The sequence below is a fragment of the Benincasa hispida genome, chromosome 6, assembly GCF_009727055.1.
Source record: "Benincasa hispida cultivar B227 chromosome 6, ASM972705v1, whole genome shotgun sequence".
NCBI lineage: Eukaryota > Viridiplantae > Streptophyta > Magnoliopsida > Cucurbitales > Cucurbitaceae > Benincasa > Benincasa hispida.
The window spans coordinates 1379371-1451459 of NC_052354.1; the positions used below are offsets into that span (position 1 = coordinate 1379371).

The 72089-nt window shown below is 32.5% G+C and overlaps 7 protein-coding genes across 7 annotated transcripts in view; 6 read left to right on the forward strand and 1 right to left on the reverse strand.

The window, feature by feature from the left end:
- Positions 1–8999: 8999 nt before the first annotated feature.
- Positions 9000–12550, forward strand: LOC120080291 (tryptophan synthase beta chain 2). Its single transcript, XM_039034923.1, has 6 exons — positions 9000–9193; positions 10059–10386; positions 10475–10691; positions 11130–11667; positions 11767–11865; positions 11993–12550. The coding sequence occupies exons 1-6, from the start codon at positions 9133–9135 to the stop codon at positions 12244–12246; spliced, it is 1497 nt and encodes a 498-aa protein (XP_038890851.1). The 5' UTR covers positions 9000–9132; the 3' UTR covers positions 12247–12550.
- A 10788-nt stretch (positions 12551–23338) lies between these two features.
- LOC120079858 lies at positions 23339–24394 on the reverse strand. The gene is made up of 3 exons (XM_039034291.1): positions 24152–24394; positions 23916–24050; positions 23339–23506 (listed from the first exon to the last, which is right to left on the reverse strand). Exons 1-3 carry the CDS (start codon positions 24392–24394, stop codon positions 23339–23341), a joined length of 546 nt encoding a protein of 181 aa, XP_038890219.1.
- Positions 24395–26395: 2001 nt separating this feature from the next.
- LOC120080313 (protein FLX-like 2) lies at positions 26396–31893 on the forward strand. The gene is made up of 5 exons (XM_039034949.1): positions 26396–26581; positions 26946–27525; positions 28066–28211; positions 28309–28403; positions 31320–31893. The coding sequence occupies exons 2-5, from the start codon at positions 26966–26968 to the stop codon at positions 31695–31697; spliced, it is 1179 nt and encodes a 392-aa protein (XP_038890877.1). The 5' UTR covers positions 26396–26581; positions 26946–26965; the 3' UTR covers positions 31698–31893.
- A 3012-nt stretch (positions 31894–34905) lies between these two features.
- Positions 34906–40802, forward strand: LOC120079320 (protein trichome birefringence-like 19). The gene is made up of 2 exons (XM_039033472.1): positions 34906–35685; positions 39835–40802. The coding sequence occupies exons 1-2, from the start codon at positions 35170–35172 to the stop codon at positions 40633–40635; spliced, it is 1317 nt and encodes a 438-aa protein (XP_038889400.1). The 5' UTR covers positions 34906–35169; the 3' UTR covers positions 40636–40802.
- Positions 40803–43282: 2480 nt separating this feature from the next.
- On the forward strand, positions 43283–44751 carry LOC120079321 (protein trichome birefringence-like 19). The gene is made up of 2 exons (XM_039033473.1): positions 43283–43810; positions 43896–44751. Exons 1-2 carry the CDS (start codon positions 43298–43300, stop codon positions 44670–44672), a joined length of 1290 nt encoding a protein of 429 aa, XP_038889401.1. The 5' UTR covers positions 43283–43297; the 3' UTR covers positions 44673–44751.
- Positions 44752–45162: 411 nt separating this feature from the next.
- Positions 45163–48493, forward strand: LOC120079319 (endo-1,3(4)-beta-glucanase 2-like). The gene has a single exon (XM_039033471.1). The coding sequence runs from the start codon at positions 45507–45509 to the stop codon at positions 47706–47708; it is 2202 nt and encodes a 733-aa protein (XP_038889399.1). The 5' UTR covers positions 45163–45506; the 3' UTR covers positions 47709–48493.
- A 23247-nt stretch (positions 48494–71740) lies between these two features.
- The window catches only part of LOC120080062 (probable endo-1,3(4)-beta-glucanase ARB_01444), a 2976-nt gene continuing 2627 nt past the window's right edge, over positions 71741–72089 (forward strand). Inside the window, exon 1 of the mRNA XM_039034617.1 lies at positions 71741–72089. This exon is cut by the window's right edge and continues 2627 nt beyond it. Coding sequence (XP_038890545.1) covers positions 71982–72089 — 108 coding nt within the window. The 5' untranslated portion in view covers positions 71741–71981.

Consider the following 72089-nt stretch of genomic DNA (forward strand, 5'->3'; position numbering starts at 1 on the left):
GACTTCCTCATTCCTCTCACTTCATCTTCTTTCCTTTTCCTCAGTACAACATTTTTCTCTCTCAGTACCGTCCAAGTCAAATGCCATAACTTGCATACGATTCAATTTTTGTACCGTCGATTGCCAAGATATTGTCGATTATCTTCTTCCACATTATTGATATAATTTTCTCTGTATATTTTGAATGTGTCGATGTGCTAACTAACCAAATATTCCATTGCTCATAGAACCATTGTTGTATCAAACATCTTATGTATTCTAGTAGTGTTGTTATTGGCAATTTCCTCACTTCTTTCATCATCGAATTGAAACACTCGACACTATTATTCGTCATGTTATCCTATCGATTCATACATTGATAATATCGTGCCCACCGCTCAACACCCGCATCCTCCAAATATCTTCCAGGGCTACCATTCTTGAGCTCTAATATTTGGTCCCAATACTTTTAAAAGCAGACTCCCGATATGTTCTTACTGTACTATCAAACAATTTGCCTACCGGCTCATCCTTGAAGTTTTTATTGATATTCCTCTTTAAGAGGAATGTACAAGGTTCGTGAAATGTTGTTGGGAATACAACATCAACTACATTGGCGATAATCTACTGTCGATCTAAAATAAATACAAGATTAGGACATTCCCCAATTGTAGCTTTCAAATTTGTTATAAACCACTTCCATGATCGATTGATCTTATTGTTGACGATAACATATGCTAGAGGATACACTTGATTATTACCATCCATTGCAAAACCAACCAACATTGTACCTTTGTACTTATCCTTCAAATGAGTGCCATCAACAATGATCACTAGACGACAACTATTAAACAGTCTTAAGTAAGAACTATTTGAAGTATTGAGATTTTTCAAGTTTAATCTAAAAGCGGTCCCTGGCTTTTCAATCTTTAAAGCTTCACCATAAGCATGTAACAAGGCGTAAGATTCCTCAGGGGTACTCCTTACAAGAGTGAAAGCAATTATGCTTGCACATCATGCCTTATCGCAACTTATGTGTTGGGGTTGATGCCCTAAATATTGTAGGGGTCCTATAGTTTGTAATTGTTATGTATAAACATTTTATTTATGGAATGAAATATGTGATGTTTTATTTCAATTTTTGAGTTGCATTAACCACAAACCAATAAACTAAGTGTTGGGTTTTATGTCATAAAACTCGTGGTTTGTAAACGATAAAACTTATTCTGAAAATTCAATAAGTTGTTATTGAATATATGAATTGCTTATTTCGTTTTAGAAATAAATCCAATGACTATTACATGAGTACTTGAACTTTATGTGGAGGCATAAAAGTGGATCAGGTTTGAGTAGATAGTCAAATAGTCTATAATATATGAATAAAGGTTGGGTGCCTTATTTTGGTAACACTATCGGATGTGGCTTGCTCTGTAGTTGTTACAAAAATTTGTAAAGTGCTATAGACGATGTGATCCTAATTCATACATGTTATGACATGAGGAGTGGGGTCGTCATGTGCAATGGGTTTATACAAGATCGGACCACGAAATCAGTCACTCTTACTTTATAACGTTGTTTACTACTTCAAAGCGATGACCTAGGTAACTTGACCTTAATCCTGAGCTAACTATGAACTCCTGTTTATTCAGGATTATCCTTAGATTTTCATAGGTGAGGGTTGACTCAATAGTGTCAGCTCAATAAACCTCCATTTCAGGGGTAAGAATGGGTAGATAACTGGGGATATAGGATGCAAGATGGAATTCACTCCTACCTGTTTTTAGGGATAGTAGAGAGGCAGTTCCCTTAAGTGCTGACTTTAGGTCTTGAACAAGGGGCCCTACCCTCTCAATGCCCTGAGAGAGACTCGGTTTGATAATCGGATCACAAATCAATTGTTCATTAGAGGATTAAAGAACAAGAGGTAATCTCGGGGGTAAAACAACCATTTGACCCAGCCATTATTACAAACAACCCGTGAAGGATTAACTTACTAATCATGGTTATATCGAGCGGACATAATATATCTACAGTGAGGGGAATACAACTCTGGGATTTAGTGAAGTGACCCAGTAGTTAACAAATGGAGGTTAATTTGGTGCAAAGAGTTTAGCTAATTAATCTCGGATCATTGGAGCCCATGATCTGTAGGTCCATGAGGTTCCCTACTAGCTCGTAAATAGATTAGCCTTAGAGTAGCGTGATAAGTTAATTTGAAACGTTCAAATTAGAATTAAGGAAATTAGTAATTATATGTGATATAATTACATGTTTAATTTTAGAATTAAATGGAATGGAGAATTAATTAATATTTAAATATGATTAAAATATTAAATTCATGAATAGAGATTCATGATAGTGGATTTTGTGTAAAATTAATTTAATATTTGATATTAAATTAATTAGAATTAATTTTATTAGAAAATTAATTAATGAATTAATTTTGTAAAATTAATAAAGTTTTAAATTTGAAAAACAAAATTGATTTTAGAAATCATTTTGAAAATCAAAATTTGAAAAACACAAATGAAAAAGTGGGAGATTTCCACTATCCAACCATATAGCTCACTCATTTCCCACCTTATTCTTGATTCAATCTTCCAAGTATGAGGTGCTCTTCATGCAGCCTTCTTCTTTGCATGATGGTCTTGCAATAAATAGGAAAGATTGAGCTGAGTCGAGCATGCAAACTATATGAACTTGCTGAAGTTTTGTTGAAAACTTATGAGGTTGAAGAAGATGTTCTTCAAGTTGCATCAGTGAGCTTCTTCTCCAAATTTCCTTCATTCAAGCTTATTTTGAGTCCCACAACTCAATCTAAGGCTCCAAGAGAATAGTAGAGAAGGCCTTGAGGTAGTTCATAAGAATATTTGGAGAACATTTGCAACTGAATTCGAGTTTCAAGTGGTTCTACAAAGGTATGTCTTGAAACCCTCTTATTATTGTATGAGCATGCTTTATTTTTAGCCAAAATTAATGAATTAGAATGCTTATTGATCCTTGTTGCTTCCGTTGCATGTTGATATGCTCTACACTAAGATCCAAGGTTATCTTGTAGCTTAAATATGTATGTAGAGACATATGGGTGGATCATATTTCAGTGATAACCTAAATGGTCTGTAGTAGATGAATAAGGTTGGATACCTTATCCTGGTGACACTACGAGTATGACCCGCTTTGTAGATGTTACAATTGTTGTAAAGTACTATAAATGATCTAATCATGATCATTCATGTGGAGACATGTAAGCAAGAATATTCTATACAAAAGAGTTTGTATAAGACCGGACCACGAAATGTTTAGTCTTATTATATAACGCCGTTTATAATAGAGACTTACATTTCACTAGGATGACCATAGGTAATATGACCTGAATCCTGAGTGAGTTGTAAACTCTTGCCCATGAGGGCGGTCCTTTGATTTGTATAGGTGAGAATGGCTAGATCGTCAACTCAATAAGCCTACAATTTTGGGGATTCGTTTGATTGGGGAGTTGGGAACACAACTACACAAGAAAGAATTCACTCCTTTCCTAATGTTGAGGCAAGTAGATAAATTGCTCCCTTAAAGACTGATTTCGGGGCTTGAATAATGTGGCGTCACACCTTCGCCTAGCCTGAGAGGGGTTTGGTCATAGTTGGACTATGATTTATTATTCATTAGAGGGATTAGTGGTACTTAAGGAGTTAGATGTGGCAAGTAGATAAATTGCTCCCTTAAGGACTTATTCCGGGGCTTGAATAATGTGGCGCCACTTCTTCTCCTGGCCTGAGAGGGGTTTAGTCATAGTTGGAATATGATCTATTATTCATTAGAGGGATTAGTGATACTTAATGAGTTAGATGTAACTATAGGGGCAAAACGGTAATTTTGGCATAGTTGTACTTATGAGCAATTTGTGAAGGGTCATTATACTATTAATTGGTTATATCCAATGGACATAGAAATATATCAGTAGTGCGAAGAGTGCAGTTGTCGGTCTTTAATAGAGTGCCCGATAGTTAACGAATGGTTAATAATTTAATTAATTATTCACGTGTCGTTGGAGCTTCAAGCTACAGGTCCATGAGGTCCCCTTAGTAGCTCAACAGGATTTTAATGAAAATCGATTTTTGGATTAATTTGGATTGTTCAAACTAATTGAGAGAATTAATTATATATGATATAATTACTATAATGTATTTGATACATTATAATATTAATGAAAGGAAATAAATATTTGAATATGATTCAAATATTAATTATATTAATTGGATTCATATTGTTAAATTTAATGTAAATGTGATTTATATTAAATATCATCGGTGAGAGAAAAGAAACTATAGGTTATATTATATTTGATACAATATATAAACTATAGGTTATATGTTATCTATGATATAACGTATGGTTGGTTGGTTATTGATATATAATAAAAGTTAGTTATTACTGTCTCTTATACACATCTAGATGTGTATAAGAGACAGATATAACATATAGTTTAATATATATATAATTATTTATTAAAATAAATTAAGTTTTTTTTAAATATTTTTGAAATAATTGATGGGAAGGAGTTGTAACTCCCCCCTCTCATTCTTTCTCTCCATATCCTGTAGTGGGGAATTAGTTTTTACGTCTTCTTCTTCCTGTCTGGTGAAGAGTACAAAGAGAAAAAAAAATCTAATAGAGATATCATAGTCTGTTTCCTTCTCCACTTCTCTCTCTCAATTCCCTCTCAATCAAAATCACCCGAGCCCCTTTCCTCCTGGATTCTCATCTAGAAAATACCGAAGTACCCATTCGTGGTGGTGTTTATCGGGCTTAAGGAATCTATTGAAGACCATTCTTCAAAGGTAAGGGTTCTGAACCCTATTTTATTTCTTCTCTATTATTTAGTGTATACATGTTGTAATTTTTAGATGCATAATGTATGTTTAGTGTAGAATATAGTTCACACCATGTTCTAGCGGCATATCCTCAATGATATGGCGCGGGGTTTCAGAACGACCAACGTCGAATTTCTCTTTGATTAACTAGCCAATTACAAATGCGCTAGCTTGCCTATGGTCATGATTAAGGATTTCAATCGAGCATGTGTGGGTAATCGTATATTTGTTGATCTTGAAAATGCCACAACCATCCATTCTAACTACACGTACTTCCCACTTACATGTCTCATGGATACATCAAATACTATATTGTTTTTTGTTTGATTTTCTAACCCGCAACTTGAAATTATTCTTTATGGCCAATATTGACAACCTCATTTTTACATCATTCTTGCAAAAGAAGATTTGGCCTACCTGAATATCTAATCCAGATGAAGACTATGGTTGCATGATCAGGTCTCTAATTCTCATAGTATTCACAGATGGTCGAACTTCAGGAGGACAACTCTCTTCTACTGCCTTAGTCCTCCGATGCACATTACCAATAGAATGACCAAAGTCATTATGGAGAATCGGGGTCGGAATAAGGATAGAACCACCCCTTTCAATAGCCCGAGTCTCATTTACAACATTCTCATTCACAACGTTCTCATTCACACCATTCTCATTCTCAACACTTATGAATATCAACGGTATGTTAAGATCCAACTCTAAAAGAAAAACTTTAACATCGTGGTTGTTCATAAAAAGTACAGGAGGACATTAACAATCCAATTTATATTTCACCTTTATTATCAAGTTGAACTCTAAAGAATTAATTTCCATAAGGTCAAACAATCGATTTCTCAATTCACTATACTTCAATGTCATTAGCACTAGAATACCCTTCAAATATCCTCCATTGTAAGATTGTTACTTCTCATCCCATGACCCTCCATATCGACAAATAGCTGCTTCTCATCCATCCTTCAATAATACACAAACAAGTAAAATTAAAAATTTAGATTATGTTAAACTCTAGTTAACAACTCTCGTTTCTTCATCTCGTTTCTTCCTCTCATTAACTATCGCTCTTGTTCATTTTTCTCGTTTATATATTTGACACGATATTTCTTTCCTCACATTGGACTAGCCTCACTCTTGTTTCTTCCTCTCATCTATCTATAGCAATATAATACCAACTCATAAACAAACCGTTCCTATCACGACTCGTACGATTTAAGTAAATGAGAAATAATACAGTGTATGTTTATACTTACTTGGAGTGTGAAATTGCTTGTATGTGTTGATTCAATAGCGATTAGAACGTTAAAAATTCGTATTTTTGGAAAACTTTGTAGCTAAATGTTAAGAGTTTTTTTAGAGAGAACGTGTTATGAGAACAGATGATACTCGATTTTCCAATTTCACATTTTGTTATTTTAGTGGGACTTAGCATGCACAACACTTTTCATTAAATTTGAAAGAATTGTGGGTTTTTTGAAGTATTCGAAAAATTGTACAATGGCTATTAATTACATGAAAATTGGTAGGAAATTGATAAAGAACGAGATACAGAAACAAGAGAAAAGAAGATGAAGCGAGAGGAATGAGGTAGTCAGATTGAAAATTGAGATTTAAAACATTTGATTTCTGCCTAATGAAGAACGAGAGGAAGGCATGAGAGGAAGAAGTCTAAAACGAGAGGAATGCACGAGAATTTGGGTCGAGTACGTGCTAATAGGCATTCCAACGAGTGGAATGAATGAGAGGAATGAGTCTAAAACGAGATGAACGAGCGAGAATCTGCGATGTGTGCACGATATCAAGGTTTTGGGAACTATACGAACATTTGACGTCATCGGAAGACCAAAATTTGAGTGTCTTTGAAAGATTGGCCAAATTTTGAGTGGACCTCAAAATTTGACCTATCCGTACAAATTTCTCAATATCAATCCAAATCATCCTTAAGAAGGCATAATAGTCCAAACAAAAATTAGTCCATCCAAAAATATCACATAAAAAACTAGCTAAATCCAAAATAATCTAAAATAAGTACAAAATTATAAAATAAAAAAAAATCTCGAAAACACTCTAAATCTATAAATTTGTTCATCCACACCCAAAAAAACATTCTAGATCTATAGACCCATTCACCCACAATATCACAAATTGTAAAAAAAAAATAAATAAATAAAATAAAAAAGAAAAAAAAAACGTTTAGATACCACCATCGGTGGCGTCCAAGACAATCGACATTTGGCTGTGGCGAGCAGCAAGCTTCTCGACAACGGCAATTGGAGCAGAAGAAATAGAGAGAAATTTGCAAGGGTGCATCTACGAATTTGAGGGATGGATGGAGTCTTAGGAACCACAAACTCGTGGACCCTATCAACAATTCCACCATGACATACCATGTGGCAAAATTTGAAACATTGACTACCACGTGGAGCTTAAAATTGCGGGTTGGGTATACCATTTATGGGTCCATGATTCATTTAAAATATACGTGTGGACTTGTTATACGTTTTCTTGAAACCATGTATTCCATCCACATTTCTCAATCTTATTTTTGTTATTATCTTCTCCTCGACCCTATATTTTATTGTTGTTTATTAAAATAAAATTATTTTTTAAAAACAAATCTCAACATCCCCAAATATTCGTATATATAGGGAGATATCTTAAAAAAAAAACAACATTTTGTTGTCACCTCTAATTCTATTCATGTCCACACAAATAAAATAAAATAAAATAAATATTTGCATTGTACTAAACAAGACATTAGATAACAAGGAAGACCACATTTAAGACCACATTTTGCACACATGGTAATCCTCGGGTGTAGGGATGTTCAAAAAAACCCGGTAACCAGATCAACCCGGACTACCCAACCTAAACTGTAAGGGTTGGGTTGGGTTAAAAATGTTAAAAAATATTAAATTCGGGTTGGTCAAGGTTTACCCCATTTCAGAGTCGGTTGACCGACCGACCCGAATATATATATATATATATAAAAGTAACGGAAAAAACAGTCAAATTAAAAAAAAAAAAAGAACCGGTAACCCAACCGGGCTCTAAAAAAGAACTAATAGGATTAATTATTAGCCAACCCGATTTTTTTGTATGTTGGTCCACAAAAATCTTCCCATCCGGCCCAACCGACTATGTACACCCCTACTGGGTGGACCCAAAGTCCTCCTCTCAATATTTAATTTCTTCATCAACTTTCATAATTGTCATAAATATTATTTTATGGCACCATTTCTTTTTGTTATAAGAATTGTATAGAATAGACCTTTCAATATATATATATATATATATATATATATATAATATATATATATATATATATAAAAATGATGGAATCAAACCACTTTTATATTTGATACGATTTAATTTTAAGTTATGCTCATTTATATTTAAATTTTAAAATATAAACATTTAAGAAGTTACTTTTATATAGGGCTATTTTCAAATATAGAAAAATGAACAAAAATATTTACAAAATAGTAAAATATAATAATAGATTCAAATAGTAGTCTATCGCGATCTATCAACAGTGATATTTTGTTATTAGTTGTAAATATTTTTAGTAATTTTTTTCATTTAAAATGGTTCTCCTTTTATATATGTAAAATTTGAAAGTTTAGTAATTAACATCATTTGCTTGCCATATAAGTGTTAAATTAACAAAACTTTATATCAAATCAAACTGTACGTAGTTTATTGAATACAATACTATTACCACTTCAAAATTAAATGGTTTCATCTTCCAATTCTATAATTATTAAATTAAAAATTGACTTAATTTTATAATTTAATCTACTTTATAGTCGGAAGATGATAACTCCAACCTTAGAACATGTTTCACTCAATAAGTAACTTCGCACTTTGTTTATTTGAAGAAAATTTTTAAATGGAGTGAATCTCACAACTAAATAAATTTTTAGACTAGATAACTCCACTCATTAAAATGAGAAAAACTAGTGTTATTGGGTAGCCCAAACAACATCAAATTAAAATATATCATATGATAGTTTTTTTTGCATGAAAAATTCATTTTTTTTTTTTAATAATTTTCTACATGTATAAAAAAAGTTACATAAGATTCGGTTAATTGCAGGGCCCAAATTTTTGAACGATATATAAAACTCTGTTTTTCAATATTTTTCCAGGCTGTGCTGCCTTCTCTTCTCATTTGGCCTTTCTTTATTGTTTAACCCCAATTTCATCCATAGAGAAAAATCTCAAGCTTCCTTCTTTCTTTACACTCAAAAGGGTTGAAAATCCGTCTGGAAAAATGGCCGCTACCTTCCTTGCTGTTGGATCATTAACTTCTTCAGGCATCAATAATGGCAGAGGCACTTCAATTCTCCCTTTTTCTTCTCTGTATTTATGCTGTTATTTGTGTTTGGAACTTCAGTTGGATATGAAATAACCCTGTAATTAGATTGAACCTACAAACCCTTTTCATTTTACTCTTGTGGATATTGATCATGCTTTGTTTGGTGATTTTGTACCTATTTATGCCTGAGTCTTGACCCAGGTTATTATTTGAGTTTTTACCTTCAAATTCATCATGTTTTGTTGCCATTTTTGGAGATGAAATTGCAGAAACTGTGTGGGATCTATGGGATCTTTCATTTGGACATAACCCATGTGTTTTTTTTTTTTTTTTTTTTTTAATTTTTTTTTATAAATTGTGAGATGGAAGATGATAAAGTACAACGGAATCTCCACCAATCTCTGCATTGGTCCATTTTGGGCATAAACCTTCGATTTTGCTTTTGAAACCACCAAAAGGTTTTATACTAATGTAAATAATTGCCTTCACTTTATATAACATGAATCTCATCCTACTCTAAGGTCTAACCAATGTGGCACAAGAGAGAGAGATCAGTGTTCAAGTGGGATTTGTCTGGTTTGATGCTTGACATGCTGCTATTTTTTTTGGAAGTTCTTTGTTGGTTTTTAATCAGACGTGTGATTTTTGCTGGATTTTACTTTTGCCTTTTATTTTCTTTTTGGAAGTCAACTGCACTTTGCTGTCGTTGGTTTCCAATCTTGGTAGGAGTTGGCAGTTTTATATCAATGGAGAGGTCAATTTAGCTGTGGAAAACACTTTCATTCTGACAATGTTGTGATAATTTCCAACATAGATTTTAAGCTTCTCAGCCCCTTCCTTTTTCCCCTCATTTTTGATAAATTTATACCTTTTCAACTCAGTTGGGGAGCAATTGTCTGGGTATCTTTCACTTAAGAGAGTTCCAAGACATTTGAGGTTTTCAAATGGTTATAGAACAAAAGCAGCATCAAATCCTAATTTGAAGGCAGTCGAGGTCCCACGTCAATGGTACAATCTGGTTGCAGATCTTCCTGTAAAACCTCCTCCTCCATTGCATCCCAAGACTTTGGAACCAATAAAGCCCGAAGATTTGTCGCATCTCTTTCCTGATGAATTGATTAAGCAAGAGGCCAGTACTGATCAGTACATAAACATCCCCGATGAAGTTGTCGATATCTACGGGCTTTGGCGCCCAACCCCTCTGATCAGGTCTGTGGTATGTCTTTCTAAAATGTAATTTTCAACATTTTAGAGCTAAGATGTGGTAATTCTAATGGCATTTTTCAACAAATGTTAGAGCTAAGAGGTTAGAGAAGCTTCTTGACACACCTGCTAGAATTTACTACAAGTATGAAGGAGTTAGCCCTGCTGGGTCACATAAACCCAACTCTGCTGTTCCACAAGTTTATTATAATGTACAAGAAGGTGTCAAGAATGTTGTTACAGAAACTGGGGCTGGGCAATGGGGATGCAGTTTGGCCTTTGCTTGCAGCATATTTGGTATTGGCTGTGAGGTAAGAAACAATAGTTGTGAACTTTTTCTTTTTTGATAGTATTATAAAATCGGCAAATAAAGAAAAACAGGAAAATGTAAACAATAGAAAATCGACACAAAGATTTACTTGATTTACTAATAGTGTGTTAACTACGTCCATGGGTAGCGGGAGAATGATTTACTATTAGAGAAAACAATTCAAATTATAAATTAGGGACACTTTTAGAGTTAGAGAGTTTATAGCACACTTCTCTAAACCCTAAGTTCAGCAACACTCCGGGTCGTTTGAAGTGTCAGATAATAGATTCAAGGCATTTCAAATAAGTACAAACTTAAAGTTCCTTTTGATGATTAGCTCTTGTTGATTTAAGATGTCAAAAAAGTGGATCAAAGCTCAGCTTCTAGTTGCTTCTGAAACATATCACATGAAATTTTATGTTGTAATTTCTTTATACAGGTGTGGCAAGTGCGTGCATCTTATGATCAAAAACCATATCGACGAATGATGATGGAAACTTGGGGGGCAAAAGTTCACCCATCTCCGTCCGATATGACAGATGCAGGTAGAAAATTTCTTCAAGTTGACCCATCAAGCCCGGGAAGTTTGGGAATTGCCATTTCAGAAGCTGTGGAGGTTGCAGCTCTCAATGCTGATACCAAATACTGTTTGGGAAGTGTTCTCAACCATGTTTTGCTTCACCAAACCGTCATTGGTGAAGAGTGTTTAAAACAAATGGAAGCCTTAGGTGAAAGCCCGGATGTCATCATTGGTTGCACGGGTGGAGGATCAAATTTTGCAGGTCTTAGCTTCCCGTTCCTTCGTGAGAAACTTGCTGGAAAAATAAACCCTGTTATTAGAGCAGTTGAACCTGCAGCATGTCCTTCGTTAACCAAAGGCGTTTACGCTTATGATTATGGTGACACAGCCGGGATGACGCCGTTGATGAAAATGCACACACTTGGTCACAACTTCATTCCTGATCCCATCCACGCTGGTAATGTTAAAATAAGCTATCAAAAGATTTGAAACAGATATAACACGTTGAACTCTTTGTTTCTCTTGATCACCATCTTGGCTAACTTGTTTTTGGCAGGCGGATTGCGGTATCATGGCATGGCACCATTGATCTCACATGTCTATAATCTTGGTCTTTTGGAAGCTATATCACTTCCCCAGACAGAATGCTTTCAAGGTACCGATACATACTCGAATTTCCAAAAGTTAACCGATAGATGCTCCGAAAAATAAACCAGTTATTAGAAATTTGGCTCTGCATAACTGGCCAACAATGCAACAACTAAGTTTCTTTTTGATTGTAGGTGCTATACAATTTGCTCGATCGGAAGGACTAATACCAGCACCTGAGCCAACTCACGCCATAGCTGCAACTATCCAAGAGGCTCTTCGCTGTCGAGAAACCGGAGAATCAAAAGTTATTCTCACAGCCATGTGTGGGCATGGTCACTTTGACTTGCCAGCTTATGAGAAGTATCTACAAGGAGGGATTACAGATCTTTCTTTTGCAAAGGAGAAGATACAGGAATCACTAATCACCATTCCTCAGGTGGTCTGAAGTCATATATATATATATATATTAAGATGCAATTTTCCTATTGAAAATAAGGGTTTAAGGTTTAAGGTTTAGGGTTTACGAGCTAACGAATCGTTGAGAGGTCGTTTGCTTGCAAGACTTGCAAAAGTAGAAACTAGAGTGTAAGATTATTGTGTTTGTTTGGTATGATGTGTTCATAGGAAGGAATTCCCTATATTGTCATTGAGGTTATAAAACTGAAAAGAATAAGGGGCAATTGCATAATAGTAGTACTAGTTTTTTGAAATTTGCCACAATGGTTAAACTTTATTTCTGTTTTCTTTTTTATTCATTTATTCCAATGTATCAAAAAATATACCATTAATATATTTCTTATAATATTTCGTATATCTAATTGATATACTAAATTATATTTGAAATCCGGATTTCCATTATTCCTACTTAAGCAGGTGGTTAAGGAAATTAACTAAGTAAAAGTTAAATCCTATGTTGAAGTGAAGGAAAATTTCTAGGTGTTAAATAGATTTTCCTTGAGTAGTTGAGTTAAGCTTAAATTGATGAAAAATTGACTGTTGGACTAGGCAGTGTTATGCATTGGTCATAAGATCTTGGAAAGATTACTTGGGCAAACGGAGAATTTAAAGTGGGAGTGACGAATGCCTTGGAGGTTAGACCAACGCATTAGACTCAATGGATGCGTTGGATGCGTTGGAAGGATGGTATGCATCCATACGACTGAAGGAAGTGAAGTGATGTGTTGGAAGGATTATGTTATGCGTTGGAAGGGTTGTTGGTGGATGGCATGCGGCTGAAGGAAGGAAAATGGAAGGATGCGTTGAAGAGTGGCAGGCGGTTGAAGGATGGCAGCCGAGGTGAGGCATTAGGATGGCACAAGGGCTGGAGGGTGGCATGCGTCGAGCAACCTCGGCCAAATGCCCAGCCATGTGTCGAGCAGCCTTGGCCAAACTGCCCAGGCATGTGTCGATATACCCAGCCCATGCGTCGAGCACTGCCAAGCGTCCATGCGTGTGCCAAACGGTATGCGTCAAGCGCTGCCGAGCGGCCATGCCCATGCATTGATGCCTATGCAGCGAGCGCCCTGTCGAACGGCCATGCCCATGCGACTAAGCACGGCCATGCGTCGGTGGCCAGCACCTAAGCCACACGCTCATGAGTCCGCAGCTAGCACCTATGCCAAGCACCATGCGCCCATGCCGAGCATGTCTTGCGGTGATACCTAGTGAGCCATGCGTCGAGGATGAGCTACCATCCTATGCATTGGTGATGGCTAGCTCTTGCGATGGCTAAGTTGGATTGCGATGGTAGTGAATTAGCTTGCTATGCGTTGATTATAGGCTGTCTCTTATACACATCTAGATGTGTATAAGAGACAGCGCCCATGCCGAGCATGTCTTGCGGTGATACCTAGTGAGCCATGCGTCGAGGATGAGCTACCATCCTATGCATTGGTGATGGCTAGCTCTTGCGATGGCTAAGTTGGATTGCGATGGTAGTGAATTAGCTTGCTATGCGTTGATTATAGGATATGCATTAAGTATGGACTATGCGTTGATGGCCTAATATGCGTTGAACATTCAAGGGTTTGTGGACGCATAAGAAGGATGAACTCATGGAGGATGTCATCCGGACATGTGGCTTGTTAGGAGGAATTCTTAAACCTTAAGCAAATTAGGTGGAGGCATAAAAATACATGTAAAGGATGGGGGCTCTGCGTTAGTGAAAGGAGAAGAAGATATTTTGGCTTATGCTGATGCAAGATTGTGTTGATGGTGTAAGGAAAAGACACTTGGTCATGCGGCCAAGTAGGAGGTGTCGGCCATGGAGCAATCTTGGACGTCTATAAATAGGGCCAAAGACTTCAGATGAGAACTCAAATTCTCTTCAAAGAACATAAAGAAGAGTGTGTGAGGACTAAGTGGGAGAAGACCATGCGTTGGTCAAGAAGTTCCAAGAGGGGAGATGCTCTCGGGCAGAAAAGACAGGAAGTAGCATCAACTTGGAATGAGGAGTTCTAGAATTCTCGTGTGTTTGGAGTGATTCCAAAGCCATCTGAAAACTATAAGAGTCTAGTTTTCATGATGGGGCTGTCGGAGAAGAAGCTCCAAGAAATCAGGCTGGAGAATGAGGAAAAAACAGAAGGGTCGAGCTGTTGGGTAAGCTGGGCCAGTCTTGATGTTTTGAAGATTCCGGCTAAACCACGAGGAGTTCTGAGCTAAGATTTTATGGTAAGCTTCCTGAAGACATTTTAGAGCATATGTGTAGAAGGAAGTATCTCTAGATAAAGCCTATAACTATGAGTAATCTGAGCTTTAAGTTGAATCTGGATTTTAAGGTTCAAAAGGGAGCCCGAGGTGACAAAAGAACTTCTAGAGAGAAAGGTTCCTAAACGATCAAGGTGAATGACTAAAATATTTAAAATGTTTTAAGAAACCATGTGCTAAAGAAAGATCTTTCAGATAAAGACATGTTTTCTAAGTTTTATTAAAGAAAGTCATTGTATGACTAGTTTTACTTGAAACTTGATACCGAAGAACATTTGAGAAGGTATCTGAGTAGTTCGAACTGAAGGACATAGTTGAGAAGGTATCTGAGCAAAAGTACCCAAGTGTGGGGTAGTTCTTTTGATAAAAATCAGTTTTCTGGTCACTCACTGGGTTTTATAGCTCATGCTTTCCAAATGTTTTTCTTTTTCTTCCCAGGTAGTGGAAAGATAAGGAGTTCCAGGGTGCTACTAAGGTCAAGGTCTGCCACGTGCCACAGTTACACTTCCGGAGGGTTTTACAGTTGTTGTAAACTTTGTAGTTAAGTCTTGGAGTTGTATAAACGTTACATTGTTGTAAAATAAAATGTGCCTACTTAATCAGTTGATTGTTCAATTTGTACATTGGTATCAGAGTTATTTCCGCAAGAGTTTTTAGGCAGTAAGTGTCAACAAAAGGGTTGATAACTACTGCAGTCACGCCCTTTCTCAGGCTCAAAGGGTGGTCTGGGGCGGGGTGTGACATTATATCACTAGTATATGAAATTTATTGATCTATTTATGCTTGCACTTGTTACTCGTCGGACTTAAATTTGAGTTCTTATTCAATTGTTTTGTATTATTTTATCAGTATATTTCATCAACTTGTAATGGTTCGATTCATCTTATAATTGGTGAATCAACAAAGCTCAAACGTGAACAAAATATATTTTTAATATTGAAGTAATTAATGTGTTAAAAGAGAACTAAACATGTCTAATTCGCTTCCAAGCGCTCTCAAAATCAACCCTACATCCAAGATGGGGATAAATATTCCATTCCTATTACAGGTTTTAAATGCACTTAGTACTCATAACAATGATGTGTTAATAGTATACTAATTTAGAATTTTCAATTATATCTCATTAATGTATTAGCAATTTATCAACACTCATTCAATATATAATTTTTCAATTTCAAACATGGGTGTTTGGTAGTTGATCAACAATTATTCAAAAAATCATTTTAAAGTATAATATTATTGGTGTTTCAAATGTAGTATATAAATACTCATTTAAAATGCATTTGAATTATCTTCAGTAGTATATTTAACATTCATTCAAAATTTATTTAAAATATAATATTTTGTGTATCAATAGTATATTAAAACTCATTAAAATTTATGATTTCAAGTATATCATTAATATAATGTATCGATAGTATTTCTACACTCGTTCTTAATATAATTTCAAGCATCACATTAGTGTATCAATAGTATATTAACACTTATTTAAATTTCATTTCAATTATGACATTAGTGTGTCAATAATACATCAATATTTATTCAAAATGCATTTAAATTATATCATTAACGTATGAGTAGTATATCGATACTCATTAAAACATGCAATTTCCATAAAATATATTTATAGCAAAGTGGTATATCCGATAGTATATCAATTTCTATGCATTGATATACTATTGGATATACCACTTTGCTTTTGTACAAAATATAAAGAAAAAATATTTTAAATGATAAACTTATTGAAAATATTTACAAATATAGCAAAATATCACAATCTATCAGGATAAGCTGTAATAGACTACTATCTATGTCTATCGTGATACAGAAAGTAGTCTATCGTAAATAAACAGTGAAATTTTGCTATATTTGTATATATTTTGGTTCATTTTAATATAAAACAGTTCAAATATAAAGTATATCATAGGAAATTCATTTTTTTAAGATACTGAAATTCATCTAGTTATCTTTAAAATTGACCAATATTTAATAGGGTTCTTGTTAAATTTTTAAATCCTTAGACTCAAAAAAACAATCACGCTTAAAATATTAATTAAAAAAATAAATCAAAATAACAAAAACAACTCTCCAACTTAATCTAAAACGGTAAATAACTCATCTAAATCACGATTTTGTTTGAGAGATACATTTTTTTATAATATGTAGGGTGCACAATTGAATATCTGTCTCCAAAATTGATAGTACATAAACATTATGTTAGTTAATTATGTTTATTTTAACTAGAGATGCAATTTCATTAAACAACAATTTTTGAATATTTATTCAATGGAATGAGAGAATGAGAGAGGAGAAACTTTCAAATAGATTTAAAAATAAAGGTAAAATGGTAGGATTTTTTTTGTACAGATGGCCACATTTGGGAGACCCAAATAAAAAAGACCACCTATAGAAAAAGTGATGGAAAATGGTCTTCTGCTGACGTCATCCACATGTGATTTTACCGCTTCATCCTTGAGATGCACCTTGCACGCTTGCCACTACCAAGAAACTTAATCCTCGTTGGCTCATCATACGATCCTCGATGCACGGTCACTCGATACCCAAATGCATGATCACTCGATACCTGTGCAATCGACACGTGTATACTCGATCATAGCCACTTCATACTCGATACTCGATCATTTTGAACTTCCCGCATCCGTCAGAGGACCTGCTCTGTAATTAATGCTCATGTATAGACATACACAAATTAGAAAATTTTCTAACAATTCTAACTATTCTTTCAAATCAATTTCTTGAAATGTGAATTATATTTTTTTTATTAACTAAGAACAAACAAAACTGAAACACAAGAGAAAATTGAGCTCACTTTCCCTCCAAAAAAACCCACTTCACAAAACCTATTTTTCTTGATAGAGATCAAGTTATAAAGGCATTCAAATCATTTCACTATATTGTCTCACACCTCAAGTATGTAAATGTGCTAGTTTTTTTCTCATTTTTGCTCATGTTTTTAACCTTATCAATGTTGTGCAAGACATACGAACATAGCAAAGAGAACGAGTGAATGTGATTTTGTGAGTGTGCCCTAAGACATGCGAGTAGCTCCCAGTGGAGCGAGGATGGGGGGAGAGAAAGCTATGAAACAGTAAGCATCGAGTTAAGAATATCGAGTATCAAGGGACAAGTATCGAGTATCGAGTAGTGAAAACGTGTAGGGAGGATCAAGTTAGCGAGTATTTAACAACAACTAATTTTCCTAACTGCTCACTTTGTGTATTGTTTTTCTTGAAGGATGGAGAAGTATATATTCTTATATTATGGTGATACATAAGACAACACAGAAGAACAATATATTGGAGGAAGGGTTTGCTAGTTCCAACATATTGAGGTATAATGAGTTGGTAAATCTAGTATACAAGATCATACAAGTTAGTTTGATAGAGTTCAATATTATAATGAGGATGACATATAAGACGGATATTGATTCTTCTCTAGTATGCTTAATGGACGATGCTTATATTAATTTTTTTTCTCATAGTACGAACGTACTAAATCGCAAGTATTTGTAAGTCTTGAGAAAATTGAAGAAATTTATCGCGAGGTAACATTTGATTACCCAGAGAGAGAAGACCAACCAATGTGTGGAGCAGATGTCATTGAGTATGAAGTTTGTCCATTGAGTGTCTCACTGGAAAATGACAACATCAATGTTAATATAGCGAACATATTGCATCCAAATGTGACAATAAAAGAGGTTGAGATATGTATAAATGAGAATGTGGCGATAGAAGAGGAAGAGGCTGGGAATGAAGAACAACCAACCTAGGTTGTTTTAGGGAGTAGTTCTTCTGTTGTGAATGAAGAATAACCAACTTCGATTATGTCAAATGATTTTATCTATTTTTCTTGAGAGCATGCTCTCCAAAATCCATGCAACATACCATCCAATAGTAACGCGAGAACGGGGGACTTGATCATGCAACTACAGTTGTCCATAAAGTTGGTGGATACCATTGAAGTATGTCAAATTTTCTTCAGTAAGAATGATGTGAATATGAGGTTAGCAATATTGGCTATTAAGAACAACTTTGAGTTGCGAGTTAAAAACCAAATAAAAAATTGTATACTGTTCGTTGTTTACACTCGACTTGTAAGTGGGTCGTTCAAGCAATTAAAATGGAAGGATGTGATATTTTCAAGATCACAAAATGCACACTCAATCGCACATGCTCGATTGAAGTATTGATTCATGATCACAGGCATGCCATCACATTCGTTATTGGTCACTTAATCAAGGACAAGTTCAGTATTGGTCGAGGGAACAAACCACACCATATTAATGAGGATATGCAACATAAGTACAGTGTCAATATTAGTTATGACAAGGAATGGAGTGTGAGAGAAACTTCTTTTGCTCTTTCAATGGGGACGCCAGAGGACATATGCTATCTTGCATGCATATGGTGAGGCTTTGAAGATACCTAAAACTGTGATTAAGATCGAGCTTAAAGAATCAAAATATTTCAAATACATGTTCATGGCACTAGGTGCGAGTTTAAGAGGTTTTAAGAGTTTTCGACTCTTAATCATTGTAGATGGTACTCATCTAAATGGTAAGTACAAGGGAATAACACTAGTTGGTGTTGCAATGGATGGTAATAACTAACTATACCCATTGACATTTGCAATTGTTCATGGTGAGAATGACTGAGCCCTGAAATGGTTCATGACGAACCTTAAAACAACAATTGAAGAATGTCCTAACCTTGTATTTGTTTCAGACCATGGATAGAGTATAGCTAATGTCATTGATGCAGTATTCCCCCATACTTACCACAAACTTTGTACCTTCCATTTGAAAAGAAACATGGAGAAATACTTCGAGGAAGAGTCTATTAGAAAATTGTTTCGGGATGATTGAAGAGTGTATCGAGAATCAGAGTTCAAGCGCCAATGGGTTTAAATAGTGAACTACAACAACGATTTCCTTGTTAAATATTTAGAGGATACTGATATTCAGCGATGGGCATGGTGTTACCAGTCTAGGAACCGATATGATAACATGACCAGCAATAGTGTCGAATGCTTCAATGTTATTACCAAAGAAGCAAGAGTGTTGCCAATAACTTCATTGCTAGAATAGATAATAGGTTTACTTCGAGGTTGGTTTCATGAGCGGCGAATAATATGGTCTAATAGTACATTGTCACATTCAAAGTATGCAGAGGAAATAATGGGTTTATAGTGTGAAAAAGTTAGGTGATACCGAGTAAATCCAATCGATTGTTATAGATTTCATGTCAATGACGGTGGATTAGATGATATCGTCAGCCTTAACACTCTAGAATGTAGTTGCGGAAAATTTCAGTGTTTGGAGATTCCGTGATCGCATGCTATTACTACAGCTATAGAGTGCAATATCAATCCGTTTACTCCATATAAAAGATTATGTAGTGTTGATTCTCTAGTGCTAGTATATGCGGAGTCAATAAACCCGCATGGTCATGTATCCAAATGGAAAAGGGCACCAGAGTATACCAAGGTAAACATACTCCCACAGAAAAAAGTGGTACAGGTTGGTAGACGAACGGTAAACAGGATTTTGTTTGCTGGAGAACATGTCACATTAAAAAATATGGACGGTGTTGCCAGTCGGGGCATAATAGACAAAAGTGCAATGAACCACTTGATACGTCCAAACGCAATAAACAAGCAAAGACCAAGACTCAAGGGACCTAGACATAATCGATATCAAATAATGTATAGCATTCTAATAAATACTTTATAATTTATTACTCTGCATTATATTGTTCATTCTGTAAAGTAAAGACATTCTAATAAATACTCGATATTCAATTCAATTTACACGTTACTTGCTGCTCGGTGCATGTTACTCTATATGATTACTCGACAATACTCTATTCGCGTTACACATTACTCGATACTCGATGCATGTTACTCTATGCTCAATGCATGTTACTTTATGCTCAATGCATGTTACTCAATACACGGCACCTAAAATCATGTATACTCGATATACATACAACTGCTTAATATAGAAATATACACATAGTTTCTTGAAACCTTATAATACAGAAATATACAATTTGCTCATAAACTTAACGAGTTCATACATTTACAAATATTGTCAAATTTTACATAAACAGATCTGATAAAAAAAACTGATCGGCCCACAATTCGGCACCATATTGCAACCTAAAATCATGCATTTTATCTTGCCATAGACTCCCTAGACTGGATCAAGTCATCAAGTATTTGAAGAACTTGAGATAAAATATCCCACATCTAGTGTATCTGACCCCTATAGGAAGCTTGTATTGACACGACTCAAGCTTCAAGGACTATGTGCAAGGTTGAGCTTTGCAACATGTAAGTTGCAAAAATATGTCAGTGAAGTAGGGTTGGCAACGAGACGGGGCAGGGTCGGGGATGCACTCCCCGTCCCCAGCCCATTCCCCGTTTTGGGGAGTCGGACATCTAGGTCAGGGAATCCGCAGGAAAAATTCCTCGTTTATTTTTATTTTTAATTAATTAATTATTTAAAATAAATTAAATTTTATTCAAATTTTAAATATTAATATAACAAATAGTATTATTATATTTTTATTATTTTATTATTTATTTAAATTAATAATTTAAAACATTTTAGATTTAATAAAAAGTTTAATATAATTATATATGAAATAAATTAAAAAAATAAAAAAAAATAAAAGAATAAAACAGTAGCTCTAAGCTCTCTCTCTATAGATATTATTAAAATTTATATAAAAAAAATTCGGGCAGGGTCGGGGACGGGGACAAGGCGGGGATACCGTCCCCGTCCCTGGCTTGTCCCCGGTCGGGACCCATATTTTTATCTCCGATTTGACCCTATCTTCAGTCAAACTGGGGATTCTCCATCTCGATTGAGGTTGGGACCCGACCCCGCGGGGATTTTTGCCAACCTTACAGTGAAGGGAGACATAGGGACCTTAGGAGTGATACCGGATCCTATATGATATACCTGGGGAGTGAGTCATACAAAAGGATGCGTCTAAGGTTCATGTCTATCACCAACATAGTCCAATGATGCTTGTAGTTGAGTGGCCTATAGATATAATCGACATCTGCCTATCCAGGCTGAAGTTTAGCTTCTACTCCGAGCATGTAATCAACATACATGTGCTCTTTCTCTCATACTTTAGCAGCTTCTTCACACGTTGTCTTATATATGTCGTAATACAAGCTATTTGGACTCTTAGGTTCAAGTGACTCGGTAAAATAGATAACAATAGGTTAAGTGTAGATCAATCATGCAAAATTTAAATCATCTATAATACATATTAATATACCATGTGGCAACGTCATGAACCGAGGAGCACATATCTTCGCCGGAGTAATAAATTTTCGTCAAAGAAACATGAATAAAACATCGACAATCTATAATATCTAAGTCTATTTAATGAGTAGAAATAGTAAATAACAAGCATACAAACGTAATGAAGATGTTAACTTACGTCGTTCTCAACCCAATAATTGTCACGTGTTAGCTTACGGAATAACTCCTTCATCGTGCAATTTTTCTTAGAGGACTTCATTACCCGACCAATGAGAACCCATATCCACGCTGGTCAACCAGACCATGAACTCACTCATCACGTCCTCTAGAATAACATGTGTTGGGTCATAGGGAACGATGTCAGTCAGATGTTGACCTAACTGAATGTATTTTTTCCTTTTCCCCACCACCCTAGTCGTGTCAACTAAAGGGGTATGCGGTTGTGTTGGCTTCCTTTTCCTACTTGTCCATCTTTGTTCCCCTTCAAAGTTTGCAGGCTCACCCTTCACATCAGGCTCGACCTTCACCTTGGGCTTGCCCTTCACCTTAGGCTCGACCTTATCCTAAACTTCTTTAATACCTGTGGTGGAAGCAATTCAGGATAAGGTAGTGTCAATGAGGGAAAGGGTGGTATCTCAAGAAGCAACATAGAAAGATGTGGTATCTCGGAGAGAACGGTGGATACTGTAATGATGGGGAGGATGGGCTCAGTTGATGGTGAAGGGATAAGGTCAATAGATGCGGTGAAAGGTGGATGCATGGGGTCCCTAGACTCTATGGAGGGTGGAGGGATAGGGTCAATGAACTCTATAGAGGGTGTAAAGATGGGGTCACTAGACTCCATGAAAGGTGAAGGGATAGGGTCAATAGTCTTGGTGGATAGTGGATGGATGAGGTCAATGAACTCTGTGGACGGTGGAGAGATGAGGTCAATGAGCTCAGTAGATGGTGGATAGATGGGGTCAATGGACTCTATGGATGGTGGAGGGATGGGATCACGGAACTCGATGGATGGTAGAGGAATAGGGTCATAGGACTCACTGGATGGTGAAGGAATTGGGTCACTGGTCTCAGTGGAATCCACACCTAAACCTTACATCATTTATGAATACATTAAGTCAAATACTATATGTTATATATTTACATTAGAACAAGTTCAATATAATATTACATACCCAACACAAGGACCGCAGTAAGATGGTGATTTTTTGTACGCCGGCCTGAAGGACACTCAAGTCAGATTTCACATCTTTCAAGTCTGACTGCACATCATCCAATTTGTGCTCCACCACAGACACTCTCTGGTCTATGTCACAGAGTAATGTACAAATGCCTACACGCTTCATGGGCTCCAAATGGGATGTATTTGGCCGAGGCGACACTTGCTTCTCTTTAAGGGTAAATGCTCGTCATTAGGGAGCTATTAAGACTCATTATGAGGAGGGTGAGTCTCACGACTATCAGTAGAGAGCTCGTGAGATTGATACTCATCAATTTTTGGCTCGTGGGGTCGATGCTCGTGACTCTCTTAGTCACTAGAGTGACTATGAGCATCTGCATCATGGTGTGATCTATATGTCTCTGAGGAGATCGTCTTAGCATCAATGCACTCGTATATGGGTCGTTCATCAACCCTAATGTCCCTATACTGCCTCTCTCTATCCAACATGATTAGTGGGATGGATGTGATCCTTGTCTGTACAAAACAACGAAGAATTTATTAGTTATATGTGACATTCACCTTAAATCCAAGTAAATATTGATGTAATACACTAATCTTGTTAAACTCAAACATATCTTGATGTATTATTTTGGTCGATGGTGAGTATGTACACTCCCACTTCAGAAATCGAGGTACAACATGTCTACTCAATCGGGTTGCAATTTTTTCAACAACCGTTGATATGATCTTGTATGCCCACACTTACCATAATTCATAAACGATTATAAACCAAGAATAAATAGTAAGTCATATTGTAACTAAAATAAGTAGATCTTATATAGCCAATGAATGGATATTACCTAGAAAGCATGAGGAAACCCCAGTAGGTTGTACTTTACAGTGTAGTTCTTATTGTTCTTGGACCTTTTTTGTAGTTATTTGCCTTGCCACTCAATCCTCTTTGTAGTTCAAGTAAGATCCTCTCCCATAGCACGTTTCTCCAATCCATGGAATTAAAGTATTCTGAATCCTCCACATCAATTAATAATGTCTTGTTGACATTGGCCCTTGTCTTTTCCTGCCCCATCGTTCCCAATTTAATGTAATAGACCAATGTCATCTTCAAAGCATCCATGTCGTTCTCAAACTTTATCTCATTGTACACTATCTCTAAGGTACCAATGTAAATGTCCTCGCAAAATCATTCTTGAAGTACCTACTACGCAGTGATCCAAGTGCTTCACCACTCCTTACAACTGTTGGATTAGGTGATCGCCACAATCCCATCACCAATAGGAAGTCTTCTTTGGAGAATGCAATAACTGTACCATTCAAATCGAAGGTCATTGCATCTTTCCTATCGTCTACAACCTCCCTCAATGTAATGTAGTGGACCAATGAACCATTGAAGATAATGTCCATGTCCACATATCACCCAAATACCGTCTTCTTGAAGAGGGCAAGCTGCATGGGAGTAAGCTTCTCTTTCACAATTTTGTTAGCCATCCCAATGTGAGAGGATAGGCTGGTAACTTGGCCTAGGAAACGATCTCGAGGAGGAATCTTGAATTGTCTAGCCTAACTGTATAGAATACAAAAAACACAAGAAATTAAGCATTTTGTTCAATACTCGACACTCGATGTACGATACTCGATGCACGATATATAATACTCGATACTCAATACATGATATACGATTCCTCGATATTAGATATACAATACATTCTACATTACATGTAACTAGATGGTCGATTATCGAGCATTTGGTTTGATTTTCCACCTTCATGACTTATCCTACTCAAACTCTAAACTCTAGACGGTTTAAAATACCAGAAATAAGAAAATCGAAACGAAAAAAGTTCGAGCTCCAGCGAAACATGCAAGATATGAAAATCGAAATTAAAATTATATCGGTCAAATATCAAGAAACATGCAAGTGCATGTTGAAGAACATGATTCCAAAATATAACAAACAAAGAGACGATTTATGCAAAAATATAAACAAAAAGAATAATGTTACCTGATGCAAAGAGAATCGAGAAAGTTTCAAGTGTAGAGGTGTAGTTGTCGAGCGATATAAAATCGAAAAACGAGAGAGAATAGTCTGAGAAACGAGTTGAAGTGGTGAAATAATGGATTTCAAACGAGTTAAGAATTCAAAAAGTTCAAAATGATCGATTATGATGTGGCTATGATCGAGTATGCACGTGTCGATTACACACGTATTGAGTGACCATGCACCCGAGTATCAAGCGACCGTGCATCGAGGATCGTGTGATGAGCCAACAAGGGTCGAGTGACGAGTAATCAAGGATCGAGTTCCTTGGTAGTGGCAGGCACGCGGGGTGTATCTTAGGGGTGAAATGATAAAATCACACGTGGATGATGTAAGCAAAAGGCAATTTCCATTACTTTTTCTACAGGTGACCATTTTTCATTTGGGCATCCCAAATGAGGCCATCCGTACAAAAAATCCAAAATGGTAACTATGTGGAAAAATTGTGCAGCTGATCCAAAAATTAGGCCCAAAATGCCAAATGACCCAATTTTTTAAAAAGTTCAAATGATCTTCTGCTGATTTCATAGACAAGTAAAGTTACGGTATTGGCCTTCCTTTACTTATTTTTTTTCCTTTTTCTTTCTTCTTCTCTAAACCACCAACAAGCTCTGGTTTTTCTTTTTTCTTCGTCTTCCTTTTCAAGCTGTCTTCTTCTCCTTCGATTTGGTTTTTTCTTCTTCTTTTTCTTCTTCATTTCTTTTTCATCTCCGTGAGTCTTCTTCTTCTCCGATTGGGTAATTTTTTTTCCTTCTTCTTCTTCTTCACATCTTCATCTTCTCTAGCACGACCACACCTTCTTTGGCATTGTATCTTCTCCAACAGACGAGAGCGAGAACGAGATTCTCCGACTTCTTCTCCTTTACACATCTTCTTCTTCTTCTCCGGCACGACGAGTCCAAGCGAGCAGCTTCGACATGACCAACTCCGGTGAGCAAGAGCGAAAGAGATGAGTGAGGAAAAGAAGAGAGAGATCGAAAGAGACCAAGAGCAAAAGTGACCAAGACCGAGAAAGTGAAAGTCATAAAGAGAGTAGTGATTTATGAGTAAAAAAAGAAGAGAGTGAATGGGTGCGATACCATGAGAGAGAGCGGGAGAGAGACCAAGAAAGAGCAAGATGCTTTTCTACGTGCGCGCGAGTATATTTTGGCAATTTCACCTAGATTTGATGTCAGCAAATGACCCCTCGACATTTTTTTTTCCTCAAAAAACTGAGTTATTTGACATTTTTGGCACAATTTGTGGGTCATTCTTAAGAATTTCCCTAACTTTATATTATTTAAAATCAAGTTAAAAAAAAAAAAGTCCAAATTTCAAGTTCTAATTTTCAAATGAGTTATTTCGTTAAAAATTAAAACAAGAGGGTTACTTTTAACCACAACCCAGAACAACGCACGGCAACGCTTGGGAGGAAGGGAAAGATTCAGCCGTGGGTCTCCGTAGGTGGCTGGAATCAATCGTGGGTCTGGTTCAAGAGCCTGAAAACGGTGTGGGTTTTCCGGTAGCATCCGGCGGCGGTTGAAGCTGTGTTTCACGGTGGTTTAGCTTCTGAGGTATTTTCCTTGTTGTTGACGCGATTCAATCCACAGATACTGGGTGTAGTGGGTTTGTTCCACTGTATTCTGTATTTGCGAAATCATGCTCTGAATAAAAGTCTCGAACTGGATGTAGACCGAAATCTTGAACCACTATCTATTTTGTTGTCTTTATCTCTTGCTCTGTTTAATTTGTTGCTGCAAATTTGCGTTCTATTAGGCGTTTCTAGGGTTCTTTTACAGTTACGAAATGCCTGTTGATTGTGTTGGATTTGGTATCATTGTGGCATGATATGCATAGCACCAGTTCTTTAATTTTAGTTGGTTGTTAGCCAGTTAAAGTAATGGAGTATGTGTTAAGAATTTCTTTCTATTTACCTAGGTGATTTTGCCCTATTACAAATGGGCAGTAAAGGTCGTATTCCACCTCCACATGGAAGGCGTACTCTTCCAGGTTCTGGTATATTGCATCCAGAAGCATTTGGTCATGGGCTACGTCCTCCACCAGGTGCCTTTCCTCCCTTTGACATGTTACCTCCTCCAGATGTGATGGAACAGAAGCTAGCTGGGCAACATGTTGAGATACAGAAACTTGCCACCGAGAATCAGAGGCTTGCTGCTACACATGGAACCCTAAGGCAAGAGCTTGCTGCTGCTCAGCATGAGCTGCAAATTCTACATGCTCAAATAGGAGCTGTGAAATCTGAAAGAGAGAAACAAGCAAGGAATCTTTCTGATAAGATTGCAAAGATGGAAGCAGAATTACAAGCAGCTGAACCAATTAAGTTAGAGTTGCAGCAAGCAAAATCGGATGCTCAAAACTTGATTGTAGCAAGGCAGGAACTTATTACTAGAGTGCAACATTTGACCCAAGACCTCCAGAGGGCTCATGGAGATGCGCAGCAGGTTCCTGTTTTGATGTCAGAACTTGAGAGTTTGAGGCAGGAATATCAGCATTGTAGGTGTGTAATCTGTATAGCATTCAACTTTAGAGGGACTTTTTAGGATTTTACATTACTTTTTTTTCTTTTTTTCTTTCTTTTTTTTTTTTTTTTTTTGATAGAATCAACAACTTTCATTGAGAAAAAAATGAAAGAATACATGGGCATCAACTACTTAAGTTAGTACATGCGTAGGATGCCTTGTGACTTCAATCAAGTTCAGTCTTCAACTTCTGCAGTTCAGTTTCTTTGCATTTTTAATAAAGCCGCCGGCTTGTGGTTATAGATGCTGCCCTAGCTTTACCTGATTCCTTAGACATTTCTAGGAGGCTTATGTATTGTGTTTATAAATGTTAAGCCAAGGTGTCTAGTGAGTATTTTTCAGAAGTTGACTGTAGTCCATTTCCATGGTGAACCCATTTTTCCTAAATTTCTTAAAGTTCAACTGTGTGGTCTATCTTTTACTGGACCAGAGTTTGATCCTAATGTACTACAGGGTTTCTTTTATTGGGTTATGTTCCTTGTTTGTAAAATGCCATGACCTAGTTATTGACCTTGCAGGGCGACCTATGACTATGAGAAAAAATTATACAATGATCATCTTGAGTCACTTCAGGTGATGGAAAAGAATTATATCACTATGGCTAGGGAACTGGAGAAGCTTAGGGCAGAGTTGACAAATACTGCTAGTTTAGAACGAAGACATGGTACTCTTGCTTACCTTTATTTCACTTTCTTTGGGATTATCTTATCCTTCTCAAATTTCCCTTAATCAACCACTGATATTTTGATGACTGCACGTAGGTGGGCCTTATGGTACTACCCAAAACAATGAGATAGAGGCTTCAGGGAATTCAGCTGGACAAAATACTTACGAAGACGGCTATGGTGTTGCCCAGGTTTGTCACATATTCCACTTTCTGGTTTTCATGAATTGATTTTTTTTTTTTCTATATTCATGAGAGTTCGGGTCCGCATACGCACACCTCAACTAATCTAAGGAGCAACCTGCCTGACCCTACATTTTGTTTTTGAATTTATAGTTCTCTCTCTTTCTGTATGTTTCTTACTATAGATGTAAAAGGAGAACAAACCTTTGATGGTCTGTGAGGTCTCTTTCCTACTTATGCTTTACCTAGGCTTTTCTGTGAATCATGATCCTAGGTCTCGTTGTCCTTGCCAATTGTTGAGAAGGTTTAGAAATGGTTATCTTCTTGATAGGAAGCTTTCTTCTCTAGGAGTAGGAGACTTGTTTTAGTCCAACCTATATTGTTTTCATTGAGAGAAAAATGAAATAATAAAAAAAACAAAACAGAAGAAAAGGCCTATTAAAAAGACAGCTCAGAAGAAAGAGCCACAAAGCTAACCATACGAAAAGGGTCTCCACTAATGGAGTTATAAAAGATTTCTCCAATTGGTCAAAAGAGTAGAGAGATTACAAGAGCTATAAAAAGATGTACATTTACCCGAAGACAGCAAGAAAGATAATTTGTTCTAAAAACCTCTCAAAAGTGCTGCCTTTTCCATTGGAATTGCGATTGTTCCATTCTTTCCAAGTAGTCCATAAGAAAACCTCCACAATCCTCTGTTTCTCGAATTTACTATCTTTATTTATGATTCTGTCCTAGGTTCGTACAAAGTTATCAGGGATTTTTTTTTGGGGAGAGTATATGAGTCATGGAACCAATTCTCCTTGTAGCTTGTTGGCTTCAAGGACTTTCTTAATCCAAAGGTCCCAAATTCAAGGAGCTGTTGGTATGTGTATGAGAGAAAGAGAGAGAGAGAGAGAGAGAGAGTATATCAGTCATGAGGGGGTGGTTTCCAATTATCATCTGGTTGGAAATTTATGAAAATGGCTAAAGTGAGAGTTTGTTTCCAAAATTTCTGAAAATAGTGGGTTGGGATATTAGAAACTTATAATGTAATTATTCTGTCCTTTTTGGCTAAGTAGAGTCGTTGCAGAGGTTTCCTTTAGAATCTAAGGCGTTGTGGCATAGGATTTTCGTACCCCGTGTTAATGAGTGAGGCAGTAATAATCAAAGGGAAACTCGTGAAAGGCAATTTTGAAGTGTCCTCTCAAGTTTTTAGACTTCACAAAATTCTTGAATGTGCAATGTTCCACTTCTGGACAATTTTTGTATTGGCGATGCTCCTCTATGCTCTTTATTCCCTTATCTATATGATTTGTCCTTTTTTTTTTTTTTGGGGGGGGGGGGGAAAAACAGAAACAAAAAACAAAACAAAAACAAAAGAAAAGGGGTCCCATGGCACTTGTTTTCTCTTTGTCTGGACACGAGTTTTCTTTTAACTTTCACATTAGGGTAGAGCATTATTGGATAGGGAAGATGTGCATATGTCTATGACGTTGCCCCTTTTACATGGTTTTTGTTTTAGGTATGAGTTACGTTGAAAGGTGTACATAAACCCTTGATTACTCTGTTTTATTCTCATTTAAATCCTTCTTCTCTTGCTTGCTTCATTCCTCTTCCGTTTCGCAAAAGCCAGATATTTCTGCTGGCTAGTTGCTCATGGAAGGGTTAACACCTTGAACTGTATCTAAGAATCCTCTTCTACAGTTTTGGGTCCTATGCTTTGTTTGAACATGACATGATTTGGATCACAAGATTTGGGTCACATTTAATGGAGACATAACTTTACGGTGAAGATTTGGGTTAGCTTTTGGTACATCTTTGGTGTTATCTTGGCATTAAACAGGACTGTTCATCCACGACTAGGTTATTTTATAATTCTTCTTTAATTTTGATACTCAATCATTGGAGCATCCTTGGTAATTTTGTCTCTGTTCCATTTGAGCTCGTGTTTCTGCATTGGGCTCTCTCTCTCTCTCTCTGAAGGCAATTTTTAATTTATCTCAACATATGAGTATATTAGTTTGACATTTCAGTAGTTCATGGATCCTATGAAGGACGATGGAGACGCTGGGGTTTTTTAATGTGTTTAGTCGATTATGTCTCTAAAATTTTAATTTTGTGTCGGAAAAAAAATTGCTTGATGGGTTCTTAAACTTTCAATTTGGAGTCCAATAAGTTCTTTAATTTTTAATTTTATGCCTAATAGGTCCTTGGCTTGTTCAATATTTTTTTTTCTTTTTTTTCCCTTTTAACTCCATTGGCCTATAGAACACAAAATTGAACTCTAGGCCCTATTAGACATAAAATTCAATTTTGTATTTAACAGATTACTTAATTTTGGAAAATTTCAAATATGTTAGTAAGGCATTGGACACACAATTCAAAGTTTTATCTTTAAATTAAAAAAAAAAAAAAAAAAAATTATTGATGGTATGAAATTACAAGAAAGGGGACCTCAATAGGGATCGTAAAAGGCCTCTCCCGTTTGAAATGAAGAAATTAAAACTGTAGTAAAAGAGGAGCATTTACACCAAGACACAACCATATTAATTATAGCATAAAAAAATTTATTATATGTGAGTTCCTTATTTTGAAAGATACGTTGATTTCTTTCTTGCCAAATGTTCCAGTCGATGGCTCTAACAAAGGTTTCCCAAAGAAGCTTCTTTTCTTTCAAAGCTTAGGGATTATTAAAAGTTGAGCACCTACTTGACACTTTTTAAAGTATAGGGACCTTTTAGACACAAAATTAAAAATTCAGATGCTAAATTTATAAGTTAGTCTTAAGGATTCAGAGCTGCAACATTAAACTTGGTTTTATCTCCATCTTCCTCCATCTGTTTTCTAGTTTGGACATGATTAGTGGTTTACACTGCAATGTAAATATGTTGATTAAGTTTTATTTTTCCTAATGATTTGTTACTTGTTGAAATTGTGCAATAGGGACGTGGCCCGCTGCCTGCTGCATCCAGCGTTGGTGCGACTGCATACGCGGGACCTCAAACTGGTTCTACTACAACTCGACCCAACTTCGATGCCACAAGGGGTCCCCAACGAGGACCTGGTTATGATGGAGCTAGAGGATCCATCTATGATTCACAAAGACCTGGTTATGATGGACAAAGAGGACCAGGTTACAATGTGCCCGGGTTACCTACTTATGATGCACCTAGAGGAGCTGGCTACGATGCTCAATCAAGAGGTGTTGCCGGACATGCTGCACCTGGAAACACCGCTCCTTATCGATCTTCGACACCGCCTGGTCGTGGTGGTGGGTTCGAAGCACCATCTCGAGGTGGAGGAAACCCTGGTAGGAGATGAGCCAAAGGTACCATTTGAGAATATCTTCTGTTACTGTGTTTGTCATCTGTTGTGCCATTCCCTTAGATTTGCAAAGACATTTTTTCTTTTTGCTAGAAGTTGATTATCAAATGCACTCGACAAACTTTTAATGAATCATTGGAGAACTTCATATTGACATCAAGGTCAAAATCATTTCTAGTTTAGTGATTCATCATTTTCAGCTGTCTGATCAAGGAAACTTCACATGATAATGAACTAAAGAAGATACAATGTCCTCAAAAGCCATTTTTCAATTTTTTCATTAATCCCAGTTTGAAATTTGTTAGATGCTAAAAATTAAGAATATACCTTCTGATGCTAAAGTCAATATAGGCATCCATCAGGTGAAATGGCACATCAACTACTTTGCAATTCTTTGTATTATTATTAGGAAGAAATTAAATGGGAGAAGAAACTAACCATTTTTCTGCCTTTTGTTTAATGAATTTTGTTAGTGGGATGTGATCTTTCATTTTGGATGGATTAGTTTGTGAAAAGTTTATAAAAAGATTGGTCTATTTGGATCAATCTATACATAAATCATACCCACCATCATCTGAAAAGAAAGTATAACTTATTTTTAAATGCAAAGAAAATGATGTAATTTATAAGATTGATTGTATCAATCATTCATATAATTTAAAATTTAAGACAGTCAAAATCTATTGCATGTAAGTTAGGGATCTCATTGTTTCAATTTGGTTGATTAATTTAGGGAAAATTACTTTGTTTTTTCCTAATATTTGGGTTTAATGTGATACTTTTAATCTTATTTTCAAAATGTTACAATTTTATTTATGAGAATTGAGTTTGCTAATTTGGTCTTAGATTTCAGGATTTTAAACTTTTAATTTCTTTTTTTTTTTTACTAAATATTCGTTTTTTTTTTAATTTTTAGTGTTAATGTTTATTAATTAGTTAAAATAATTATAATTAATTAAGTTACATTATTTTTCATAGCTATTAAAGTTATTTTAAAATAATTAATAGTCATTAACACCGAAGACTAGATATAGGTATTTAATAAAAAATCAAGGTTAAATGTGTAAATCTTAAAACCTACGGATCAAATTGAGTTAACTTCATTTTCAAGAGTAAAATTGTAACATTTTGAAATTCAAGTACCTAAATTGAAATTAAATTTAAAACTTAAGACTAAAAATGTCATATTTTAAAATCTAAAGATCAAATAAAAACTAGACTCTAAATTTAAGGATTGAAAATATTTTTTTATGATGAAAATGAAATAAGGAATGGTGAATATAATTAATATTTAACGTCGAGAAATTTAGGTAAGTATAGTAATTGATTGAAGTAGTTATTATAAATATAATGCCCAAAAAGAAACCTATTTTCCTACATTATTGCACATGCAACTAATTTTGCAGCAAAACTAACATCATTTTCAATTTCATTGAGTATCAAATGCCACCAACTCCTAAAATCAATTGATATAAACATAAAAACAAAAGTTGAAAGAACAAATCAAAGGGCAAGTTTTATAAAAACACTATTTGGTTTTTTTTTTCTTTTTTTAAATTGACATTCATTATAAGAATACAAAATGTATTTAGTTTACTAATTAAATGACATCTCAACAACTAGCACAATAGCTCATCTTTACCTATCAAGATTTGAAATGGATATATTACTATAATAATGAATTGAGGCTGCTTAATTAAAATAAAACTTTAAAGAGAATAATATTATATAATATGGAAACCCCATCTATATGTAAATCTTATTGAAGTTTGAACCACAAAAGTTAAATTAAACCCAAACCAAGAAAGTTTCAACAAGTTTTTAATTAATTCAAAGATATTAAATAGAAACCCAGCTGTCATGACAAATTTTTTCATTAAAAAAAAAAAGAAGCAATTTTTCTAAATGAATTATTCTTTTTTTGATATATATGAAGTCATATCAATCTAAAGGAAAATCCAAATAAAGTTTGCCTTTCAATTTAGCTATCAATCACACAAAACCAAAACCCATTACTTCTCTTTGGAACCTATCCTCCCTTGCAATTGTCATTTTTCAAGTTTTATTTTTTTACTACCATAAATACTTTATTTCCCATTTTTAAAATCTATCCATTTTCATTTTAAATTTATAACAATTTAGTCTTTAAATTTACCATAAAAAATCGTAAAATTCTGTACAGTATACATATTAGTTTGTAGACTAGAGTAGGACTTCCACGTATTACTTGAAGTAAAACATCTTGTAGATTTGTTTCTGTTTTTTATTGAATCTTTTTCATGGTGATAAGTGAAATCTCAAAACAGACAACCACAATAATCAAATAAAACATTCCTAGTTGTTAATACGAATAACAGAAACTCTCTTTCTTATTATTTTTCTTGACTTATCTTGGATCTATTTAATGATCTTATACAGGTATGTCTAGATTTGATTGAACTTCGACCCGAATTTCTGAACATTAGGTTCTTGCACCCCACGGGGCCTTATGCGATCCTTGGTCTTTCTTGACAAAGTTCATGCGACGACGATCTATATGGAAGGGCAATTATTGTACCAATTTCTCCCGACACACTACTAATTCGTATTTTTCAAAAAAACTTACTTTTATTTAAACATTTTTGATAAAAACGTATTAAAATACGCTTAAAAAACAATCTTGAGTGATTGTCAAACACTCAAATTTCTTCCAAAATGACTTATTTTTTAAAATTAAACACTTGAAAATATATTCCAAACACACCTTAATCTTTGTACAATGCATTTTGTAAAGATTAGACCCTATCGTTAAAAACATTAGTATGATTTTGATGAAAAATTTTACGATAGGGTATAAACCATTAACTAATTGTAAAATAAAGAGATTAAATTGTTATCATTTCAAGTTTAAGGACTAATTGTTATCACCTAAAGTTTAGGGACTAAATTGCTACTTTATAAAAGTTCGGGGGACCAAAAGTGTTATTTAACATTTTTTTTTTTCCTTTTTTATACTCAGTCAATCCATCTCCCTATTAAGTAGGAAGTAGTTAAGTAGTTAAGAGACTTGGCTAATGAGTTAGGCCTATTAAAAAGGGAAAAGTATAGCCAAAGAAAAATAAGACCCTAACAATAAGAGTTGTAAGTTGCAATTAAATGACCAAGCCTTTAAAGAACCATCTCTACTCATCATTTGAATTCATCAACAAAGAAGAAGCAATAGCAACAACAAGAGTCTTTTCTACACAACTTCATTCATTTCAAAGGAAACAAAAAAACCACTTTCTTAAAATCTTGAAGCTCTCCACCATCATTACAATAATATTATCACCCACTCATTTACTACTCCATTTCCACATGTAATTAAGTTAACAATCATATAATACCAAAACCCCAATAGAATAATAATATTATCTTTATATAAAACTTCCCCAAGCTATCTCTCTCACAACTCAATCAACTTTTTCTCTCTCTCCATCTTCTCTCCCCCATGAAACTCCATAGCAATGAGCTTCCCACAGGGAAAAACTACACCCTTTACAAAACATTAGCCATAGTTTTCAGTTTAGTGATTTTGACAGTGATTCCTCTGTTATACAATCTTGTGAACTATTACTCTGTTTTCATCCTCAACAATTCACCAAAATCTCCATCAACTTCATACTCAAGTAGAGAAGAGAATGATGGGTTTGTTGAGAAATTGTCAAATTACAGAGAAGAAGAAGAAGCAGAATGTGATATTTTCACAGGAGAATGGATACCAAATCCAAATGCTCCATATTATACAAGTTCATCTTGTTGGGCAATTCATGAACATCAAAACTGTATGAAATATGGAAGACCTGATGGAGGATTTATGCAATGGAGATGGAAACCAGATGGTTGTGAACTTCCCATTTTCAATCCTTCTCAATTTCTTGAGCTTATGAGAGATAAATCTTTGGCTTTTGTTGGTGACTCTGTTGGAAGAAACCAAATGCAATCTTTGATATGCCTTCTTTCAAGGGTAACCTCTTCCTCTTCTTCTTCTTCTTCTTTTTCTTATTTCAAATTCTAAATCTTCATCCATCTCCCATCATCATTCATGTCATATTGATTTTTGTGGCCATATTCTAATATCGTAATCGATTAGATTAGCTGTTTAGATGTCTTACCATCGAATTAGTTTAATTAAGTAGCACTAATAATTAAGTATATAGCAACGTTTTAAAGAATTGAAAATATATAACATCTATTAGATAGATTTCAAGAGATGAATCTGTAAATTCTTTTACATTATGTTACAAGACATGACCCATATTCATTTGGGTTTTTACTATTATATTGATTTTTGTTTTTATTCAAAGATGAGTTTTTTATGGATGTTTGAGTCAGTTTTTGCCATTCTTGAGATGGGTTTTTGGAATATATTCCTTTTTCTGAAATCACTTTAATAATATGAGTGTTTGTCTAAAAGGTCAATAATTTGAATGTGTCATTAAATAATATAGTTGAAAAAAAAAACAATATATTTATGTTTTGATGGATGGAAATTAAATTCTAATTTAGAGTTGGGGTATGGTTTGTAAATGATATCATACTTTTTTTTTTCTTTTTAAATTACTTTTTTTAAAATTAAAGTTGTTTCATGGCTACATTTTCATTAAAGTTTATAGAAAAGCCAACAAAGTTTGCAAAATAAATAAATAAAATGATCAAATCAGCTCATAATGGGATAATTTCAATGATCTAATCTAACTTTGTGAAAGCATTTTGTGACTAAAAAAAAGATTGAAAAGTAACCCAAGTGAAAAGTTCACTTTTTATGTTAAGATTATATATATATAAAGTTAATTATTGGTTTTTGGGAATCTGAATGCCATTCCCAAGGCCACCTCTTTTTTCACTAACTTTCACAAACCTGACCAATCAACAAAGAAGAAGGTCATTTTATTAGAGTAAATTTATGAAATTTTGAAAATTTTCAACCCTTCAAATTGTAATATTTCTGAATGTACATCTACGTTTAACAAGTTGTCACGTGATAAATTTTAATAAATAAATTTTTTTTTTTTTGTATATATATTACCTTTGATATATTTTAGAGTTAGAGAAAAAAAGAAAGGATATATCATAAATGGGAATCTTTAGCACTTGTAACATGCCAACAAGTTTGTATTATAGTTGCACACAACACTAGGCCAAAGAGGAACAATGCATGTGAATCATCTATGTCTCTTCCATTTCTCTTTCTCTATCATCTTTTTTGTATTTTGATTTTATGTTCATTGTTGCTTTCTAAACCCAATTCATTGCTCATTATTGTAAATTGTTTTCTTCATCTGCTTTCCATTTCAATTATTTTGTGGCTCATCTTCAACCATGTTAGGTAGATATATAGATAAATGTTGTCGCTTAACTATCTATCTATATATATACATTGTGGGAGTAATTTTTTTTCTTTTTTGAGTTAAAAAACGACTGAAAAAGAGGGTATTTCCGACGACTGACCTCTTAGTTGAAGCTTTTATATAGGTTTAAAGTTATAATTCAAAAGTAGAGAGGATTGTGACTTAGACTACTATATCAGATCAAATAAATTTAACTAATCAAAAGTATTATTTGATCAATGTAATAAGAGTAAATTACTTACCCATATCTAAAAAAACAAGATATAGAAAATTTCAATTTATGTTAGATGCATGAAACAAAATAGGTAAAAAAAAAAAGAAAAAATAAGTTTATTAAAAGGGGAAAAAAAAGGACTTTTTTGAATAATACATCATTTTGATTATAAAATAGAAAAGTTGATGTGTTTGAGCTTTCTTTTTCTAAGGGAAAAAAAACAAAGAATAAAAGAGTATATGCCAGCTTGATAAGTTGTGACATTTTAACCAATAAAAATACTTTGCAAAAATATATAATTTCCAATTATTTTATGGGAATAATCTCACCTGATAGTTAGCAAACAAACCCAAATGGAACCTTGCCTCAATAAAATAAAATAAAAGGACATCAAGAATTTTAAGGTGGATTTTCAAAAATAAAAAAATAAGAAAAATTATTTATATAAAAAAAAATTTAATTTTTTTTATAGAGGTTGATAGTCTATCCGTATCTATCATTGATAGAAACTGATAGGATTTGAGATGTATTTTTATTTAGTTTTGTAATTCTCAAATATATATACTATAATAATTTTTAGACTCCACCTAAAACACTATTTTATTCCTTAATTATAATTCTATTGAAATAATTTGACAAGAAAATTCAAATCTATTTAGAAAAATCTAGCACCTAACATATAGATATAGATATTAATTCATCCATTGAAAAAAAATGTGTGTATCTCATTTTTTCTAATAATTTAATAAAAAAAATATTAATAAGGAAGAAAATAAAGTGTTCAATTAAAGTCTAAAATGAAATGAAAGTCAAATCAAACTCTCTTGATCCTAGACTTACTAATTGTATAATTCCTAAAGAGGAGAATAAAGTCGTTATCCATAATTACATCTTCTTTTGAGCGTTTTTGGTCTGAAAACAGTGTTTTTTAACTCAATGGATGAATTAGAATTTTTTTTTACAAAATAAAAATACCACGTGATAAAATTTTATTGAAATATACTTGGAATACACTATCTAAAGGGCCCTCAAGTTTTTTCATCGAGGGAGAAGCATAAGTTGTGGATTTTTTTTGTTGGTTTTAAAAATTAATAATAAAAAAGGAAATTATTGGTTTGTTTGGACATGTATGGCATCATGTGGTATAAGAATAATCTTTCACATGAAAGTGGTTTAATATAATAAAAATAAATAAATAAACTTTCCCCTTATTATTTTTTTAAAAAAAGCAAATTTTATCTGCAGCAAATAAAATGTGAATTTGGATTAAAAAAAGGGTTGCACATGCAATTTTCAGACATTGAAAATATGTATATGTTTCTCTCTCTAGCATTTTTGCCGACAATGGTGTATTGTGTCAGAAGAGAAGTGGAATATTGTAAACATTTGACCAACAAATATTTTGTATTAAAGTACAATCTCATATGGTGTGACACATTGTTTTCATACAATTTTCTAACATATTCATATTTCATTTTTTTTTTAAAGTTTCCACTTTTTAGAGAGAGAAAGTATATGATACTTTAAATTATAAGTTTTTTTAGTGTTATTAAAAAAAAAAATTAAAGTGACTGTGTTGTATGCCAGTAAGATGAGTTTCTCCTGATTTAATTTTATTAAATAAAAGTTTATGGTCAGATGAAGTTAGATCCAAAATATAATTAAAGTAAACCAATAAAAAAATGTTATACAAAAAAGTGTGCAATCCAATTTTCTAATTATTAGTTCTTTTGGGTTGATTTAAACATTATATACATATATATATATTTTTTATTTAGGTGAGTTAAAATAAGTTATATCTTAGTAGTGAAACTTAACCTTCTTTTCTTAAGAAAAGAAATTTTACCTATTTTTAACTTTGCCCTTTCATTTTTACATTATATTATACCTTTTATCTTTTTTTTTTTTAAGTGTAAATATTTTTAAACATTTTTATATTTAAAATACCCTTTTTTCATTTTTTTTCTTTTTTATTTAAATTCAACAAAGATGAAGATTAAAGATAATACTTTTTTTTTCTTTTTTATTTAAATTCAACAAAGATGAAGATTAAAGATAATACTTTGTTAACGAGTCTTAGATTTGGATGCCCTCTCCTTCCATATAACATGATATTTTGGAAATGCATTTAGCATACAAAAATACTTATTCCTTTTTATAGTTCAACCATTCCAATTTTTAGAATGATAATGGGTATCTTCATTTACTAAGATATGACAACTTAAGCGGTTAGGTCAGTGGGTGATTTAATAATATTTAGTAGCCTAAACTTTCATAAACGTTTCAAAACTATCCTTGGAGTAAAAATTCTAATTTTGAAAAAAAAAAAACTTAAAACTCAAAACTACGTGATAATAACTTAAAATGATGTGGTGATTTAAATTCTTTCTAGATCACTTAAAATATTTCAAATTTTCATCCAAATTTTTAAAGAATTAAAACTCCAATATTATTATTGAAATAAGTGGGTATCTTTTTAATAATTTAACCTTCATCAATTAATTTAAGTTTTTGGGTGAATAGATTATTTAATATTTTTTTATTTTGGCAGGTGGAATATCCAATAGATGAGTCGTACACGGCGGACGAGAATTTCAAGAGATGGAAATACAAAACCTACAACTTCACAATGGCCAATTTCTGGACGCCACATCTAATCAAAGCCGCCATGGGAGATTCCAACGGTCCAACCAAAACCGGTCTCTTCAACCTCTACTTAGATGAGCACGACCAAGAATGGACCACTCAAATCGACGAATTCGACTACATAATCATCTCCGGCGGCCACTGGTTCTTCCGGCCAATGGTTTTCTACGAAAACCACCGCATTGTCGGCTGCCATTACTGCCTCCTCCCAAACGTCACCGATCTCGGAATGTACTACGGCTATCGAAAAGCTTTCCGAACAGCATTCAAAGCCATAAACAGCTTAAAGAATTTCAAAGGAACAACAATTCTAAGGACATTCGCGCCGTCACATTTCGAGAACGGGCTATGGAATGAAGGAGGGAATTGCTTGAGAACGAAGCCGTTTCGAAGCAACGAAACCCAGTTGGAAGGGCATAATTTGGAGCTGTATATGATACAGATGGAGGAATTTAGGGTAGCGGAAAGAGAAGGAAGAAGAAGAGGGAAGAAATTTAGGGTTCTCGATACGACGCAAGCGATGTTGTTGAGGCCAGACGGGCATCCAAGTAGGTACGGGCATTTGGCAAATGAGAATGTGACATTGTATAATGATTGTGTTCATTGGTGTTTGCCTGGGCCTATTGATGCTTGGAGTGATTTCTTGCTTCAGATGTTGAAGATGGAAGGGATTAGATCAGCAAGGGATTGGTTACAGTTCGGTTAGAGTTAGTGAGATTTCATTCTTATTGTTTTCTTTTGTTGTTGGTGTTCTTGTTGTTCTTAATTCTTCTTTTGGGAGTTTTGTATAATTGTATCATTATTGTTTATTTTTAAGTTGTATGTATGTAATTAGACATTGTGAAAGAAGTAATAAGAGCATAATTTAATTAAGCAACCAACTTAATTATGTTAAATCTAGTAAAGCACATCTTTCCAATCTTGGAGGATATGAACAGCTTCCCAAAATAAAATTTAATGCAAAATCAATTTAGACTTCTATACCTTAATAATTGTAGCAATTTTAACTCTGAATTTTCATAAGAATATCAATAATTTATTTACACACTCCTCGACCAATATCATATAGAACGTATAATTTGAGTCAATTAAACGCATAAATTTTCATAGACCAATCAATTTAAACCCTTCATTACAAGATGATGATATTCAAAGAAAATTATGACCAAAAGCCTAAACTAATTGATTCATTTATTAATATTTAGAGATTCAATTGATGCGATTATAAGTTTTACACAAGATTTTTTTTTCAATGATATAAATTAATACAATTTTTTGTTAGTTTAAATTGATACCACACTATAAAGTGTAGGAGTATAATAAATTTGACTTTGAGCCTCTGTGACCGCAAATTACACATGCTTTTTATTCTTTGGCTTTTTATTAGATAGCTTAAAGATGTATTTAAAATACACTTTTAAGTATTTAATTAAAAAAAATAAGTCATTTTGGAATAAATTGGAATGTTTGTCAATCACTCAAAATAATTTTTCAAGTGTATTTTAATTTGTTATTATCAAAAGTGTTTAAATAAAAATGATTTTTTTTAATTTTTTTTTTTTTTTAAAGTCAATTCAAACAGGCCTTAGGTATTTGTTGTGGTTAAGACATCTTTGTTTCATGTAAAAGGTTGCAAGTTCTCACCCTAATATTTATAATGTACAATCTGGTAGAGAGAATAAACAAGAGGGTAGTATAATCAAACTGTCAATTCTATAGATAGGAATTGAATGTGTGGATGGCCATCAACTAGTCCTTCATAATCCTATCTCTCTCTCTATCCAGTCCATATCTCTTGAGAACAACGCCATTTTGAAATTATTTTTCATGTTCAAAAAAAGAAGAAAAAAAAGTGGGATTATAATCAGTGGTGAAAGGAAAATCCAACTGTACTTGATATAGACTCTACTCTATACCATGTTGCCAAGAACAAAAGAAAGATGACAACTCCTTGTACATAATAATCTAAACCCAATTGCTCTTCTTTTTTTTTTTTTCTTTTTTTTTTTTTAATTTATGATTTTATCCAAGAAGATTCTATTCTTTCACAAATGTTGTTAATTCAGACTCCAGCTTGGTTCATTGACCTTCATGAGTCATTATTTGATTCATTATTGAAGTGAAAGAAGTTTCCAGTTTTTAGTAAATCTCAGTGTAAAAAAAGTCAATATCCCATTTCAAAGAAGCAATAATGAAACAGGCAAACCTTCATTGCTAAGCTAAGTTTTTATCACTTTGCCCCCCAATGTAATCATCAAGAGCCTCTATCACTTATAGACCACACAACAAAACTGATGATTCAGATCACCTATGCTATGAGGTGGCTCAATGTTGAAATCATTTCTATGATTGCTTGAGGTATTTAGCAAAAAAGTTTAAATGTACATATACTACAATTTACATTATATTTTTACTAGGAACACTATTGTTGTTGACCTTCATTTGCCATTATTTTTGTGTATATAATATGCATATTTAGGAAAATTACCTTTTTAGTCCCCGAATTTTGAAGAATATCTATATTTGGTCCCTAAATTTTTAAAACATATCTTTTTAATCCCAAATTTTTTAGAATAGGTTCATTTGATCCAGGTTTTTAAAAAACGTACCTTTTTAGCTCTAGGCTTTTAAAAATATGTTTAAAAGGTCCCTACAGTAAATTTTATTATTAATTAAAAAAATTAATTCATCTCTGAAATTATTTTTTAAACATATTTTTGTTATTCAAAATTTCATATAATTATATAAAATGAAAAAAAAAATAGTTCTAAGGACATTTCAAACTTATTAGTTAAAAGTTTGGACTAGAAAAGTATATTTTGAAAATTTAGATACAAATGCATCTATTCTAAAAAAAACTCAAGACTAAAAATGTATGTTTTAAAAATTCAGAAACCAAACACAAATTTACCCTATATATATTGTATCAAGGTTATTGATTTTGAAGGGATTTTTATATCTCTGTTTCCCTGAAAGTAGCAGAGGAATAAAGCTGCTAAGTAAAAATAGAAAACTTACTTGCTCCATGTGGTAGTTACTCTGTATCCTTATCTGTAAAGCATGTTTCTTCAAGAATTTTTTGAGGATATCTGTCTGTAATCTGTATGAGTGTTGTATGGTTGTCGGTGGCCCAAAAGAAATTGTGTCTTTCCATCTGTCCCACTAAGTTTTTAATAATGAAATATTATGCAATGCCTAATAAAACCAAAGTAGCATAATGATGGTGGTTTGGTAGGTAATCCAAGCCAAGAATAGCAGCATTCACTATTATATGAATGAATGCTTTTCAATAATTTACCCTAAGTTGCTTTTTACATGGACCTACACCTATCACAAAAAGGGAGAGAGAGAGTTTGTGTGTGTGTTATATGAATGAAAACACTTGGTATCTAGATTTCAGAGCTGTTCTCAACATGAAACTTCATGCTTTTGAGGCTCCAATTGTTAACAAATCAGTTTTGTGGAATCCCCACAAAGGGATTCTTCTAGCTCTGACACTGATTCTTCTAACCATCATTCCTCTGTCTACAAACAAGAATTTGCCTTCATCAGTGCCAAATCTATGGAAAAACATCACCAGCTTGAAGACAGTGGAGTCAGAGAAGAAATGTGACGTGTTTACTGGCACTTGGGTATCGAAATCCGAGCCACCTTATTACACGAATGACACTTGTGACATGATGTTTGAGTATCAAAACTGCTTGAAGTATGGAAGACCAGACAGAGAATTCTTGAAGTGGAGATGGAAGCCAGATGAATGTGAGCTTCCTCTCTTTGATTCTGCTCAGTTCTTAGAAATTGTTAAAGGGAAGTCCCTTGCTTTTGTTGGAGACTCTGTAGCTAGAAATCATATGCAGTCATTGTTGTGTCTCCTCTCCAATGTAAGTTCATTCTCCAAACACATTTTTCAATCTCAAGAGTTAAAACTTTCCCTGTTTTTTCAATTGTCTTTTGCATATGTTGCAGGTATCTCATCCAGAAGATGTTTCTCTTAAATATAACCTAACCTACGATTTCAAAAGGTGGTTCTTTCCTGATTACAATTTCACGGTGGCTAGATTCTGGTCCCCATATTTGGTTAAAAACAGGGACGCAGACCAGAATGGTTTCTCCTCCAACAGCCTCATGAATCTATACTTGGATGAGGCAGACGAAACCTGGATTTCCGCCGTCGAATCTTTCGACTATGTCATCTTCTCAGCAGGACAGTGGTTCTTTCGCCCCCAAGTATACTACGAAAATGGTCAAATGATAGGATGTTTCAATTGCCAGCAAAGTAATGTTACACAGCTTTTGAACTTCTATGGCTATGGGAAAGTCTTTCAAACTGCCTTTAGGACGCTTATGGGCCTCAAAGGCTACAAAGGGGTGACATTTATGAGGACGTTTTCTCCATCTCACTTCGAGAATGGAGATTGGAACAAAGGAGGGAACTGTGCAAGGACAAGGCCATTTACAAAGGAAGAGATGAACTGGAAAAGTTTTATCTTCGAGTTGCATAAGGCTCAGGTGGAGGAATTCAGAGCAGCAGAGAAGGAGGGGTTGAGGAGAGGCCTGCAGTTCAGGCTGTTGGATACAACTGAGGCCATGCTAATGAGACCAGATGGGCATCCAAACCATTATTCTCCTCCTAGGAATGGGAATGTTGCTGACTGTGTGCACTGGTGTCTGCCAGGCCCCATTGACACATGGAATGAGTTTTTACTCTATATACTGAAGACAGGAAGGGAAGATACACATTGATAATGTATAGGGAAATGGGGTAGATGAGTTTTGTTAAAAGTTATACCTTTTTTTATATATATAATCTATACTGTAATATCAATGCATTAGTCTCTATGAATTACTTCAGATTCTTTACTGGGTGGCTATTAATTACTAGAAACCTGGAATAGTTTGTGGTATATTAGCTGATAAGTTTATAAAGAAAACCTGTAGTAAGCCATGTATGGTAACGATAAAATAAAAAAGGAGGCTTAGCAGCTTAATTTATAAGCATTAAAATGATAATTGTGTAACCATTCACAAACATTTAGTTTTCAAAACAGAACAAATTATTTTCATGCAAAAGAATAGCCGCTCATAAGAACAAATTAAGAAAAATAACGTTCAAACAACTAAACTAAACAAGTTTTCATTGAATTTTATTATAAAATTAAAAAAATAAATAAATAAAAGAATCTTCTGTGTAGGTTGTGTAACAAAAAATATTTTCATTTCGTTGCACACTCAACATGTTCATTCTCATACTAAACAGCTCTTTCAGATGCAAGAAACCATATATGATCTCTCTTGTAAGTAAAGCAATGGAGGATCCCATATATTATCCCTTCCTTTTCTTGACAAGAAGCACCTATTGGCTGTTCATAGCTTGCAACCCTCAAATTCTTTTGCACTTCAAATTACGAAAAATGAGGAATGTATATCCTGCAACTTCAATTCCATCTTCTCATTCATAATCACAATCATATTTTAATCAGCAAAAAGTTTCAATCTTTCTCCAGCTTTAATCGGTTTAGAGCTGTTTCTGTCTATTACTATCACCAAAAAGTTTGAATCTTGACTTGCTGAGTTTCCATGTTCAAGAAGATTGAAAGAGGACTCAGGTGGGTAATCAAAGGGAAACGTCGCTTCCCTCCACCGCATCTTCCACCACCTCCTCCTCTTCCTCCACCTCCGCCTCCACCACCTCCACCACAGCCCCCTGAGTCGCAGCCACCAGAACCTTCTCAAAAACCATCAGAGCCCACTCCGTTCCTATTTCCTTCAACTCAATCCACAGTTCTCCCGGATCCTTCGCTCTTCTTTTCCCCGGAACTCCTCTCAGCCCCTCTCCCTACAAACAGTTTCTTCCAGAACTTCACTCTCAATAATGGGGACCAACCTGAGTACATCCATCCCTATTTGATCAAATCCTCCCTTTCCTCCATCTCTGTTTCCTACCCATCAATCTCCTCCAACTCTGCTTCAGAATGCCAAATTTTCACCCCTGACCTCACCATCTCTCCCTCTGAAAAAATGAACCCACTTCCCCAGAAATCTCATGTCATCTCCTCATTCAATGATTTGAATGTCACTTTGGATATTCCTTCCTCCAACCTCCGTTTCTATCTCGTCAGGGGAAGCCCGTTTCTGACTTTTACAGTTTCCAAAGGCATTGCCTTTTCAATCTCCACCATTCACGAAGTTCTCTCCTTTTCCTTTAATAATGCACTCACCAAATACACAATAAAATTAAAAAACAATCAAACATGGCTTATTTACTCCTCATTTCCCATCAATTTGACACATAATCTTTCTATAATTACTTCTGGGGGATTTGCAGGAATCATTAGGATTGCAGCATTGTCGAATTCAGACCCAGAATGTGAACTGATACTTGACAGATTTAGTTCATGTTACCCAGTCTCAGGTGAGGCACAGTTTACAAAGCCATTTTGTTTGGAATACAAATGGGAGACAAAAGGGTGGGGGGATTTGCTCATGCTTGCACACCCTCTGCATCTTCGTCTCCTAGCAGGCAGTGATAATGATGTAGTTATTTTAGATAAGTTCAAGTATAAAAGTATAGATGGTGAGCTTGTGGGTGTGGTGGGAAGTTCATGGGCTTTGAAACCAGAATCTATTTCAGTAAGCTGGCATTCAATTAGGGGTGTAGAGGAAGAATCCTTTGCTGAAATCATTTCTGCACTTGGTAAAGATGTCGGGGCTCTAAATTCAACATCTAAGATATTGACAACAAAATCTCCTTATTCTTATGGAAAATTGATAGCAAGAGCAGCAAGGTTGGCAGTGATTGCTGAGGAAGTGAGATTTCTTGAAGTGGTTCCAGAAATAAGAAAGTTCCTAGTGGGCGCAATTGAGCCTTGGTTAAATGGGACATTTGAGGGGAATGGTTTTGTACATGATGAAAAGTGGGGTGGAATTGTCAGCAAAGAAGGGTCCTTTGATTCTGGTGCAGACTTTGGATTTGGAATGTATAATAATCACCATCATCATCTGGGCTACTTTCTTTATGCCATTGCTGTGCTTGTGAAAATTGACCCCGCTTGGGGGAGAAAGTACAGTCCTCAAGTTTATTCTCTTATGGCAGACATCATGAACTTGAGCAGGCAAGCCAATTCAAAGTTTCCAAAGTTGAGATGTTTTGATGCGTATAAATTGCATTCTTGGGGTACAGGATTGGCCGAATTCACTGATGGCCGGAGTCAAGAGAGCATCAGTGAAGCAGTAAATGCTTACTATTCTGCAGCTTTGGTGGGGTTAGCCTATGGAGATGCCCATCTTGTATCCATTGGCTCTATGCTAGCAGCATTGGAGATTAAAGCAGGTCAGATGTGGTGGCAAGTAAGAGAAGGAGAAACAACTTTGTACCATGAAGAATTTGTTAAGGAAAACAGGGTGGTGGGAGTACTGTGGTCTAACAAAAGGGATTGTGGATTATGGTTTGCTCCTAGTGAATGGAAAGAGTGTAGGCTTGGTATTCAGGTGTTACCCATATTGCCAATCACTGAGCTGTTGCTCTCAGATGCTGGGTTCGTAAGGGAGCTTGTGAACTGGGCATTACCTTCTCTGGGAAGAGAAGGTGTTGGGGAAGGATGGAAAGGTTTTGTTTATGCTCTGGAAAGCATTTATGACAAAGATGGTTCTTTGCAGAAGATTAGGAACTTGAAAGACTTTGATGATGGAAACTCACTTACCAATCTGTTATGGTGGGTTCACAGTAGAGGCAAAGAAGGAGAAAAAAATATCAGTAACAGCAAAGTACAACTAGTTTAGCACCAAATTTCTAATGTCAAGTTGTATAAAAAAAATCAAGCCACAAAATCACAAAGCAACACCATGCTGCTGGATGTCTCTGTTAAGAAATTTTTATTTGGATTATCTAAGATTCTAATGTACAAATTATATACTTGTTAAATCATCATAACATTACAGGGGCACACCTCCTGCTCTGATACTATGTTAAATCATTAATCAATTCAAAAGTTTAAACTAATTGATTAGGGTAAATTTAATCATATCAATACTTTGACACACGAGTTATAACCTATACAAACATAGCTCTTATTCCACTTTATTTGAAAACAACTTCTCATCACCCACTTTCTGCCCTCAATATTTGGCTAAAAACAGGGACTGGACCAAATTGGTTCCACATCTCCTACTGCCTTAGATTGAACTTGTTAGCGTGCAATTCAGCTCTCGGATGTACAATTGCTAGTGAAAAGCAAATCAGCAATCTCAGATCTTTGACAGTTTTCAGGACTTTAAAGATGGAGACTAGTGTTATTTTGAGGGACGATATTGTTCGTTTCAACGGTGCTTGAGTTTTTGTCTCCTCCATCGAAGACAGAAGGTAAGACAAATAAATATCGGGCTCGGGAAAGACAAATAAATATGTTGAAGATATATTATGCTTACATTTACAAATCAACACTATATTGAACTATACTTTTCCTAGTCATTGTTGTAAATTCTATATGACTAGAATATTTTACTTGATCTGTTTCATGTTGCCAACAATCAAATATTATATTAATGCATGATTAGTCGGGACTAAACAATATTTAATTGAACAATTGTATTTCGCCCAACCATTCATATAAACAAACAAACAAACAACATTAACATATGTGATTTTATACTCTAAGCAATTAACTATTATGAACTTACCTTCACCATTGCCGCGCACAATCTAAATCAAATCCTTCGGAAAACTCTTTCATGGTGCGGCAAGTTCGATGATCACGCTACATCACCACCACATTCAGATAGAATTCCACTCGAATCATACTCGATCGGACGTTGCAATGCCTCCTCAATTCGAAATGAAATATCTAATCTGTTCATTACTTTTCCTCGGTTGCATCGGAATTGATTGAAGGTATATGGCCGCCGATAGGTGATCGGAGGTGGTGGGAAATGCGGCGGATGAAATGGAGTGTTTAGGGTTTACATGCAGCAATTGAAGAAGAATGTTGATCGAAAAATGGCGGGTACTAAAATGGCTTGGTAGTTTTAGACTAGTCAATTTTAGATCGTTGAATGCAATTTCAATTTGATTAATTTTAAAAGCTTTTAAATTTTTATTTTGCATAGGAGGTAAATTTTCAGAAAAAATGTCAAATTATTTTTAAAAAATAGTAAAAAAAGAATGGATAAATACTGATAGACTTCTATTCACATCTATTGCATAGCATCAATTTCTATATTGATAGTATCCGCTTAGATTAAATTTTGATATTTTGTGTAAATAATTTCTCTTATTTTTCTATTTTTTTAAAATCGTCCAATAGATAATGTAAAAGAAATATTTTTAAAAAATAATAATAACATGTTTGAGTTGATTCAAGTTAACGTCAACCATTGTAGGTGAATTTATGAATCAATTTAATTAAGGGTGTGTTTAGGAGTGATGATTGAAATAGAAAAAGAAATTTAGGTATAATTTAATAATCATATTTAAGTTTGTTCTAAACTCTTCAAAGTGATTTTAATATATTTAGAAGTGGTTTTGAATTATTATGTTTAGTTCCAAAGGTAATTTTAGAGCTATTAAATTATTATAAAGGTTTTTTTTCTTAAATTTGAGAAATTATTTAAATAAATAATTATGATAAGTATCTATTTTCCTCAATCTATTTTTTATTTATTTTATTATTAAATTTTTATATGCATGATATGATTGATATGTTAAGTAAGAAAAATGTGTGTAATAAATATCAAAAGAAAGTTCAAAATATGTATATCATTCAATCTAATTGTTTATATCATCACATGTATCTTATTAAGAATTTAAGTGAATGTAATAACGGTCATCATTTAGTGAATGATTTAAAATAAAAATGAACCAAAACTAAATTGGGTAGTATTTTTTAGACAAATTTCAATGAATATTTTAACAAAAATCACCTAACAACTAATTCTTTCAAAATCAATTTGAAAATTATCTTAGATTTTATTAAAATCATTTTAGTCCATCCCAAAAAATTTTAAAAAATTACATATCTAAAATCAGCTCAATCAAACATAAGTCGGTCACCTCAAAACTTCCGTAAAAATCAAAACTATTTATCTTTGTAATTAGTGCATTATATTTAGATTGGTAAGAAGAAAAAATAATTAATAATTAATTGAATCCAATTTAATTAATAAATTCATTTAAATAATATTTAAATGAACATCTCTATATATAGTATTTAATTCGATTAATTTAATTTAATTAAGTAATTAATTACTAAATTAAATATCACATATTTAATTTAACCTACATTTGAACCGTATTCAATTGTATTTCTCTCATAACCTATAGTTTTAATGTACATATAATACGCATTAATTTTAAATTATAGTTTTAATATAAATCAAATTCATATTAAACTAATATTTGAATTCCTTCAAATATTTGGTTCTCTCATAAATTAAGTTTGTATCGTATCCAAAATCAAACTTATATCATAAAGTTTAATTGAAATATAGACTTTATATTATAATGTATTATTATACGTTATACTATTTACCTAAGTGAACAAACATTTCAAACTCTATTCAACACATAATTATCTCAATACCTTTATGAGCTAGGAAGAGGACCTAATGGACCTACAGATCAAAAGTTTCAATAATATGAGATTAATTGTCTAAACTCATAATTACGTTAATCAATATTCGATAACTGTGGGTACACTTCACTAAAGACCCACAGCTGCACTCTTCACACTACATATATATTTTTATGACCATGGATATAAACCAATAACAGCAAGTTAGTGCTTCACAGGTGTTCATAACATCAATTGGGTTAAAATTACCATTTTACCCCTGAATTACTTATATATCCTTAAGTACTAGTGCTCCTCCAATGAACAACTTATTTATGGTCCAACCATTAAACAGAAACCCCTCTCGGGCCAGTGAGAGAGTAGGACTCTTTGTTCAAGTCTCGAAGATACCACTTAAGGGAACACTCGTCTACTTACCCTATAGTTAGGAAGGAGTGAAATCCATATTGTATTATTATGTTTCCGGCTCCCCCTTGATCTTGCCCCAAAATGGTAAGCATGTTAAGTTGAAGAATTGGTCACTCTCACTTATACAAATCAAAGGACAATCCCTCGTGAACAGGAGTTCATAATACACTCTGATTAAGACTAAATTGCTTAGGTCATTCTATTGAAATAGAAACCTAACTAGTCAACGGAGTTACATCTAGTGGTTACTATTTCGTGGTTCGATCTGATGTAAACTTATTGCATAGGATACCCTCACTCACATGTCACCTTCACGAACGCGTTGGATCATTGCATTTGTATAAAATACAAAGTGGATATCCATAGTGTCACCAGGATAAGATACCTTGCCTTATCCCTATACTATAGACCCTTTAGGTTGTATCTTGAATTGGATGAATTGTGAAGTTCCATAGCAGAAGTGGTGATCGACCCAATTTTCAATTTTTCACAGAACAACGAAATTTACAGAACCAAAAGAAATTATGCATTAACAAAAAAAAAAAAAAAAAAAAAAACTTACGACATGCATAAGAAGGATAAAAAGGGAAAAGAAATTCATACCCTTGATGAACCAAAATTCTTCACGAAATCCCCTTCTCCACGAATGATCACAAACTAGAAAACCTTGAACCAGTCACGAACAACTCATGAGGACATTACCATGAGAATTTCCTCTGTATTCTCTTTAGGGTATGAGAATAACAGGAAGTGTGGGCTCTGTATTTCTTTTTGGGAAGATGGAGTGTGATTTTGAGAGAAAAGGGTCTTCTATGAAAGTTAGAAAAATCTTAGAGAATCTTCACTGGGGGATTCTGTGAAGAAGATGATCATTTGAATAATCAAAATAACCACTTCTACATGTACTGCAATCAAAGAGAAAAGAGGTGGAGGAGCCAGATTAATTTTTAAAAAATAGTTTAATAAATAATAATTTATTTAATAATATATATATATATATATATATATATATATATATATATATAGTTATTATATATGATAACCACCTTATATATATTAAACTATATATTATATCAAATATATCACATAATCTATAGTTTATATTGTATCAAATATAATATAATCTGTTGTTTTATTTCTCTCGTACGTGTGTGGTATTTAATATAAATCACAATTGTGTTAAATTTAATTGTGTGAATCTCATTCATATAATTAATATTTGAGGCATATTCAAATATTTATTTTTTCTCAAATAAACTTTATATTATAATGTATCAAATACATTATATTAATTATATCACATATATAATTAATTTAATTATAACATATATAATTAATTCCTTAAATTAATTTGAACAATTCAAATTAATCCAAAAATAATTCTCAATAATCCCTGTTGAGCTACAAATGGGACCTTATGGACCTATGATTGAAGCTCTAATGATATTTAGATAATTAATTAAACTCTTAATTAAATTACTCAACATCCATTAACTGTCGGTCACTTCACTAAAGACCGACAGTTGAACACTTCGCACTACAGATATATTTATGTGTCCATTGAATATAACCAATCAACGGTGCGCTAACCCTTCACAAATTGCCCGTAAGTGTAGCTATGCCAGAATTACCATTTTGTCCCTATAATTACATCTAACTTCTTAAGTACCATTGATCCCTCTGATAAATAATAAGTCATATTCTAACTATGACCAAGCCCCTCTCGGGCAAGAGATGGTATGGCGCCACAGTGTTCAAGCCCCGGAATCAGCCCTTAAGGAAGCAATTTATCTACTTACCCAAACATTAGGGAAATAGTGAATTTCGTCTTGGTAACTGCGTTTCCAACTCCTTAATCAGATGAATCACCAAAATGGTAGGCTTATTGAGTCGACGATCTGGCCACTCATACACATATAAATCAAATGACCGCCTTCATAGGCAAGAATTCACAATTCACTCAGGATTCAGGTCATGTCACCCATGGTCATCCTAGTGAAATGTAAGTCTCTATTGTGAACGACGTTATATAATGAGACTAGTCATTTCGTGGTCCGATTTTATATAAACTCATTTGTATAGAATACTTTCACTCACATGTCTCTATATGAATGATCAGGATCAGATCATTTGTAGCACTTTGCAACAATTGTAACATTTACAAGGTGGGTCATATTCGTAGTGCCACCAAGATAAGGTACCCAACCTTATCCATCTACTACAGACCATTTGGGTTATTACTTAAACATGATCCACCTATATGTCTCTATATACATGTAAGTTACATATGATAATCTTGGATGTTAGTTTATTGGTTAATGCTACTAAATATTGAATAAAACATCTCATATTTTATTAAATAAATAAATTATTTGTATATTACAATTACAAACTATAAGACCCATGAGATTTAGGGGATCAACCCTAACATGAACATCGATCCCTGTATGTTTCCACATACAGTTCAAGATTCATAAGACAGCCTAGGATATTAGTTTATTGGATTTAGAGTTATTAAGAAAAAAAAACAAATACAATACAATCAATAACATCTATTGAAATAACATTGATGACAGTCAATTATTTACATTTTCTATCTACGAGTTTTATGGCATAAAACCTAACAAACTCCCATTTGAACTAAAACTCTAGTTAGTGGGATATACATAATATTAATAATCCAAAACAACGGGAATGGTAAATATATAAATACAATAAACTAGGGTAGTCATATACCCATTACACATCTCCCACTTGCCCTAGATTATACAATGTATATGTTTCATAGATCTAGACTCTCTAGACGACCCTCGAACACTTTAACCAACAGAGCCTTCATAAATGGATCAACGATGTTGTGCTTCGCAATGATCTTTGTGACGATCATATCTCCTCGTCCCGTATCATGTAATACTTCCTCTCAATATGTTTTCCTAGTTTATGGCTATGAAGCTCTTTAGAGTTGACTACTGCTCCACTATTGTCACAGTATAAGGTGATAGGAAAGTCCATGTTTAGAATGATTTCCAAATCACTTAGGAACTTCCTAAGCCAAACTGCTTCCTTTGCTACTTCACAAACAGCTACATACTCAGTCTCTATAGTGGAGTCTGCAATGCATCTTTACTTGATGCTATGTTATACTACAGCTCCCTCATTCAAGGTGAACACTGATCCTGACTTGAATTTCCTAGATTCTCTATTAGTTTAAAAATCAGAATCGATGTATCCTGTAAGGATCAAATCTTTAGCTCTTTACACCAGCATATAATCCCTTGTTCTTGTAAGATACTTGAGGATTTCTTAACCAAAGTCCAGTGGTCTAACCCTGGATTGGATTGGTACCTACTGACTATTCCCACTACATACACCAGCATTTAGTCTCTTGTTCTCCTAAGATACTTAAGGATGTTCTTAACCAAAGTCCAGTGGTCTAACCTTGGATTGGATTGGTACCTACTGACTATTCCCACTACATAACAAATGTCTGGCCTAGTGTAAAGCATGACATACATTAAGCTGCCCACAATTGAGACATAGGGAATACATCTGATATCTTCAACTTCTTGAGGTGTCTTAAGACACTGTTCCTTAAACAAGTGAACCTCGTATCTAAAGGTAATAAAACCTTCTTAAAGTTCTACATCGAATACTGGGTCAACATTTTATCGATATAAGTTGCTTAAGATAGACCCAACATTCTATTCTTATGATCCTTAATGATTTGGATTCCAATAACATACTGCGCTCTCCCAAATCCTTCATTTGGATTTAGGCTGCTAACCAATTTTAACATCAGTAAGGTACCCTACATCATTCTCATTTAGTAGGATATCATCCACATAAAGTACCAAGAAAGCTACTTTATCGTTGATGATTTTCTTGTAGACACAAAGTTCATCAACATTTTGGTCAAAACCAAAAGATTTGATCGTAGTATCAAATCTAATGTTCCAAGATTTGAATGTCTGTTTCAACTTCTAAATAGATTGATTCAGCTTGCAATATTTTGCTTCTGGCCTTGGGCTATGAACCCTACAGGCTGAGATATAAAGATGCTCTCTTTAAGATTGCTATTCAGAAAAGTAGTCTTAACATCCATTTGTCATATCTCACAGTTGTAATATGTTGCTATGGATAAGAGAATTCTTATACACTTAAGCATAGCAACAGAGGAAAAATTTTCCTCATAGTCAACTCCTTCCCTTTAGGTATAACTCTTTGTTATAATTCTAGCTTTGAAGGTTTATACCTTTCCAACGACATCTTTCTTTCTCTTATAGATACATTTACATCCTATGGGTTTAACCCCTTCAGGTAGATATACAAGTTACTAAATTGAAGTACACAGACCTCATTTCAAGGTTCATTGCTTTGACCATTTGATCTTTGTCTACGTTATTCATTGTCTGCTTATAGGACAATGGATCCTTAATGCCATCATCTGGTATGACGACCCGAGTTTCAATGATTAGGTTGTGATTTAACTTTTCCGCTGCGTTAAAGCACTCTCCACGATTGAGAAGGATGAACTAATCTTGTTGGAGTTAGCAAGCAATAAGCGGAAGCAAACAAAATCATTAAGCACTCTAATTCAACAATTTTAGCAAATTAAGAAAGCATGTTCATAAGAAAAATTAGGGTTTGAAGAATATACCTTTGCAGACCTTCTTTAATCTACAAATTCAACTTTAATCTTGACTCCAAAAGCTTGTAGACCACCACTTGATCTTCCTTACTATTCTCTTGGACCTTAAGTTGAATTGTGGAATTCAAAATGAGCTTAAATTTGAGGGGAAAAATAGATTTGGTATCGAGAAATGAAGAACACCTTCTTCAATTATTTTTTTTCAGGAAAAAATTTAGTTGCATGACATAATTCAGCTGAAAATGAATTTGATCTTTATCAAAATTATTTTGCCATTCATTTGTCTCACAATTTTGACACCAAAGCACAAAGATTTTGAGTGAAAATTGAGTGTCTCAAGTGGAATAAACCCACTAAGATGGAATTTTCCAACTTTTTTAATTTCTTTAACTTAAAATATTTTTAAAAACTTGAAATCTAATTTTCAATTTATTTGATTTTAAACTAAAAAAATTAATTTGAAATCAAATTTCAAAAATTGGAAAATTTGTAAAATTAATTTTAACCAAAATTTAATTCTAATCATTAATTTTTTATAACATTAATTTCAAATAATTAATTAAATAATTTAATACCAATATTAAATTAATTAAATAGTAATTCTATAACCATGAATCTCTATTCATGTAATTATTATTTAAATCAAATGAAGTATTATCCAATTCTCCAATTTCGCTTAATTCGTTAACTAAATGTGTAATTATATCGTATATAATTACTGATTCCTTTAATTTGAATTTGAACATTTCAAATTCTCTCATCATGCTATTCTAAGGTTCAATTCGTTTGTGAGCTAGTAGGGGAACCTAATGGACCTACAGATCATAGGCTCCAACGATCCGATATTAATTGGCTAAACTCTTTAAACCGAATTAATCAACATTCATTAACTACCGGGTCACTCCACTAAAGCCTAGTAATTGCACTCCCCTCACTGTAGATATATTACTCTCCACTTGATTTAACCGTAATCAGTAAGTTGACCCTTCACAGGTTATTCGTAATAAGGGCTAGGTCAAATGTTGTTTTACCTTTAAGATTACATCTTGCTTCTTAAGTTCTACTGATCCTCTAATGAACAATTGATTTGTGATCCAATCACTAAATCAAGTCCCTCTTGGGCCAATGAGAGAGTGGAGCCCCTTGTTCAAGGCCTGGAATCAGTACTTAAGAGAACAACCTCTCTACTAACCCTAAAAGTGGGTAGGAGCGAATTCCATCTTGCACCTTATGTCGCCAGCTATCTACCCGGTCTTACCCCTGAATTGGGAGGCTTATCGACTCGACGTTGTTAAGCCAACCCTCACTTATGAAAATCTAAGGATAATCCTGAATAAACAGAAGTTCATAGTTAGCTCAGGATTAAGGTCGAGTTACCTAGGTCATCGATTTGAAATAGTCAGTCTTAAACAGTAAACAACGTTATAAAGTAAGAGTGACTTATTTCTTCGTCCTGGTCTTATGCAAACTCATTGCATAGGATGTCCCTACTCGCATATCTCAACAAGAACGATTCTGGATCACATCATTTATACTAAATACAAAGTGGGCCGCATCTGATACTATTACGAGAATAAGGTACCCAATCTTATTCATATACTATAGATCGTTTTGGCTATTTACTCGAACTTGATCCATCTTTATGTCTCCACAGAAAGTCCAAATATTCATATAACAACTATGAATCTTAGTTTATTGGATTTAGTCTTTACAAGGTAATTTAGATATTCAATAATAGTTTTATTGAATAAACCTCAATAATATCTTTATTGTAAATAGAATATGTTTAATATTACAAACTGCAAGTTTTAGGATATACAACCCAACAAACTCCCACTTGGACTAAAACTCCAATGGACTTACATATATAGAAATATATACAATGTTGAGTAATGAAAGAATAAATACAATAAACTAGGACATCAGATACTCAGTATTTCTCCCATTTATCCTAGGTCTATCTATCTCGTAGTCCTAGTCCCACTAGGAACTACCGTGCGCTACCGTGCGTCAACCGCCTCAGAGCACTGCGGCACCGCTATACAAAATGCACTTGACAACCTTGATCTTGCATCGAAATCCCCTGTTTTTCATCCAATCCTCAACAACTCTTGCCAAATTAAGACCTAGACTTTACAGACTCGATAGCAGTAAAATAAACACCTAAAAACAATGGGCCCTTTGAAACTTTAATCAAAATTAAAGCAATTAAACCTAAAGTGCCAAGATTTGAAAACGCCCAATTACAAAACCCACATTAATAATGCAGTAGCATTCAACACAATCATATTGCAAAATGTAAAATCCCACATAATCTCTGATTCTTGAATCAAATTGGGACATTAAAATCGTAGAACCTGGCTCTGATACCAATTGAAGGGATTGAATCCTAAGCGGAAGCATGTAAACGTCATACGATTTCAATCCCAATTCAATACAAAACAGAAAATGCAAAGAAGAAAAAGTAAAACTATTTTACAGGATAAATTCATAAAATTCAGCATGCTTAAAGAAGAGAAAATTAAGAGAAGACTACTCACCCTTGAAGAATTACGATCTTCTCGAATCTCTACTCCTTATCTCACGAACGGTCACGTTTCCGACCTCACCTTCACGAATGCAGCAACTGATGGAATGTACAAGTATACAGCGAAAGCAATCATAATCAATAAGTATTCTAATTACATTTAATTTGAGTTTCAAAGCATGCATGAAAAACAATTTCAAAGAGAAGGGTTTCAAGAACACAATACCTTTGATGAAATCCACGAAATTGAGATGCAACTCGATAGTAGACCACCAAGAGTGTCTTTTCTACTGTTCTCCAACTTGGATTTGAGAAGTGGAACTCATAATTGAAGGGAATTGAGTGAGAAAACAAAGAGGGTTTTTAGAGAAAGAGGAGAGTTTCTCCAGAATTTCACAAATTCAACATGTCTCTCTTACTTCAATTCAAAAATTGAAGCTTTTATGCAAGTATTACATGCAGACACTAAATATCATTGATTGACACTTCAATCAAGCTATATTGAGTGGGAAAGGAGTTCAAATTTGAGTAAACCTTCTAAGAAACTCAAAATGTAGATTTCTCAACTATCTCAAAAATAATTTTCAATTCTTAATTGATTTAATTTAAAAAATTAATCAAATACAAAATTGAATTTCTAAAAATTGAATTTAAAATTGAAAAGTAATTTGATTTTAATTAATTAAATAATAATTTAATATCAAATATTAAATTAATCAAAAACCTAATTTTAAACATTAATCTTATTCATATAATTAATATTTAAATCAATATTTAAATATTTTAAACTCTCCAATTACGTTTAATTTTGATAAATTAAACGTTAATGATATCAAATTCAAATATTACTATAGACCGTTTTGGCTATTTACTCGAACTTGATCCATCTTTGTGCCGTCACATAAAGTTCAAGTATTCATATAATAGCCATGAATCTTAATTTATTGGATTCAATCTTTACAAGTGAAATTTACATGTTCAATAACAATTTTATTGAATAACATCTTTATTGATAATAGAAAATGTTTAACATTACAAACTACAAGTTTTATGACATACAACTCATCAAACTCCCAGTTGGATTAAAACTTCAGTGGATTTTACATATATACTAATATATGTACAATGATGAGTAATGAGAGAATAAATACAATAAACTAGAGCATCAGATACCCAGTAGCAACCATAGTAACTCGATCTCAATAGAATTGGATCTCCTTTCGGCCACCACTACAAGGGCTTCCTCGTTATCCTCAAGGATGAGAATCAAAGCGAAGTTGTGGGCTCGCTTTGATTAATTTTAGGAGAAATGGATGAGAAGTTCTGTGAGAGAAATTGGCCATATAGTTTTCATAGAGAGCTTTTTCCCCTGAGAGAAAACGTAGGAGGAAGAAAATGAACTTCTTTGTCAAACATGAACTGCATTCACGTAAAAAAAATGGGGTAGAGAGATTAATGGGGAGGAAGTTATAAAAATAAGTTCCTCCATAATTATTTAAAAAAACAAAAAATTAAATAAATAATATTTCGAATTTTAAATAAAATAAAATATATAATAATTAACTTTATTATATATTAATAAAACTATATGTTATATCCCTTATAATATATAATCTATCGTTTATATTATATCACATATATTATAACCCGTAGTTTATTAATCTCTCATATAACTTATAGAATTAGTATGAATCACATTCTATTAATCTTAACCTATAGTTTTGTATGAATCATATTCATATAATTAACATTTGAATCATATTCAAATATTTCTTTCTCCAATCAAACTTTGTATTATAATGTGTATACATTATATTAATTATATCGTATATGATTCATATAATTAATATTTGAATCATATTCACATATTTATTCCTGTCACTAAAACTTATAATGTATCATATACATTATATTGATTAGATTTTATATAATCAATTCTCTTTAATTAATCTGTACAATTCATATTAAACCTATAATGTATCATATACACTATGTTAATTATATCTCATATAACTAATTAATTTCCTTTAATTAATTTGAACAATTCAAACGAATTCAAAATTAATTCGATTCTCACTAATCCTAATTGAGCTAACAAGGAGACCTTAGATTGAAGCTTCAATAGTACTTAATTAATTAATTAAACTCATTAATTAAATTAATCAACCTCCATTAACTGTCAGTCATTCCATTAAAGATTGATAGTTGCACTCTTCACACTATAGATATATTTTTATGTCCATTGAATATAACTAATCAATAATGTATTGACGTTAATTGCTCGTAAATATAGCTGAGCCAAAATTACCGTTTTGCCCCATGTAGTTACCTCTAACTCCATAAATACCACTGATCCTCTAATGAACAATCAGTTATAGTCCAACTATAACTTAACCTATCTTTGATTAGGAGATGGTGTGGCACCACAATGTTCAAGTTTTGGAATCAACCCTTAAGGGAGTAATTTCTCTACTTACCCTATCACCAGGGAATGGGTGAATTCTTTCTTGTATAGCTGTGTTCCCAGCTCCCCAATCAAACAAATCCCCAAAGTGGTAGCCATATTGAGTCAGCGAAACTAGCTACTCTCACCCATGTAAATCAAAAGATCGCCCTCATAGGTAGGAGTTCACAACTCACTAAGGATTCAAGTGAAGTCACCTATGATCATCTTGGTGAAATGTAAGTCTCTTCTAACAATGGTGTTATAAAGAGAGACTATTTATTTTGTGGTTCGATCTTATACAAACTCTTTGCATATGATACCCCTGCTCACATATCTTCACATGAATGATCAGAATCAAATCATTTGTAGCATATAACACTTGTAACAACAACAAAGCGGGTCTATTCATAGCGTCACCAGAATAAGGTACCCAATCTTATCCATCTACTACAGACCGTTCAGATTATCATTTAAACATGATTTATCTATATCATACATGTTTAAATTACATAAAATAACATGGGATCTTAGTTTATTGGATTGAATGTATGCACATAAAATAACAATTATTCTATTAATAACAATTTGTTTGCAAAGGTTTACAAACTACAATAATACAAGAGATTTAGGACACCAATCTCAACAGTGTATGATTGGTTAAAGTGAAATACATTCATTTTTAAAGAGAAAAAATTTACTACTAAATGAAATAAATGTGGAAATGCTCAATTTTCTTTCCTAAATGTCTCATTACAGTGGACAAATGAATATATATCATGCTGTGCAGTTAATTGTTGATCATTAAAAGTTTAATTACAAAGCTTGATGGACAATTTACAAAATAGTATAATTTGGACTAACTAACGAAACTCACCATTATTTAACATAAATTGGTTAGAGTGAAAGATGACATTACAAATCATATCTTGTTGATGCTAAATTTTGGATAAGGAAAACACATCTGACCTTCATGTGACACTATTAATGAATTTGTTTGAAGGAGAGAAGAACGTGACCTACATAAGAGAAAATCTGCACAACGGTGTACTTGCCAAATATCCTAATACTTAAGTTAGAGGTGAAAAAGTGTGGAAGCTAGAGAGTTTGAGATAAAACTCAAGTGTGGTGCTTGCCACAAACTAACATTCTCTCATAGGCCCATTTTGGACGTAGGGTGTATTTGATGTTCAAACTTTGTTATTTTATCGACCTTGTCGCTTTTATTCTTATTCTTATTTATTTATTTTTAATTATTCACTTTCAATCCAAAATCACCTCTGACAAATTTGAACAACAATTTGACGATAAAATTTATTATAATTATTTGTAATATTTTTCTTTGTGTTTGAAATTGTATGAAATGTTGTAAACTCTTTGTAATGGTTTTATATTTGTTTAAAATTCATTTTATAATATTTTATTATATTATGTGTAATAAATTTTATTTCACTAAAAAAATAAATTATTTATTAAACATATTGGTTTAGGATGATAAAAGTATTTAAATCAATATAAAATAGCCCTTGATTGACACAAATATTTTAACTTTGGATAAAATTAATATCAAGATTTTCTAATTAAAAAAAGTGAGTATGATAAATGTTTTTAAACAGACACAAAATAGTCAGATTACATGTCCATATATTACAAATTAGTATGATAAAAGTTTGAATTGGATATTAAGATTTTTTAATTTAAAAGGATAGTATGAGTTATAAAATCGAAAGTAATATATAATTAATATCAAACACGTGTACTATGAAAATAAAAAAAAATTCTTAAAAAATCTAAAATAGCAATTTAAAAAAAAAAAAAGAAGCAAAGTCCAACTCAACCCTATAATCCAAACATATGTATCTGAAACCACAAACCTAACCTCCCGAACACAAACGTCAACATTCACAGTAATCTTGATTCCAAATAACATAAACTTTATCGTAATCAGATTCCTTGTAATTTTGATTCCACACTAACAAACAATGGCATCGTCTAAATAAAAATATGTTAAAAATTTAAATATGTTATTATTGAATAAATTTCAATAATTTATCAAAATTAAATAAGCATAACTCAACTGTAAATATAAATTTATTATCGACCAAAGGTTCGGGACTCAAATCTTCCTATCCCTTCCCTACTAAATAAAATAATTAGTTTAAACACGTTTCTTTTAGCATAATTCACGTGTTTAAAACTTCATTTTCTTTCCGAATAAATTAAGAGATTTAAAGTAATTTTTCAAAAAATTACTTACACTCCAAAGAAAAACTCCGTTGTTTTTTAACAACTTGACACCTCAAATTCCCCGTGACTTCAAACTCTAAATAAAAAAAATATTAAATAAAAAAATAAAAAAAAACTATGTCGGTTTTAAATTTATGCTAAATAATTAATTTAAAAAATCCATGTAGAGTTTTATAGACCGTCTAAAATATAATAAATATATAAAATATTACATAAGAAATTAAGATTGTAATTTGTCTTTTAAATAATGAAATACTTGGAAATTACTTTTATATATGAATATATATTCATAACTTTTAAAAAATAAATAATATCATTCACTCCGGTCCCATTTGGTAATCATTTAATTTTTTATTTTTTAGAAAATTAAACCTATATCATCCATATTTCTTATAATAATTTACATTTTTTTTAAATACAATGGTTGAATTTTTAGCTAAATTTAAAAAAGAACGACTTTTTTAAAAGAAACTTTTTTTGTTCTCTAAATCTGGTTTGATTTTTTAAACCATTGATGAAAAGTAGATAATAAAGGAATAAATTTGATGATAAAAATAGTGTCCATACACTCAATTTTCAAAACAAAAATAATATGATTATTAAACGGACCACAAATTTTATTTTACATATTTTTAAGAAGGTTGCTTTAAAGAACATCCTTTTATTAATATATTAGATGTTGGATGGAAGACCTTCAAAGTTGTCAAAGTCTCCTCTATGTTTACTCCATATGCATGATTCTTCTCACTTAAGAAATTGATTGATTCTCTTGAACATTAAGAAATACATGAAACTCATCTCCACATTTATCTTTCCATAATTAATTTTTTTTTACAAATATATTTTCTTTTTGCATCAAAATGTTTTTATGTAATATTGTAGTTTTTTCCTTTTTCAACAATATAATATGTAGTATTAGGGAGAGAATAAAAGAAGGCTAACTTTTTTTTAAAAAAAATGATACTAATAGTATATATTTTTTAAAAAATTGAGAGAAAAACGAGACACAATGAAACATGAATATCAAGAAAATATAATATAATAAATAAAATAAAATAAAGGAAATCATGAAATTTCTCTTCGATTTTATCTCCAATGTGCGTCCCTACAAAATCCACAAATGACCACTATTTATAGGAACTTTGGTAAATGGGATGTGAAATTATATGGACAATAAGCATATATAGATAAAGACACGCGATCAATATGCACTGATACACATGGAGAAAGGAGAAAAACAAATCTAGTACTACAGTAATATATACTACCCTCATTTATCATTTGGGCACGTCACTAAATGATTTATTAATTTATTATTCATTTATTATGGGGAGCACATATAATTTTTAATTTCTATTTTTGTGGCATAATGAATGAAAATTTTCCATACTATCGTAGTACTATAAATTTTATAAGAGAAAGTGGGATAAGATACCTCTTTTAAGACACTAAGCATTAAGCATCTATTCTATAATCTATTCTATAATATATATAATAAAATTGATTTTTTTTTTCATGTGCTTCTTTTTAGTCTACAAAGCTTTTGAACTAATTTAGACGTGCTTTAAAAAAATTAATTTTTCTAAAAAGTTAAAATTTTTGAGAAATCGGTTATTAATAAGGGGATTTTCAAAAATAGAAAAATAAGGAAAACTATTTACACAAAATTTTAATTTTATTTGATGGAGGCCAGATAGAAATTGATAGAAATCTATCAAGATGCTAATAGAAGTCTACTAATGTCTATTAATATATTTTTTTTCTATTTTATAAATAGTTTGATGTTTTTTTTATTTGTGAAATTTTCTCTTTTAATAATAGATACTTTAATTTTCTTTTATAAGTTTTTCTTTTGAAAACATTTTTTTCCCATAAAATGACAAATGACTTCAAATAATTTATGTCTTTCCAAACAATGTTTTTTTAAAGAACAAACAAAATGTTTGTGAAAATAATACTCAAAATATGATTTTGTTCAATTTAGACTTTTGTATCTAACATTTTTTTAATTATAACTTGGTAAATGATATGATTGATTGATGATAAACTTAAATTTTATAAGATAAAAATGTAATTTAAGAAAAAAAATTATATTTTCTTCTCAAAATTTATAAGATTGTTTTTTTTTTACACAAAAATACCTCATATTATTAAAACTCTAGGGCAAAATTAGAGTAAACATCCTTATGATCCAAATCATGAAATATGGTTGTAAAATCCACCTACCAATCACAATTCAACGACTCTTTGTTAGCCAATTTTACAACATGTTTAGCATTATATAAATTAAATTTGGAAGCGTTTGAGACACCGAGTTGATTATTATAATCCTATGTTATTATAATTAGATTATAATAGTGTGTGTTTGGGTATAAATTATTTTAATTTTGGTTAAAAAAGTATATGTTTGAGGTGTAAACTATTTTAATTTAAAAAGAAAATAGTAAATATTGTAGTAAATAATAAAAAAAATGATGAAAGTAAAATAGTAAAAATTTGTATCGATTATATTATATATATACTTATAATTAAAAAAATGTTTGATTAATTTTTATTTAAATGTTATATTTTGTAAATATTTTTTTAAGAAAAAATATCCTCTACATTTATAATTGTACCTTTTTTACTACTGGATAAAGCATTTAATAATAATAATATAAATATTCAAGATTGGAGGCTCAAACATCACAAAGAATCATTGACTCCATTATTTTTCTTCTGCCAAGTGGCTCTTCAAATTTATGACGTTGTAATTAATTGACAAGTTTTTTTTTTTAGGCCAACAACTTTCTTGCTTTTTTAATATTAAGAAAAATATCTGGCTCTTTGAATAATGCAGTCTAATGACAATAAATTTAGAGAAATTTGGTTGGAAAATAATTCAAAAATTTTTTTAAAAAAATTGTCACATCGTGCATTCCAAAGGAAAAATTAGAAAAATATTGTGGTTTTTAAAAATATTTAGGAAAATGTTGTTGTTTCAAAACAATTTAGAAAAATATTGTTATTTTTTTAAAAAAAATTCAATATGTCAAGTTTTCAAAACTCTAACAATTGCCGAATATTGAATACTCGACTTCCTTCTTCCATTTTATTATTTTAATCTTCCACCTCCCTTTTTTATTTTATTATTTATTATATTCCACCTCACTCTCACTTTGTTATTATTTTTTATCATAATTTTCTTAACTTAACTCTAGGAAATATCATATAAAATAATATCTCATTCATGTTTTCTTCTATAATTTAAAAATAATAAAGTGTAAATTAAAATATTCATATCAATACAGTATCTCATTTATATAAAAGTAATTAAAAAAAATCAATGTGTCCCACAAGGCGAACGTCATTGATTTCAAACTGGTTGTGGTCGTCAACTTCGAACTTGAGGCTGCTCCGGTACCTCTGCAGGCGCTTCATAATATAGATATTCATTAGGCTCTCCACGACCGCAACCATGTTCATGCACGTATGAAGACGATGGACCAACCTCTAAGTCATAATATCTTGAACCAAATGCTGGCATCATCATCATCGGACTGACATAATCAGTTTGACTCTACGTCTACATCATAAGGGACAATTCTTCCATATTGTGGGTAACCTCATTGAACTCATCTTCTTCTTCTCGAATGGGCCCTCTACGTCTAAGAACTAGTGGAGGAACAATAGATATATCGTAATGTAATGTATCTCCTCCATTTTGCTCTGGTTGTCACTGCGTATAGCAATAACCTGGTTCGGATCATTCGCAACATCACAGAGTTTACTGTTGTTCGATCTCTATGAATTATAAAATAATTAGACAATATTTAAAATAAATTTAAATTAAAAATAATTAAATAATATTAATTTATTTACTAGATGACCCACAACTGCTTCTGAACGAGTAACGTAACGTCTTGTGATATTATTATACCAGTTGATCTAGTTTTGAGTGACATCCTGCCAGACAACCCAATTGAAACCCCACTATAATAAAACTTGCACGATAGTGCCATCACACTACCAAATGTGCAACTTTTTTCAGATCAATCTCCAGTTCTTAAGTCAATGTCATGCAGTAGGGGTTCAATATTACAAGGCGATGGGACATCCTACTGAAAACCGAATTGTCTCATCACCAAGATGCCACTCACCGATGTGAAAATATATGAGAGGACTTATCGTCCGCCATATGTTTTGACATTTATACAGAAATTAGACAAAGTGTGCATAACAAGTTTGTAAGGCTCCTAATTAATCTGAAACACAAAATATGATATTGAAAATATTAAAGACAAATACAATAAAAATTTGTATAAAAAAAACCAATTTGATTCAGTATTAATGTACCTGATAATTTAGATTCTAAATTAACTAGATCAGTCATATATAAAAACTAAATTGAATTGAAATAAATACCGAGAACCGTAGGCTCGTCCAGCTAACTGAGTCGTATTCTCGAATTCCATCTTGTATATTCATATCCAAATCGTTGAATGTATCTAAAGGTAACTCGCGTTTATGACCATCAAAATCCTAACTATTCAAATTCATCGTTCATTTTTGTTCTAAAATCTGATTGTTAGCCACCATATCTCATTATCACATGGTGATGTAACTAATTCCGGATCAGGATCAATACATTGAGTTGAATCTTCAAACTGACTAAATGGTGCATTCAAGTTTATATCTAACCGTATCCTGCTTGCATTTACATGCAAATGCACTAAATTCGGGAGTGGCATCGCAATTGAGAACATCAAGTTCATAGCTTGTTCATTCGGAATAGGGAATGACATAAACATTATTGATCCTGATGGTGCTAGATTAGGACGTCTATATATTTTTTCTAACTGATTTGTTTTCGTATCTATTTCACAGTTCACAATTATGCTAAAACTCCCACATAGTGATTGGTCATAATCAACTTTATCAATACCATCAATCATATTACCATTTGTAAACAACATAAATCTCTAATATTTGTCCTGTCATTTTCTAAAAAAAAAAAAAAAAAACTTAGTTTGAACATTAAAATTGTTAAAAACTAGAAGAATCGAATAAAAAAACCTTTTATACTAAAAAAAACTTTAAACTTTAAATTAATACTAAACTTTTTCAAACTATTTTTCCAAAGTTAATACTAAAAAAATCAAATATCATAAGAAATATATTTAAAAAACCACAATAATTTTGTATTAAACTAAAAATACTAAAGTTTTTAAATTATAAACATCAACTTTTTAAATATAACAACAAACTAAACATTTTAAACTATTTTTTCAAAGTTAATACTAAAAAATCAAATATATATGAAATATATTTTTAAAAAATCACAATAATTTTGTATTAAACTAAAAATACTAAAGTTTTTAAATTATAAACATCAACTTTTTAAACATAACAACTAAACTTTTTAAACTATTTTTTCAAAGTTAATACTAAAAAAATCAAAGATTATAAGAAATATATTTAAAAGAATCACAATAATTTTTGTATTAAATTAAAATACTAATGTTTTTAAACTATTAACATCAACTTTTTAAACATAACAACAAACTAAAATTTTAAACTATTTTTTCAAAGTTAATACTAAAGAAATTAAATATTATAAGAATATATTAAAAAAATCACAATAATTTTGTATTAAACTAAAAATACTAAAGTTTTTAAATTATAAACATCAACTTTTAAACATAACAACAAACTAAACTTTTTAAACTATTTTTTCAAAGTTAATACTAAAGAAATTAAATATCATAAGAAATATATTAAAAAATCACAATAATTTTGTATTAAACTAAAAATACTAAAGTTTTTAAATTATAAACATCAACTTTTTAAACATAACAACAAACTAAACTTTTTAAACTATTTTTTCAAAGTTAATACTAAAAAAATCAAATATCATAGGAAATATATTTTAAAAAAATCACAATAATTTTGTATTAAACTAAAAATACTAAAGTTATTAAACTATAAATATCAACTTTTTAAACATAACAACAAACTAAACTTTTTAAACTATTTTTTCAAAGTTAATACTAAAAAAATTAAATATCATAATAAATATATTAAAAAAACATAATAATTTTGTATTAAACTAAAAATACTAAAGTTTTTAAACTATAAACATCAACTTTTCATAACAATAAAATAAACTTTTTAAACTATAAACATCGCAGTTAGATAAAAACAAACAATAAAGTAGTAACTTTTTTTTCTTATTAAAAACAAACAAAATACTAAATTTGTTAACTAAAAAACAATATTAAAATATAGAATATCATATAACAACGACAAATAAACAAAATTACTTATTGATCTTCAACTAAAAAATAATATTAAAAAATTAATGTTAACATGGTAGACTAACATAAACATGATACATCTAAAATATTATTAAATTCAGCGTAATATAGATATATAACTAATATTAAAAAATCATTAACATCAATATAAGGAATAAAAATGATATATTTAGCATAAACAAATATTAAAAATAAAAAAACTACAAATAAACAAAAGTTAAAAGTCCAACTCATAAATTCGACCGTAGTTTTTTTTTTTTCCTTCAAAGTAACAATGTTCACCTTTTTTTTTAAAATTTGTTATCTCGCAACAATACAAAAAATACAATAATATTAGAATCTATGACTCATAAAAAAATAGTAATTTAATTGATCAGACATATACCTCTTTATGAATCTTTGTTTCCCGAGCAGCAATAAAAACTATTAAAAAATAATAATATAAGAACAAAAACAAAATTTATAATTATTCTTAAAAAATAGAAATTCAGTAGAGTGAATTAACAAACCAGTACAGTTTGTGATCACGGGAGAAGTGTGGGGACAATTTGTATGAAATGAAATGGAAGAAGAGAAATGGAAATGATAAAAAAAGGGAGGAAAAGGGTTTCTGATAAGTGAGAACGAAGAAGGCAGAGAGCATTCGAAAGTGTGATATGAGGATGGGAGGAGGGGGGTTTAAAAACCCATAGGTCGAGTGTTGAACACTCGACCCACAAGAAAGCTGTGGCTGGTGGGATGATTAAAGCTGCCCACATGAGAATCTCGGTCAGCATGCAGCAGTAGAGGCATGGGAAGGCAAGCGACAGGTCGATGGGAAAGGACCTTTTTTGAGAGTTGAATTTTCGACCTAATTGGAGGTCGAATGTTGAAGACCTGACAAGCATATAAGCATAGGCCGAATGGTCAACACTCGAAAAGCTCCATTGTTGAGCTTTTAACCTTCGATAAGTGCCTCGAAAATGAGAAACCACTACAAATCTCTAAATAGTTTTCAAACAACCATATTTCCCTAATTATTTTTCAAATCTACAATATTTCAATAAAAGGTCCCATTACAAATGCATAATATAATATACCTTGGGTTAAATTATACATAAATATCTTTCGACTTTAAGATACGTTTCAAATTATGTTCTTAAATTTCTTCTAAATATACGAATATATATTCATAGATCAAAAGCTTCATTTTTATTCTTGAAATTTGTTCTAAAGAATACTCTAAGCTTGAAGTTCTCTATATTATTTGTTAAATAAATGCTTCAAATTGTCGTGAAAGTTGATGTGTAAAAATTAAAAGCATATGATATATTTCTATACAATTATATAGGAGTTAAAGATTGTTTTACCATTTATTTCATCTAAAAAAAATATATCTCTAAAATCATTCACATTCAATTTTTAAGCATGAGTCATCATGTCAATTTGCCATGTAAATAATGTCATATATATCTTTCAATTTTTACATATCAATCATTGCATCAATTTTTAATCTTATTTTAACAAGAGAAAAAAAACTCTCTAAAAGTTTTTTTTTAAAAAAAAAAATTCAAATTTCAACATCATCGGTATAAATGAAAAATTCTAAATTCTAAAGGGGTCTTTTTAAATATAAAAAATATTTGAAAATATTTACATTCTGTAGTAAAAAATTCCAAAAGTACAAAGCACTTTTGGAACTTTTTGCTTTGGAACTTTTTGCTACACAGTGTAAATATTTTTTAGACTTTTCTATTTATAAGAATTTTCAAATTCTAAATGTATAATTAAAATATATGGGTAATTATATTGGGTAACACTTTTAGATATAATAATTAGTGTATAGCAACATTCTAAAGAATTGTAAATATGGCAAAATCTATGATAGACTCCTACCAACAATATAATTTATCAATCACTCGTAGACTTTGAAAATTTAATCTAAATTTTCCTAAATTTGTAAATTCTTTTGCATTGTGATATGCTAATATTTTGGGTTTGTTTACTATATTTGCAACTGTCCCTAAAAATAAACGCTAGTCATATATTCCTTTTAGTATTTTAATTATTATGGTACATGTATATATTTGTTGTTTAGAAAAAAAAAACAAATAATATGGTACATAAATGATTGTTATTTTGAAAAATGTCAAGGAAAAAACGTAAAAGTTTCTAATTTCAACCTATAATAAAAGAAATAGATCAATTTTTCATTTGAATTGTCTTTATGAAATTCACATAATTTGCCAACAAGAGCGTAGCTCAACTAGCATAGTGTACTATCAACCTTTAAATTTGAGGTTCAAGTTAATTTTATTGATTTTGTACTTTATTGAACATCAATTTAATTTAATTATTGTATGGTCTCAAAACCAACAAAATCGAATCTGACTTTTATTCTAACTTAATCAAAGTAAAATTCCGAACCACATATTTGAAGTTAAAGTAATAAATGAAGGAAAATTCTATCTAAATTTTTATGTTCTTAGTCCTTTCTAACACATTAAGGATAAACCAATGAACCCCTTTTGCATTACTTGCAATCCTCCATCTCCTTAGAAATCCTCCAACTTCACTTCTAATCCAAACTTCCCTATTAAAATTTTATCCCAAAATTTCCCTTTATATACCCATTTCTCTCATTTTCAATAATATCGACTATTTTCAAAATTATCTTCCACACATTCATTGACTAAAACAAGTGTTGTGGATTCGAGTTTATTGAGGTTTAACTCTTTTTCTCCTAAAACAAGTTAGTGTTCTTTTCTCTGTCTTATTATTGTCTTTTTTTCAGAAAAACAAAAAATAATTTTATTTTCAAAATAATATCAATTATTTCTTCGTTCTTTGATCATCCCATAATTAGCTAATATTTCATTAATTATTCACTTAAAAAATTGTTCTTTGACTGTTGAGAACCTGCCAAATCCAACCCCACCATGTTGAAGAAGCTCAAAAGAAATTTCAAAAAATTCAAAACCTTAACCAACAAGCGCTTCAACTACTCCTCCTCTTCTTCTTCTTCTTCATTCAAACGCTATAAATTC

Excerpts from the sequence above, each read along its gene's own strand:
- LOC120080291 (XM_039034923.1), top strand. The coding sequence starts at position 9,133 with ATGGCCGCTACCTTCCTTGCTGTTGGATCATTAACTTCTTCAGGCATC. Across the intron at positions 10,692-11,129 it reads TATTTGGTATTGGCTGTGAG|GTGTGGCAAGTGCGTGCATC; the intron begins GTAAGAAACAAT and ends TTCTTTATACAG. Across the intron at positions 11,866-11,992 it reads CCAGACAGAATGCTTTCAAG|GTGCTATACAATTTGCTCGA; the intron begins GTACCGATACAT and ends TTTTGATTGTAG.
- LOC120079858 (XM_039034291.1), bottom strand. The coding sequence starts at position 24,394 with ATGGACATTATCTTCAATGGTTCATTGGTCCACTACATTACATTGAGG. Across the intron at positions 24,051-24,151 it reads TTGCGAGGACATTTACATTG|GAAAAGACAAGGGCCAATGT; the intron begins GTACCTTAGAGA and ends ACGATGGGGCAG. Across the intron at positions 23,507-23,915 it reads AAAGAGGATTGAGTGGCAAG|ACAAGGATCACATCCATCCC; the intron begins GCAAATAACTAC and ends TGTTTTGTACAG.
- LOC120080313 (XM_039034949.1), top strand. The coding sequence starts at position 26,966 with ATGGGCAGTAAAGGTCGTATTCCACCTCCACATGGAAGGCGTACTCTT. Across the intron at positions 27,526-28,065 it reads CAGGAATATCAGCATTGTAG|GGCGACCTATGACTATGAGA; the intron begins GTGTGTAATCTG and ends TTGACCTTGCAG. Across the intron at positions 28,212-28,308 it reads TAGTTTAGAACGAAGACATG|GTGGGCCTTATGGTACTACC; the intron begins GTACTCTTGCTT and ends GACTGCACGTAG.
- LOC120079320 (XM_039033472.1), top strand. The coding sequence starts at position 35,170 with ATGAAACTCCATAGCAATGAGCTTCCCACAGGGAAAAACTACACCCTT. Across the intron at positions 35,686-39,834 it reads TGATATGCCTTCTTTCAAGG|GTGGAATATCCAATAGATGA; the intron begins GTAACCTCTTCC and ends TTATTTTGGCAG.
- LOC120079321 (XM_039033473.1), top strand. The coding sequence starts at position 43,298 with ATGAATGAAAACACTTGGTATCTAGATTTCAGAGCTGTTCTCAACATG. Across the intron at positions 43,811-43,895 it reads TGTTGTGTCTCCTCTCCAAT|GTATCTCATCCAGAAGATGT; the intron begins GTAAGTTCATTC and ends CATATGTTGCAG.
- LOC120079319 (XM_039033471.1), top strand. The coding sequence starts at position 45,507 with ATGTTCAAGAAGATTGAAAGAGGACTCAGGTGGGTAATCAAAGGGAAA.